At 43.9% G+C, this 71,493-nt stretch overlaps 4 protein-coding genes across 5 annotated transcripts in view; 3 read left to right on the top strand and 1 right to left on the bottom strand.

Moving 5' to 3' along the window:
* The window catches only part of ints11 (integrator complex subunit 11), an 8,643-nt gene extending 3,378 nt beyond the window's left edge, over positions 1-5,265 (top strand). The window contains exons 12-17 of one of the 2 annotated variants that reach the window (XM_071524395.1): positions 83-245; positions 448-558; positions 989-1,050; positions 1,276-1,418; positions 2,330-2,459; positions 4,698-5,265. In XM_071524395.1, coding sequence (XP_071380496.1) covers positions 83-245; positions 448-558; positions 989-1,050; positions 1,276-1,418; positions 2,330-2,459; positions 4,698-4,763 — 675 coding nt within the window. In that variant the 3' untranslated portion in view covers positions 4,764-5,265. The remainder of the gene's footprint in view (positions 1-82; positions 246-447; positions 559-988; positions 1,051-1,275; positions 1,419-2,329; positions 2,460-4,697) is intronic. The other variant, XM_071524396.1, reaches the window with a different exon arrangement.
* A 16-nt stretch (positions 5,266-5,281) lies between these two features.
* On the bottom strand, positions 5,282-6,994 carry LOC139648318 (lysophosphatidic acid receptor 6). The gene is made up of 2 exons (XM_071524400.1): positions 6,857-6,994; positions 5,282-6,353 (listed from the first exon to the last, which is right to left on the bottom strand). The coding sequence occupies exon 2, from the start codon at positions 6,258-6,260 to the stop codon at positions 5,295-5,297; it is 966 nt and encodes a 321-aa protein (XP_071380501.1). The 5' UTR covers positions 6,261-6,353; positions 6,857-6,994; the 3' UTR covers positions 5,282-5,294.
* A 7,768-nt stretch (positions 6,995-14,762) lies between these two features.
* Positions 14,763-68,318, top strand: LOC139648321 (arf-GAP with coiled-coil, ANK repeat and PH domain-containing protein 3-like). The gene is made up of 25 exons (XM_071524403.1): positions 14,763-14,948; positions 37,370-37,427; positions 39,926-40,045; positions 40,889-40,942; positions 48,312-48,370; positions 48,811-48,994; positions 50,252-50,296; positions 50,501-50,596; positions 51,146-51,220; positions 52,430-52,441; positions 56,946-57,058; positions 57,591-57,642; positions 58,150-58,250; positions 58,597-58,708; positions 59,010-59,218; positions 60,397-60,466; positions 60,588-60,682; positions 60,773-60,990; positions 61,085-61,174; positions 61,834-61,926; positions 62,095-62,321; positions 62,446-62,555; positions 62,900-63,010; positions 63,105-63,166; positions 67,245-68,318. Exons 1-25 carry the CDS (start codon positions 14,902-14,904, stop codon positions 67,349-67,351), a joined length of 2,520 nt encoding a protein of 839 aa, XP_071380504.1. The 5' UTR covers positions 14,763-14,901; the 3' UTR covers positions 67,352-68,318.
* A 1,811-nt stretch (positions 68,319-70,129) lies between these two features.
* LOC139648320 (homeodomain-interacting protein kinase 1-like) lies at positions 70,130-71,424 on the top strand (the record flags this gene model as incomplete). Its single annotated transcript, XM_071524402.1, has 2 exons — positions 70,130-70,421; positions 70,688-71,424. Coding segments are annotated over exons 1-2 (777 nt in total), but the record flags the coding sequence as incomplete, so codon positions are not given.
* Positions 71,425-71,493: the final 69 nt, after the last annotated feature.

Below are 71,493 nucleotides of genomic sequence, written 5' to 3'. Positions count from 1 at the left end.
AAAAAATAACATAAAAAAGGAATTCATCCATGTGAAAAACGACATCAGGCTTGGTTACTGACTTTTTCTGTGATTCTTACAGTTGGATGTGAAGCTTCAGGTGGAGTACATGTCCTTCAGTGCCCACGCTGATGCCAAGGGCATCATGCAGCTCATCCGTATGGCAGAGCCGCGCAACATGCTGCTGGTACATGGGGAGGCGGTGAAGATGGAGTTCCTCAAGGGCAAGATTGAACAGGAGTTCAGTAAGTGCAACTCCAGCCACAGCCGCCTGTTTGCTGTTTTCTCCCATCTGCTGGTTTAGACACAATTCCAAACCCCACTTGTTTACCACACATCTGCAGTGTCTAGCTTAGTAAAAGTAATTGGGTTCTTTGGTGCTATGATATGCCGCTCACAGTAGGACGTCTGCAGTCTTGTTAGTGCCTGTGTCTTTTTGAATGGCAGGCATAAACTGCTACATGCCAGCCAACGGAGAGACAGAGACTGTGTCCACGAACCCCAGCGTGCCAGTGGATATCTCACTCAACCTGCTCAAGAGGGAGATGGCTCTCGGAGGTATGTTCTGCTGGCAGTTTAGAAACCCCAGAAATGTGTCTCTTTCATATACAGCCCTGGGTATAATGACAATAAAGGGCACATCCGCATAAAGTCTGTCCTTGTTGATGATGGCTTTGAACAGGGTTACTACACAGTTTCAATTAAAAATTTCATCCTTTTTCCAGACCTAAATTTTTTGTTTCGAGTTGAAGATTTAGGTTGGTGTTCAGTGGGATTTACACTGTTAATAATCTTAACCCTATAACAACTATGCCATATGACTCTATGAATGAACATTTTTCTTCTCCGCAACAAATATCAGAATATGTGAGATGAGGAGGCTCTAAAACCACAGAAAAATATGTAGTTGTATGTCTATCGGGACAGTACAATGTTTTCCATGTGTTTGTTGGTTTTTCAATTTTTATTTATTTTTATTTTTTTTTAGGGCCTCTGCCTGATCCAAAGAAACCTCGCACCATGCACGGAACCCTGATCATGAAAGAAAATGTAAGTTTGCTGGTATATGCATGAACGTATATATGCTTTGACATGTGCACAAAAAAAACACTATGCATTAAATAATACTATGTATGTCAGTCCAATAAAAAAATATTCTATTATGCTTTTGTGAGCCTTTCATAGATGAGCTGAAGATGCCTGTAAGTTTAAGTGATGCAGTCTCAGGTTATTATGATTGACAGATAATGTATTCTCTCCCCTTCCCCTGAACAGAGTCTGAGGCTGGTGTCTCCGGAGCAGGCCCTGAAGGAGCTGGGCCTCAACGAACATCAGTTACGCTTCACCTGCCGCGTGCAGCTCCAGGACCCCCACAGCGACCCCGACACACTCCACAGAATCTACACACACCTCAAGAGGTGAGAGGAGAGGGGCAACGCGTACATTATTTCACAAAAACACACAACTTCCAAAGAATATTTCACAACTACACCATCTCCCTACCTTCTTCCCATAAATCACGTCTCCCTTGCTTCTGCCTTCCTCCTCTGCTTGCTCCTGTCTTGTTAAAAAAAGATATTTTGTCTTTACGTAGTACTTTTCTATCAAACTGGACATTGCAAGGGTTAGGGTCAATTCATGAATGAACTCATCAATTCCAATTCAACTGAGGAATTGGAACTGGAAATTGTGAAATTCCATGTTTTTTTGTTTTTTCTTACTACATATCTGAGATTACACATAATGCTATAAGTGATCAATACTGAATATCATGAAATGTTAAAGGTATCTTTCAGGTGGTATTTGATGCATAGCATGTAATCGTAATACATACATTATGATTGAATGCGTTTGATTTATTTGATTAAGTGGAATTTCATGGAATTGAATGGAATTCAATTCTGTTTCCCGTCATTCCAACTCAGTTCCAATTCTGGTTCCTTAGAGCTAGGTGCAACTCCAATTCCAACTCCTGGAATTGAATTGTAATTTACCATGCACTCTCATGAATGGCCCCAACCCTGCTAGAGACATATGAATATTTGTTATTTCTCTTGTCTGGGCACTCTGACTTTGACGCTTGTATTCCTTGCTGTCGGTTGCTCCTAATGTTGCAGGTCTTTGAGTTAAAGCTTATTACTTTTGCACTCATTGTAAGTCACTCTGGATAGGAGTGTCAGCTTAATGCCTAGGATTTAAGGTGAAAGTTGCATTTCCATGACACTACCATTTCTGTTCGATTTCTGTCAAGTAATCCAAGGTGATTTCTGTAGGCTTTATGCTTTTACATCCCCACATCGGAAATAATTCCTTGCTGTTTATGTTTCAGTGTGTTAAAAGGTTACACCATCCAGCACCTCCCTGACGGCACAGTCATGGTGGAGTCTATAGTCATCAAAGTGTCGTCCTCAGCTGAAGACACCAACACCAAGGTTCTGCTGCTTTCCTGGAGTTATCAGGTAAAACGTTCATCCTAGTGTATTGCAGTGTTAATTTTACAGTGGCATCTTAAGTGCCATCTAAAACAAAGTGAGAACAAATTGAAAGCAGGGGGAGGGGGAATTTTGATCTGTTGAATTTGTGCACTGTGCAAAGGAGGGAAAAGTCTGTGGTTTGACGTGTACACACACTGCTCAGTGAGCAGTTGTGTGTGACGCATATCAACCAATCGGAGATGTACTGTAAGATATGTAGGGTGTGTTGCTGAACATAAAAGACCTAATGACTTTCTAACTGTAACCATATTAGGTGATCATATCACTGTTGATGTGTAATAATATTTCTGCTTCTGTGTCGTTTCTTTTAAGTTCCCTAACAAAGTGTCAGATAAACCCAATTATTACTAAATGTAAACCAAAGGTATCACATATAGTTTTTGTTGGGCGGATTATTTCAAGCATCTGTTCTGATTATCAATTATTTTTCCTAATCAGGTACTCTCAGCCAAAAATTTAAAGTAATCAGTTGCTTAGTTATTTTAAGATGAGCTGATGAGGACATTTTGTGTCTGTATGCTGAATGTTAATGGTGCAGAAATCTAGATTGAGAATGTTTATTCTGTACCAATGTCTGATGTAGGTTAGAATGAAATAAAACAAAATAAAATATAAATATACCTGTGTATTGTACAAGACAACCACCACAAAGCTTGCCAAGAATATTAGACTGCTCCTCAGAGAAAACCCCTCACCATACAGTACAAAGCACAAAACCACAGCACCATTCTCATTTGTTTAAGGTCATACAGTCAAAGTAGGTCATCTTGCCCTATGCGCTGCTAAACTGCTTTAAGGTGTTTTATTGATGCCTAGTAGGTTTTTTTAAGCGCTTCTATGTTTTGGATTAGGGTTAGGGTTAGGGTTAAAATTGCGCACATCATGTTTAGCTGTTAGTTGACCGATCCGGTCTGGGATTGACCAGCATCGCGATTATTGGCTGTCAATCGACCAATCTCGATTGGGATTGGCCGTGCTGTAGGCAAATGGTTTGTCACTGTTGGCTGTTGGCTGGGAATTAGTAACACTAAAGTTTCTGGTAGACTGTAGTTTGGTGCAGTTTTAAATGTCAGAGTTATTGGCGACGATACAATAAATAAACATTCAATAACATTGATAATGTAGGATAGGCTAAATCACGTTAGTCCAGAGCTTACAATATACTGTGTGAGATGGTCTTCTTGTACAATACACAAGTATATTTATATTTTATTTTGTTTTATTTTATTTTTATAGACTTCACTGCCATCAAGAAAAACTGATTCATAGTAGAGCCAAGTATTTTTATCCATTCCCTTTCTTTTATCACTTTGCAACATCACCTCTAATCTGTTTTGGGCTTTGTGTGTGACGTGTGTGTACGTATGTGCAGCAGCCAAATAGGAAGCTATGGGTATTTTTTAAGTTCTATCTGTGGTGTACACACACACTAGCTGTAGCTGTTGCTTACCCACTTCGTCTGGCCCGCAGCGGTGTCCCCCTTTTTTTTTTTACAGATATTTACAGTGGCACGCTTCTGTGGGTTGCAATAAACAATTTGCCTTGACCTGCACAGGTGGCTACTGAAACCAATGTGGTGAACTTAAATCAATATATGATATGATACATTATATCCCTTTTTCACAATTTAAACATTTGAATCATCAAATGAATTATGATTTATTGAAATAATTTTATTTATCCATTATTTAATGAGGCAAGTAAGTTAAGTGCAATTACCTATTTACAATGACAACCTGGTAATATATGAAATACAGTGGTTATCAAAACAAAATGTACTCATTTCTGATAATGTATTAAAATTGAATGAAACTGGGAGAAAAAAGGTATTATTTAAGATTTTCATTTCAGGCCTCAAGTAAAAAAAGTAAAAGTAAAAAAAAGTAACAAAAAAACATGTAAAACAGTCAGTATAATCTGAAATTGAACAGTAATCTCTGAGAGAGGAACTGAGATAACACATTAAAAATGTGTATCCTGATCCTGGTCTGATTAGGAGGAGATTTTATAATCTGGTTACATAATTCAAGGATTACAGTTATTACTCAACACTGCACTTTCTGCACATACTTTCTGCACATACTGATACTGACATTTCAGTGAATGATTGCAAGTGTTACATGAGTAAAAGTGCAAATAAGACAATTTGTGTTTTCTCACAATGCTTATTTTTTGACTTTCTGTTCTGGTTTCTTTTGTCAGGATGAAGACCTAGGGAGCTTCCTTTCAACGCTGCTGAAGAAAGGGCTTCCATCTGGATTGTGCTGAAATCTCAAGTGATCCAACCCTCAACTATGTGTAAAGATAAAGGGAAAATTCACACAAAAATTCTCATGATGTCATTCTTATCATCTTGGATTTATTAATGTGAACAACTCCCTTCAATATTTTGATCTGTAAATATCATCAAGCAATATTTTCTGGTTCTGCTCCATTTTATAGTGGTCATAGTGATTGAAAAATGTCCCCATATTCCTTGAAATTCAGCCTGGATACTGTCCGCAGTGAATGTCCCATTCTTTTGTTTTTTTCCAGTCCATCCCGATTCATTCATAAACAAGTCTAGACTGAACTGCCCAAGATCAGAGGAATAAGAAATTATTTTCCCCCTTTATTCTGTTGTATAAAGCCAATTTGAATAAACGCTTTTATAGAAAAGTCTTTTTTTTTTGTTTTATTACTTTTGCTGATACAAATGACATGGGTTCCCTTGTAATCCTGTGAGATGGAAGCAAATAGTAAGCTATATTTACATAGACATGTGCCATCTTGTCCTTTCCTGGTACCTCCCAGATTGACCTAGCTCATTGCAATGTTGTAAACTCCCCTGGTCCTCCTGATCCTTCTCCACCGCCACCTGACCATGAAGTGCTTCCATTTGCAGTGGCTGGTGGTGACGTAGTACAGCAGGGGGTCCAGGCACGTGTTGAGGGTGACCAGGGCCATGGTGACCCGCCTGGCATCGTAGATGGCGTTGGTGCAGCGGCACGACTGGATCACCCCCAGGTGTCGAAGCAGGTGCAGCAGGTACACCACATGGTAGGGCACGAAGCAGAGCACGGTGATGGCCAGGATGGTGCAAATCACCCTCACGGCTCGCTGGGCCGTTTTAGTCCTTATCGCCGAAATGCGCCTGGCAGCCAGCGGGTAACACACCAGGATGAACCCGGAGGGCAGCAGAGAGCCAAAAACCAGGCCCAGCACGCTGAACGGTGCCATACGCCTGTCCCACTCGTGGCGGGCGAAATTTTCAAAGCAGCTGTGGGAGCCGTTAACGCGATTGGTCTCCAGAGGGCCCATGAGGATAAAGCCCAGTATGGCCGCTCCAAAGAAGAGCCACAGTGCCACGCTCACCACAGCGGAGCAGTGGGAGGTCCGCAGCCGCAGGTAGGTGTGCGGATGTACGGTGGCTACGTAGCGATCCACACAGATGCAGGTCATGAAACAGAAGCTCATGTAGATGTTGGCCAGGAACATAGTCCCTGTGACACGGCAGGCCATGTCTCCGAACACCCAGTTGTTTTTGTTGACATGGTAGTGGATGCGAAAGGGCAGTGTGCAGAGGATGGCTGTGTCCGCCAGAGCCAGATTGATGATGTAGACGTTGAAGGAGGTACGGGGAGTGATCTTGAAGATGAAGACGTAGAGGGCAGCCAGGTTACCCGGGAGGCCCAGAACCAAGGCCAGGCTGTAGACGGCTGGGAATAGCTGGTACTGGTACTCAGCTGGTGAGATAGTGCAGTTGAGATGGACCGTGTTCATCATGTCAGATTAGTGGGGACAGTCCAGTGTTTTGTTGATGTTGATGACCAGGAAATGTGTCTTCTGATTTATAATCTCTCACTTTGTTACAGAAAGCTGTAGCAAAACAAACATTATTCACATTTAGATTTATTCACTGTTACTTTCATACAACATTGGAAACTAATTTCTACTTGGTTGATAAATAACAATTACAATAAATCATTATTTTGTTCTGCTTGTTACATAAATAACATAAATCATATTTTTATGCCAAGAACTACATCTGAATTATTTATTTTTCTACCAATGTGGGGGAGATATTTACACTTGTTTGGAAACAATGCAAAACATGGGTTTTTTTTACACGGATTTTTAGAAACAAGTTTGAAACTTGAAACTGAATAAGACAGAACCTCCACTAGTATCAAGAAAATTACGCTTTATTCAAGAAGACTCTTGAAACAATTGAAAGCATTTCATCCCGCTGGTAGATGTCTTTCTCTTCTGTTAAAAGTTACAAAATCAAATGTGATTTATTACGTTTCATATCAGAGTAGGCTGACACAAAAGTGAAAGTAGACTTTGTGTGAAGAGAGTTTGAAGAGAACTTTACTTACCAAGTTGCTTAGTTGCTCCCTCGCCTGATACTCAAATTCAGATGGGTAAAATACGTATAGAACAAGCAAGATAACACTGTGAAATCGTTGATGCAACTCCTATTTATACTGAAGATCATGTTGATCTTCAGAGTTCTGTTCCTTTTTCAGTGTAGGTGTTTAAGAACAGGAAACCATAGCGCAAAAAAGATGATGCACAGCCTGTTTTTAGGGTTCATCCACCCACTCACTGCAGTCTGTCGGGTATGTGATGAGTGTGTGGATGGTTTGAGGGCTGGCTGTGGGTTTAATGTATCAGAATTACACAAAATGTAACATGTAACAACATAGGTTACATGTAACAACATAGGTTACAAGTTCTGTATTAGATTAGGTCGTAAGTGTTTACTATACTATGTTGAATCTGGTAATTGGTTTAAAGAATATAGCCGTTTGATTGGGTAGATTTTCCTTAACAAATGTTACTTTCGGAACATTTAGTGCTGTCCTGATCAAGAACATGGCATTTCCCATACAATATATTATTGCTTGTTAATTCAAATAATACTACTGAAAATTTAAGGGCTTTTACACACTAGATGGCGCCAAGAACATATGATGACAAAATGGACTAGGTGCATAAAGATGGCAGTGTCCTGAGTTGAGTCTTACATGAGACATTAGAGTATAACTGTAATTTAGAAACACTGCTCACAAATTTAGGCTTTAAGCACCATCTTATTGGTGAAACAGAAGGTTGAATTACAGCATTTTAGTATTTAAAACCTTTACAGCAAATGTTCAGATTATATTGAACCACTCTGGTTTGTGATCTGAATCAGCAGGCATTAAGAATGAGGGCTTCAAAAGCTCAAATATTGAGTCATGTATATAAAATGACCACAAGATGAAAACAGTTGTACAGTTCATCACCACTTCCACTCTACAAAATACACAATACACACATATTAAGGTGAAATTTTTCACATTTTTGGCAGATTAATCATAACTGGAGCACAAGATTTTACGATGCAAATATGTCACATATCTTCATCAATACTAAATTATCACTGAATATATTAATTTAAACAATCATCAGCCAACATATGGCAAGATAAATGAATTGAAATATCTAAATATCTTGCATCTTTGCTTAAAGTACATGGTGAAATATGTATTCAGATGGGCAGAGACAGTAGGTAGGTGGACTCTGGCTGAGAGTGGGATGAGGGGTAACTGGGACGTCACAGTATCAGAGAGGCCGACTTCAACAGCCAGCAGCTCCCATGCTCGTCTGTAGGATTCCCTCATCCTGCCTCTCTCAGCACTGAGCCATCGCCTAGCAACGGCAGCCTCTCAGTATTGCTCAGTATCTAGTCCAGCCGTACCCAAGAGGAGGCTGCCTCGTTCAGACACACTCCGCCACAGACATGAGGCACGAGGCACTCCCTCCTACAGATCTTTTGTTTCTGGTCATTTGATGTTAACAGTATCCCATGATGTCTAAAATCATCATATGTTGGATTTGATTCTTGCCGTGAAAAGCCGTAAGATGAACAGGAGATGGCAAGATAAAGGATGAGAACAGTCGCCTTAATCAAAATCAAAAATATTTTGCAAGACAATAAACAAAGGGAGAAAAAAAGAATGACTACATTGAGGTGGAGAAATCAATCACAAAATGTATTAGGCATGGAACACACATAACCAAGACATGCAGCTATCACCTGCTTGTGCTCAATATGATCCATACACTGAGGTTATGATAAAGTTCATATAGTTCACCAACTGTGTCCATGCTCAGTTGATCTTTGTGTGTGTGTGTGTGTGTGTGTTGTGATTCAGGGGGCGGGGACTGAGCAAGCCTGCAGCTCGTCTTGCCCTACTTTTCCCTAAAACAAAGTGCATAGAAAAACAAACATTCACCTTCATTGGCCGTACCTGTTCTGATACCAGAACTGTTGAAATGAACAAAATATCCCAGCAGAGACAACAGGAATGTAAGGTGTTTCAGGTGAAAGCCAGGTCTACACAGTAAAGCACTCACCGTCTCTTGTTTGTTGGTTAACCCTTCTCTCTAGGTAATCAGCTTAGGATCATCCTCACTCACTTGCAGAGCAGCAACTTGCATTATTGATAAGCCCTTCCTTCAACTAATTGTTGTAATTCCCTTTCTGAATAACTCTGCACTTCTCATTTAAGTTAAACATTGAATGGAACAAACTGACTGACTGACTAACTGACTGACTACTGGAAGAGGGTGTTTGCATGGCTTTTGCCCAGGCTATGCCGCTATAGCTCATATAGTGAAAGTCAATAAATTCACCTCTATTAAATGAGTTGTACCCAGTAGTTTTGATGATGATATTCTTGATACTCAAAATCACCCGATCAAGGAACCTTTAAATGCTTATTTGTCCAGGACTTCATAAAAATGTCTCCTTTTTGGGCTGTGAATACCTCTATTGTGCGTGGGTTCATATCAATTCATGATAGGGCATTTGTAATCCTTGGATTTGTGGGGTTTTTTTAAAGCACAGGATGATCACACTAAAACTACTCCTGCTAAGTGCATGATATAAGAGGCTCTATTTTTGACTTCACATTGCTTATGTAGAGCATGGTCTTTTAAGGCTGTATGGCTTCAAACTCCAAAATGCATGGAATCTATTAAAGGTAACACCTATATGCTCCATCAGTGATAACAGGTGGTGGATTCGGCCTAGTTGTTTTTCTAAAGAGATCAGCTGCTCTGTTGATGTGACAATGTCAGTTTCCAGCAGCTCTCGATACAGGGAGTGAACCCCTGGTACCCTCCATAACCCTGTTTCACCATTCATTGAATTTCAAACTCCTTACACTCAGCGGTGATGTTTTGGATTCCTTTTAGGCCTCTGAATATTTGATACTGGCTGACACAGTGAAATTGACTTCCTACAAAGTACTTTCCTTTGTTTCCTTTCCAGCTGTTCCATCTCTGACCCGGTCCTCACCCTATCCACTCGTGGCTTTAGGACGCCATCTCCCTCCCCAGGATCCACCGACAGGAACAGCACATAACCCACTGCACACTTTGAAAAAGCCTTCCAGTGGATAAAGACTTTGTCCAAGCTGAAGGGCTTTGGGCTGCCAGTCTGTGACTCCTTAAGCAATTAGGCTTACCCTAACACGATTATCGCACAATGGAGCCAAGGTCAAAACTTCTAATGACTCACTGCTCCTGAGAGAGAGAAGCTTGTTTATTACCGCTTCCTCCGGGACCGACATCCTGAGTGCTGTCGTGCTAATGAATAACCTTAAATCACATTCATGAACACAGAGTGTGTGGCGGATGAATTCTGCACGAAGCTCCCACGCATAGCAGAACCAGATCTTAACGTGTTTGACTCACACCTGAGAAATAAAGTGAAAACCTGATGAGACAGTCAGACCTTGAAGGAGTTGGTCTTGACATGTTTTTGCCCTCAGGTTTTCTTGCATATCGCTGCTGATGGATGAAAACCTCGGATCTCCGTGAAGGAATTTAGAAAAACAGCCTTGTTTTCATGCATGTGTGAATTTCTATAGGTTTTGAGCAGGTTTCACAGGATCACGAAACCGGCTCTACCTATATAGGAACGTATAAACCTTCAGTTCAAGTACAAACCCCCCAAAACTGGAGTTACAAGTTTCTACGGCAACAGCCAGTGATGTAGTGGAACTGATGCTGGGAGGCACATCACACCCAGGAGCAACGCTCCGAGCTGCAGAGGGAACCAAACAGTCTGGCTGAGGCATTCGCAAGACTAGCTAATCTGCATTGGCAAGGCTACTGAATAAGTCATCAGTGATGTTAGCATGACTGCAAACTGCTTCTGGTACAGTGGATCTCAAACTTGGGAAGGTCATGTGTCAAGAGTCTTTGAATGTGACCCACTGTAGTTCACATTCTGTAGTTATAAAAAAGATGATTTTTACAAGATTTTTTATTAATATTGCCACACAGGTAGTGAGGAATGACTATCAAGTGCAAAATCTACAACAATGTCCCCAATTCAGTTGTAGTAACAGTATATTGGTGTCCTCAAACCAGTCCTGATCCACTTCTATGTGATGGACTACTCTGAAAATACATATGCTTAAAAAAAGAGAGAGAATAGATATGATCCTTTTTAGATATTCTCTCAGCAGTACAACAAAGGCGAAGCAGCAGTGGGAGTGGAGCGTATTCTTGAAACGTTTGGCATCATATTCATCTCTATGGAATGAATAAATTATGTTGTCTCCTCCATTGTCTGAAATGTTGCAGTTTACAGTCATCCACATCTAAGAATCTTACGCTTTAGATTAGAAGAAATACTTTATTTGAGATTTCAATCTGTAATTGAAAATGTATTCTCTTTAATAGGCTGAGTAGAGTGCAGTGCCCCGTCAGAGGAATATATCATTATGACTATGACACTTTGATCATGTCTCTATTTCTCTATTAACCCCCCCCCCACCCACACACACACACACACACACCACACACTCACACACACACACATGCACACCACCACCAGTGAGCACGGTAATGATATTGCGAGATGAAAAAAAGATAACTTGGGGAAATAAATTTTGGAGTTAGGCAGCAGTGGGAACACAGATGCATGCATAATACACAACATCCATGCGGCAACTGTATCTGCCTCTTTGGTCGCGGCCTCGCACCTGCAGTCAGAGGGGATAACGTTACAAGCTGTGTGCTCAGTAGTGCGACTCCTGCCTCTCTCCCGCAGACCAAAGAGGGGAGAGTGGGATACGAGGAGAGAGTGGGGAGCAAAAGTAGGTCACCCTCCTAGAGACCCACACATCTCTCCCAGTGATTCCCCCGCTGCAGCAGTGCTTATGTCTGCCGTGAGAGGGCCTTTTACCGCCGAGGCAAAAATGGGAGTCGACAGCTCTCCCCGCTCTTCACACCCACGGCACGAAAAGGCAGTGGAAGCCTCGTCTCCCCGCTCCTGGTAGATGCCACGCAGTTACTGTGTCGGAAACAGAAGCAGCGGGAGACGGGGTCATGAGCAATCCATTACTGATATCATAGCCAGGCGGTCTGAGACAGCCACCCACTTTATATAGTCTGAGGTGATTACTATCAAAACGCCAGAGAGTTGATCCCGCGGATGGTAATCTGCCTCAAAAAGGTTGATGATTACCTTCCCAAATCCTCAAGCTGATAATGGGACATTAAGATGATGATGCAGAATGTTAGGCAACTGCCCCAAAAGTGCCATGGTTATATAATCATGGTCCTGGAGGGCAAACACAAACTTTTAACCAATAAAATCCCCAATCAAATAAAAGCAGACATCCCCAACCAATAGCGTTCCTACAGATCACGCATTGAGATCAACTGCTGCTGTAGTAAAATCCAGAAAGGTCTATATTCCCTTCCAGCTCCCCAAGTTTGCTCCTAAGTTTCTCCACCAGTGTGCACTTTCAGATCAGCCGACTGCTGACTCAACAGCTCCATAAGGAAGCAGTAGATGCTTTGATCTCAGATTAGGAAGAAGGGACCAGGGAAGAGAGAGGGAGAGAGAGGGAGAGAGAGAGAGAGGGAGTCAAAAGACCGAGAAATTGCCGTTGATTTGAGCTCATCTAATTTTAGCCCCTAAAGCAGTGGAGGACATTTATGCAAGAGAACAGAGACCCATGGGAACTGGATGCTGTATCAGTGGAGTCTATTAAACTCAGCAGCACCTGCTTTCACTGGTGGAGTCAATGAAGAGCATCCAGCTGATGGCCCGGGTTTTATAAGCCGTGAGCTCAGACCTCCTGGTTCAACAACCTGATATTTGATTTCCAGGAGAATAAAAAAAAAGACTACAAATAGACACTACAAAGCACTTCACAGCTGATTATGCCTGTATGATTTGATCTGAGAAATAGGTTATGGCAGTGAGACACCTCAGCTGAGAGAGGATGAGATCATCTCCATTTGGGGCCACAGCCTTTCAAATGCAGGGGATAAGAAGGAACAATGGTGCTCTATAAAAACCTGTGGTGAAATCCCAAGCAGGCGCTCTCTCTCTCTCTCTCTCTCTCTCTCTCTCTCTCTCCCCCGGCTTTCCCACTTCCTGTGAATTAATAATAGCTGCTATTTTAGACGTTACCGGGGAAGTGGATGCACTTGAGATATCCTCATTTAACAGCTGCATCGGAAAGTAGATGGCAAAAATATAGTGGAGGTGATTGTCTGTTGTGTCAGATGTGCCGCTTTGGAATCAAACTATTGGTTTCAGTGAGTCAGGCCTTTACGTTAAATAGATGGACTTGCAAAGCTGTAAAAAAGTGATGATCTGATATGGACAACATGGTTAAAGGTGCAAAACAGAAGAGGGATGAATCTGATCATTAGGAGCGTCTCTGACTGTTTGGAGCTTATAAACAACTAAAGCCAACACCAAGTATAAAATATCTCTTATATCATATTCTTCTCTGATGAACTTATTAGCTGCAAGATCTGGAGATACTAAGATTTTTCACTCTCAGACAAAATGCCACAGTTTATCTCTAGGCTGTACAAACATATAACTAACTACACTATTTGGGTTGTTATATTACTTAACCACAATACAATCCTGAATGCCTTGATTTCTTCAACAAATTTCCCTTTAGCCACTTCTATCAGGTTGATGGCACCTCAGTCTATTCATCATTGACGGTGGCTCAATATGAGGAGGGAATGAGAGCCATCAGGTTGTATCCCTCAGATCCCTCCTCCATCATTTGTTTTTGGTGGTGACAAATTTTGTCTCTATTGAAAATGCACAGAAAATATAAAAGAGTATCTATTCAATAATCAGCACAGCACACTAACAAAAAATCACTATAGTATTCCTAAAGTATAAATATGGAACATGGACTTACAGTGTGTCTGTGGTACTGCAAGTTTATCATGACAAGAGTTTCTGTGGTATTATTTTTTGGACCTATAATGTCTACATGATATTTCAAAGTTTCAAATGTCATATTTGCATTGTATCCTTCTAAAAGGGGCATAGCAGGGGGGATATAGTATAAAGACAGTTACACCAAAACCCTATTGTTTTATATAGATAATGGTTCAATGGCTTTTCTATTATATTTATTCCTATATTCAGTATATATAGGCTGAGGAAATACATTTTCTATTCATTCAAATGAGCGGGCAGGTGACGTCAGTGCTCTACTCATTCTCATGGAGCGGTCTATGTGTTGCTTTTACGTACTGTCGGAAATATTATGGTTCTTACGGGTTTAGTTGTAAATATAACTGGGAAAGTGGGAATTTTCTATGATACCCGAGTTCCCGAGATGTAACGTTTAGGAAATGTGTACTGAGGGGAAAACAGCGGAAAATAACTGATGTGTTTTGTTATTATGTGTTGCTTGGTAGCCTCCTACAGTGTTGTTGTATCTATATGTATGTATGTATGTTTTTCAACTTCTATTTGTCATACAAATACAATAAGCTTTGGCTATTAAATTAATTACACACATCAATAAAACAAAAGCGTCCATTATGTTATTGTTCTGCATTGATGTCATTTGAGAAAGATGGTGGTATTAGCCTACGATTCACGACAGCTTATAGGGCCTAAATACAGCTTGGGAGCCTGGTGTGTCTGACCTACTGAATCCTGATGTCACCAACAAGGAAATATCTGCAGTTCAGTGTAGGGAAAAGTAAACGTTTTCCCATAGGATACGAATGCAGCATTATTTCCCACCAAAAGCACTTGAATGCGCGACAAGTCGTATTTACGACGTCGAGTGATAAAAGTACGAGCTCAGGAGGAGCACCTGAACGCAGCACTAGGTCCTGCGCTGAAGCAGATCCAGATCCAGCAGAGCAGGAGCGAGTGAGCGACCGCTGTAGGAGCAGGAGAAAGAGAGAGAGAGAGAGAGAGAGAGAGAGAGGGAGGGAGAGAGCGAGAGAGAGAGAGACAGAGAGAGAGAGACACACAGAGAGGATCGCTGTATCGGATACTTCTACATCTCTGCATTATTCTGCCCAGGAGATGAAATCCGCATTTTAATCGCGCCAAACTTAATTCCAGCCCAAGATGACGGTGGATTTTGAAGAATGTATTAAAGATTCACCCCGGTTTAGGTAAGGACATTGTCGTGTAGATGTGTAACTCCGTATCCTAATCTGGTCGCTGAACTATTGAACGCCTCAGCTGAATGACACTATCCTCAAAACAGAGTATAAGGTTACAGATATTTTTGTGGTGTGTGGCAACAGCCACGCTGTATTCAGATATTTCAGCCTTGTAGTTGCAACTGCGATCTTCTCGGCCATATCATGCGTTGTAATTCTTTGCATGTTGCATATTGGCATACCTTGCGAGAATTGTGCTTCAATCTAAATGGTCTTTATACCTTTATCGGATAAATGGTGTCTGAATTACAAAAACACCGTGAGGCATATCAGTCAGATTTGTAAGAAGCGACGTTTTCACAGCATCCCCAAGTCAGCCATTATAAACACAGTAGGCATGAGGATGAGCAGCAGAGCCATATGAGTTATCACATGGACTGTGACTAGGCTACTTAATGGAGAGCTTCCTCGGAGGAGACAACGTGTCATATGGCATGTAGGCTTCATGTGTGAAATATCAGTTTCTTTCAGCAGCAGGTGGGATCAGAAATCATCTGCTGGCCCACAAATTGTCAAATTTTGCATTGCTTTTCCCTAGTGGTATTTTATATTAACAGCCTGTTTGACAGTGATGATGGTGTCCATCTGTTTAAAGAGAGAACTGTAACCTGTAACAAGAGACCACAATCCTAATCCAGGAGAAAAGAAAAGTTCATCGGTGGAAATGATTTACTGTCATGCTTTGTGGCTTTTACCTCTGAATTGACTTCCCTTTTTGATGAACTGCTCTGAAACGCTCACAAAGCAGTCAGTTCAAACAGTGTGACTAGAACCAGCGGATCAGAGGGAAGTGAAGGGCTCCGCGCGCACGCGGCCTCGCGCTCGGACCGCTGTGCACGCATAGCACCAAAGGTTAGATAAATAAGGCAGGAATTCCTCTATACACCCACGTCTCTTCCCCAGACCCCGGCCCTCGCGCTCTGCTGTCTCTCCGGCTGTGTGGGGTGTCTCAGCGCCTGCCTGCCAAGCCTGGCTCCTTTTACATATGTGTGTGTGTGTGTGTGTGTGTGTGTGTGTGTGTGTGTGCACGCGCGTCCACAGAGCTCCCAGAGATAGAATCTCTGCTCCAAATCAAAGACTTCCAGACTTGGCAGCAGCACCTTAATGACTGCCATCTGGGCTGGAGACGGGCACATTTAAGCGAAGGCTATTTACACAAACCTTCTCCTTCCATGTTTTATATGCAAAACAGCAAGACTACAGCGAGACGAGCTGCTTGCTACCAACCACCTAACCCATTACTGAGAGGTCCGAGATTCCCCCTTCACTGAAATGCCCCGCTCTGTGCTTTCATGAACTTGAATGAGCGGATAGAGCTATCTCTTATCTGGCCGGGGCTGTGAATGTGGAATGAAAATAAGGCTCCTCATATGTGTGCTGTTTGGTCAAAGCTATCTCACCGGCTGAAGAGGATCAAACGCCCACGGAGGAGAGATGTTGCTATGTTCCGTTTAAAGCTACTGCGAGCGCTCCTCTAGTTTATGTCAAGAGTCAAGAGTCTTATCCAGAATGTTTAAAGGACAAGAAGACACCAAAAGAGACAGAGTAACAGCATATTCTTCTCGCCACTGAACAGGGTTTTGAGTGAGCATTCAAATGGCTCCTTTGTGAAGCTAAAAGCAGTGCAAGTGTTATGTAACAATCCTGGAGGTGGATGACTGGGAGGAAGCAGGCCCAGAATAGAGGAAAATCAAGGCTTTTTCAGTTTTTTGTATTTGCATGACACACCGCTTCCCACATGTGTAAAATCATGCAGGAAATCCCATTCTGTGTGATTACCTCTCACATGCGGCATGTTGCGCTACTTCTTATGAGCTTATAGACCGATTCACCACCCAGTATTCTGACCAAGGCATGCAATAAAATCCAAAAAATCTTTGGTATATGGTTCGGTTGCTGCCCTCCTCTTCTTCCTTCCTTTCAAGCGGTCATAGAATAATGCTGTTGTAGCACTTTCCAGTCGCCTTGTAATTTACGTTACAGACGACAAACAATATGGTGAGCGAACTGACCACTTCAGGGCCCGAACACCACTTGAACAAATTTGTGTCTCTTCAGTTTTCCTCCTCGATGTGTATCCCGTGTTTAGTCTCTATGGATACTCCGACTCGGACAGATGTGAGATTGCAAACCAGGAGGATGCGCTCCACATCTGTTTTGAGAAAGTGGTCCGTAATGATTACACGGCCGCAGGAATTCGTGTGTTTGTGTTTGCTCCGGCACAACATTGGCAACATGTATCGTTTGAGCTGCTTTCTCCCCACTGACACGCTAATTTGAGGTCACACTCACATACTGTTAGAGGATAATACTGTGAATGGCCTCACTCACTTAGGAACCGGAATCTCATTTGATAGCCCATATGAGCTATTTTTAAAAGAATCAGTAAGAACGGCGATAACTTTAGAGCAGCTACAGCCAAAGATTATATGCTTCATGAACGCTCCATTGGTCCGGCCATGGTTTACTGTCTGACCTTTATTTCCCAGCCTCGAGGTTTCATGTTGCACTTAAATACACTCTTAAGACGAGCAAAACCGCTGTGAATGCCTCTAGTATTTAACCTAAGCTGGAGAGGCTCGTCTGCTAACGCCCCCTTTGCCATTTGGCGGGACTTGTGGTGTCCTCGATGATCTGTCCTTGTGTCCTAACAGTCCTTCAGCAGAATATGGCTATTGTACAGAAAGCGCCTCGCTTCCGCCGAGAGACAGTCTCTTTTCACTGAGTCTGAATGGCCCAGGGCAGCGAGCCCCGATGATCCTTCCTTCCCTCCCATGCATGCGAACAGCTGGGGGCGGGGTGCCCGATGTGAGGCTGCCTTCATGCTGATGGGCTTGTCACTGACTCATAGTTAAGCTTTCCCTGGCAGAGGACAGCCAGGACGGGCAAGGGAATCCAAGGCCAGTGACCTGTGGCGCTTATTGCTTGTGTGTCTCCAGCGTCTGTGAGAGAATGACTGGATGGATGGATCTGTGACCCAAAGTCAGATGACAGGGGGTGGAGGGTGGTGGTGGGAGGGGAGGGGGTGGGGGGGCATGTCAGATTCCAGGAGATGGCTGCCACGGAGGAATGCAGAGCATGTGGCGTAATGTCTTGCTCTGTGAGAGATGAAAAAACACTCTGCTGGATAGAGTATGTGTGCCGAGTTTAAAATAATTCCCTTCTGTATTTTGGTCCCAATAAACGATCTCAAATATACACAGTGCAACCAACATTTGATTTGTTGTGTTGGAGATAAAAGTTACCCCATTCAATCAGTACAAAATGCTGAAAATGTAACGCTCGCTCTGTCTGTGATGGTTGTATTCCTCTGTTTTATTCATTCATTCTAGTTTGGATTCATAACTGGTTTCCTCAGTTCATCCAACTGGCCTTGACAGGGTTCGCCATCCATTTTAGACCTTAGCCAAATCAAATATGGATTGGGTAAAGTTTTACAATTAGTTTGAGCTCTGTTTTGAGCTGACTGTACATTGTTTTGCTCTTCAAGAGAGAACACTGGACTGGAAAATACCACACTCATTTGGATTCTTGTCATTTCAAAATGACCCTACTCATCTGTTTCCTTCTTGGTGTGGAAGGAATTTACGGTGGGATTACTTTAGTTGACCTCACGTGTAATCCATGTTTACTGAAACACACTTGTTGCCAAGCCTGCACCCCCCTGGTTGGCCACCTTGAATTCAGGATGGGGTCTGTTCCTGCTCCTGACAGTCATACACAAGGTTGGGTACACAGCAACTGCAGTAAGTACCAAGAATATCTCCCTCGCATTGTAAACTGAGGCCTTTACGCTAGGAGTCAAGCCGAATTCCCAACATCGGGTTCATCTTGGTTCACGGTTGTGACAAACAGTCCGGATGAGCGTGCGTTGCCTTTGTGTTTTTGGGGATGTTGGAGGATATTTGTTGTCTTCCTGAAAGATCTGCATCTCCAGCTGCATGGAGCTGGAAGGGATTTCTGCTGCGTGGTGTTGTTGCTTCTGCTCTATTTCATGCTGACCTCCTTCCATTTTGAATCTGTGTCAGTGGCCCTTCTGTTCAGCCAACAGCGTCCTCCCAACACTGTGACTCTGGCCAGCAAGGGTGGGGGACACTGCCATTATTGTGATTGAGAGAAACACTTCTCTGACATCGATCTGGCCACTGTCACATCCATCTACCGGCCCAGCAGTAACTGCAGCTGATACCTACAGCAGTGTTGCTCATACAAACTGTGTTCTGTGAGTGTGAGCCACTCCAAGCATCTCTTGTAAAGGATGCATATTTTTAGCTAAGGTCTGAAACAAAAAAAAAATCGTATTCCTAATGCCTGTGTCCTCTTTTGCATCATTTTAATGATCGCTGCTTATGATTTCCACATCAGATGCATTGAATTGCATGATCTGCTACCGTCCCTCCCACCCATGTGAGTTATTCTGCTATTTTAATTTTCATCCGTGTCCTTGATTTAATGACTGAGGGAGCTCAATGGGGCTGGCCCGCAGGCATTTTCACCATCTTGTTAAGGGTGTCAGTGAGCGCTCTGTGCACTGGAGCTAACAACTCCAGGTAATGAAAGCGACAGGGATTAAGGCAGCGGTGTGCAGTTTGATGGCAGCGTGTCTTAATCAGGGATTAGCCCACATTCCTTTACTCAATCCCTGGACGGCAAGGTGTCACACCTGGAAGCTAAACGTCCGACTGGTGTCACCCTGATGTGGGGGAATGCAAACTGATCTAATAGTACATAGGGTGGTGTGATTTCTTAACCGCCAGCCGCACAGCGTCGTTGGCCCCTTGCTGAGAAGGCACAGTACCATTAGTGCTATTGCGAGCTAAAGGAAAAGCTTTCATCTTTTCAAAATGAGACAAGATGAAGGGCTTTTGCCAGTTGGAGCCTCAGAGCTCACCAGGATCCCTCCAAAGCAATGTAGGGCAGCCGTTGGAAGGTCGCCTCTGATTGATTATTAAAGTGTTTGAAGGATGTCCTGAGGAGAAGGGAATGTGTGTTTTCTCAGCCAACACAGAGCCAAAAGCAACGTGATAGATAGACAAAGCTCTGAGGTAGACTTCAGGAAACAAGCAAGGCTCCTGCAGTTGCAGTGCATGGAGCTGGATTCAATACAATTAGGTAGGGAATTGGAAAAGATGTGAGTATGTAGTCAGTCTAATGATACCCTTTTGAAAGTTAAAAGCAGCAATACCCTGTAATATTTTAAAATGAAGTATCAGTTTATAGGTATAATGGCCCAACATGTGCATGAGTACTTATCTACAAAGTCACAGAGCAATCCATTAATTCTAGGTTCGTGCAATGTCATATTAGGTAGCATATAAATAGCTTTTATATCCAGGAAGTTAACTGATGATTCTGAGCTTATATGAATGGAGATTAAACCCTGGTGAAATGCTGTGGGACACAGAGATGATGTCATCCTTGAGCCTTTTGTGTTGGATGGGGACTCTGCATGAGCCCCGGCTGTCCCTCTCATTTCATTTTAATGAATAGCAAGACGTTTCACACACTGCACACACAAAGAGCCATGCAAAGCAGGGTGCTGCATTCTGAACACTGGGCTAATCTACTTCTATAGGACATCCTGAGAGGTGACAAAGACCTGGGGTTTGCGCCAGCACACACAGCGGGCCGGCTCTCCTGCTTCCTTCAGTGCGCAACCGGCGAGTGTGTGAACAGTTTATTAAGTGCGATGAAATCTAATAGCCAAACTGCATGGCTGTCGCTCTGCTCGATTCTGGTTGTCTCTCTTTCAACCCAGTCATCCGGTATTGCCACAGGTTGCGCATGCTGTGTTGCAGACATTGAATCAGCACTATGGCAACGTCCTGAGCCTTAAATGATGGATGAGTTGTAGTAAATTGGCATTAGTATTCCTATCACAACCCAGGGTGAATGAAACCAATGATGACTAATGTGGGGAGATAGAAAACAAGAGCGGGGACCAGCGAGTATAACACACTGGAACACACACTGGAACACACTGAATGGATTTCTCAACGCTGATAATCTAAGCCTTTAGTCTTACTTCACAGTATGGTTGAATAAAATTACCCAGAACTCTGCACTTTGTTTTCCCCTAGCAGATTGGATTTTGGTAATCTAGACCAAACATCTGATCTCAATTCTGTACGGGGTTTAGATATCAGATGTCTCGTACTGTTTGGAAGAGAAAATCCACTTTCCCCTTGATATGTATCAGAAGGGCTCCAATTTCGGCCAGAGACAGAGCCAATCATGTGTTTTGCCATGGGATCATAAAAGCAGTAGGCTACATCTTGCAGAGAGAGCACATGGGGACATCTGGAAGCATCAGCACAACTCATATTTGTCTCACAGGCATCTGATAGTAGTCAGCACATTGGCCAGAAAATTTTGATTCTGTAAAATATTAAGAAAGACCATACTGAGTACCGGAGTTAACAACAGGTTGCTGGAACCCCTAGTATTTGGATTAGTATCATCTGTGCACCTTCAACCCTTCCTGACCCGTGCAGAGGGAGTTAAGCCTGGGCTGCAACGTGACTCTGTGGAGGGCTGCTGGTTATGCCTTGTCAAATGGACTATAATTCTGAGTTAATATAAATAGTCTGACTAATGTCCCGGGTGGATTATCCATACTGTACACCAGAGCTTTCAGATTTACTACAGGAAGGGTCGTCGTAATAGGACGAGACAGCGATGCAGTTGTTCCGTTCCTCTCTACTCTGAGCAGTCATTTTTTGTTGCTTTCACATCAAATTAATTGCTTCAATAGCCTGCGTTGTTTCAAATTGTGTTGCTTCATCTCTCTCTCGAGTGCGTGGCCTAAAAATATTTCACATACTGTATGTTCGAGCTTTAGAAATCAGATTAATCTCCATCCAGTTTTCATATTAGCGGCGCTGTGTCTTTACCCTGGACAGTAATTCACCAGCCGCGCTTTACATTCAAGATAAAACGCTAATTGGAAAATGCCCAATTTCCGGAGCACATAACGCCTGCGTGCATCCTATCTCCGTGCCCATCTCTCAGCTGTGCTGGAGGAGATTTGCTGTCATGAACGATTGGCCCTCAGTCCAGAGGAATAAGGGCGGCAGCACGTGAGGAACTGTCCTCTGCTATGACACACTGACTGGGCCGTGCTCGAGAGGCTTGTGGCTGTTCGTCATTTGTCAGCAGACCCACAGACAGAAGACTAGTTTAGGATAAAGTGGCCTGTAGTTGGTCTGTTTTATCCACTGAATCACCACAGACTCTTCTTGAATTAAACTCTTGATTTGTTGAATCTGTGTGCTTGATGGGAAGAATAGAGGAAACACAGTTGTATGGGTTGACAAGAGAGTTACGACTAACAGATTCCGCTGTTTAATGGCACGTCTCTGAAACGTCTCCCCTGCTCAGAGAACCGTTGCCCCATGGGAAAAAGTGGCTGGGTAGTTTCCAGGTGTGTCAACATCACCCGTCCACCAGCGCCTGCTCGTCCAAATTCCTATACATTTATCACCCCATGGGTCAGGAAATGGGATGAGGTTATCGATAGAAGTGGGGATTTCAACCACAGGGTCAGTTAGAAGTAGCAGAACTGGAAATACACATCAGCAGCTGTTGCCCTTAAAGTATGAAGCAGAGAGATAAAGAGAGCGAGCGTTAGCCGGGTGCGGGGTTCGGTTCCACAGGCACAAGGCTCTGGTTCTGCTCAGTTTTTGAAATGCTGAATCACACGTGTAACCGAGACGAGCATCTGTTTTTGATTTGGTCTATCCCACTCTCTCCCTCTCTCTCCCTCTCCCTCTCCCTTCTGCTTTTCCCTCCTCTCTGCCTTCCTCTGTGAGCGGGGGCAGACTTCCTGGTCGTGGCTGGGCCAGGACTGGGTCTGGGGAAGGGTCAGGAAATGCGTCAGCCCGCTAAAATATTGGAAATGGGTTCTGAGTAAAGGGCAAAAGAGACGGCCCGGTGATGAGGTTGCTGACTCCCCCTCGTATGACACCCAGCCCGTCTCCGCTGGGCTGAGTCACAACATAAACCTGTCTCTGCATCTGGGTGCATCATATATCCCAAAGACTGTTTGCCTAGTATTAGCTGCGTATCAATATATACTCTTAAACAACTCCCAGCCTCTTTGAATTAGAGGCAACATTTCATTAGCACTAGACAAATGTTTGGATTGTATCATTTCAGCAACATCATGGGACATTGCCTGCAGTAAATAATGGACACATAAATGAGCCTGAATTTCGATTTCAGTATACATTGTTTTCTGACGCTCGTTGTGGCGCTCTCCGGAGAGAGTGTGGTTTGGTGAAGAGACCAATGAGCCGTGACTTTTTCTTTTCTTCCAACAATTCTGTTTGTGTTTTTCTGCCCTGTTCCTCCTTCACTCCGTGTCCAGCAGAAACTAGCTGTAATTCTCCAGGGAGTCATTTTCAATACCATTTTTCAGCATTGTTAACTGGGGGGAGACAGCTATCCCATGCCTCATTGCACTCTGTCATTGTTTTGCACGTCAAAGTGTCAAGGTTGATTTTTCTGCCATCATGCTGCTCACGGCAGCAGCTTAGCATTATGCGATTTTCTCAAAGAATAGCTGTTGGTGTCTATTTTACCACAAACTTAGATACTTTACATATATAAAAATGCCATTTCATGACCATAGAAATATTAGCAGCAGCTGTGGCATAAGTTATAGGGATCTTAATAAATCATCTCTGCATCCTCCCTCCTTTGCCTCCTTGCTATGCTTCCTTGCTGACAATGGCCTGGTTAGGTCTGTGTTGGTTGACACAGGAGTTTCACCAACATCCTGGTACAGGGATTTATGGGGAGGGGTCGGGGGTCATGGAAGAGAGCCAGAGATTGACGTCAGGGTTATGGTGCTGACTTCAGGCCAGAGGAAACACCTGGGGGAAAGAGACAGGGGGAAGCGACAGGATCCATCACCTCTCCTGTTGTCTCTGACTGTCTCTCAGTCCACTGGGTAAACTCCGCTGACGCTGAGACGCTCACATGATGTATGGGTGGGTAGCGTGAATGGGCATCAGCTCCACAGACTAATGTAAACCATGAATCTGCTGTTTCGACTGCGTCTCCAAAATTCAGCGTGTCCCAACAGTGGTTGAGTGTACATTCTCAATTTTTGGATCAAGGACTTTCAATTAGTGTATTCATGTTTCGAGCATGAAGCGGCTGTCAGCGTAATTCATATGGAAGCTGTCTGTTGTTTGAGCCGCTGTTTCTGCGAGCTCCATCTCCCGACTTTTCAGACAGGAAAGAGCTGAATGCTTCACACGTCTGGTATGTCTTTCTAGTGCGAGCCAAGCTGCATGTTTAGCCCACAAAAATGCCGGGAAGAGTCCCAGCTCAGCCCCACCACCGCCGGACACATCGCGGCTGTGTGCGGGAGGGGTTTCCACTGCGGGAATTCAGCTATTTCACCAAAATGTCAGGGTGTTACGATGTAGGATTGGCTTACTGTGACCGGCACTCTTCCTCTGCACCCATTCACCCAGGCGGCCTGGTGTTATGCCCAGAAAAAAAAAAAGAGCTGCGAGAAGCACCATGTCTGTAGGCTTCATTGTCTTCCTCCCTTCAATGGAACATTGTCCAGGCCAGTTCTCACAGCCCGGGCCTTCGCTGGCTTCCGTGTGTATGTGTGTGTGTGTATGTGTGTATGTGTGTATGTGTGTGTGTGTTCTAGCCCCTCTTCTCCCTCGTCCCGAATATCTTCATTGACATTTTTGTGTGTTGGAGTCATCTTAGACCACCCTGTGTTAATATAAACCTGCGCCGCCAGCCGAGACGCCTCATATCCTGACCTTTCTCTGGCTTGTCAGTCTTTCTCCCGTTTCCCCCCCGACTGTAGCTGATCAGCAACCTCCCACCCCCACTCTTACAACAGCGCTGTGACGTCTTACTTAACCCTCTTGCATCCTATATAATAATAATTATAAACACACAACTTGAGACTGTCCATTCACACCTGTTTCACATGTATCACAGCGGCGATGCGCAGGAAGCAAAGCGCAGAAGTGGTGTAAGGCTACAAAGCATTGTTGTGCTGAAAGGGTTAATTTCTGTCACACTTCCTCTGCATGACGGCCTTTGTTGGCCGGCTCCGCTCCCTGTCTGAAGTGCCATTCCCCCATGGGCCATGGTGGCCTAATTGCACGGCCCCCCAACATGGATAGGGGGGATGGAGGGAGCTGGCACTGCATTATGTATGGGGCCTACACCCAGCTGGTTTGTCAGAAAGCCTAATTGCAGCCAATATTAAAGGCCTCCCCCCCTATCTAGTGCCAGATTATGCTGTGATGTTGTGATAATACCTTTTAACCTGAAGTTGCTCCAAACCTAATGGTCGCTCCAACGTCTGGATTGAAAACAAGAAGTGATCCGTCCTTTCGGCTCCAAGACCTTCGAATGACCTGCACAAGCAGCTTAGGTTGGCTAAAAAAAACATCATTTTTTTTACTAAAATCAATTCAGTATTAAATCTGTATTATTTTCAAATTGGTAGTAAATCAGCATCCTTTTTTTACTTGGCTCAGCATCATTTTTTTCACTCCTTAAATCTCTCTTTCATCGACTTGCTTTTATGTGAGTATGTTTTATGTTCTTGACCTCCCCTTTAATGACCCCACTGTTTTGTTTCTTGCTCTTTACATTTTACTGATGATTTTATCTTTCCGCGTTTATTTACTCATTTTTAAAGCGCATCGTAACTGTGTTTTGAAAAGTGCTATGAAAATAAAGATTATTATTATTAGCGTATTTATGTCTGGAGCTGATATGACTTTATGCAGTGTGTGATTGAGGTTTAAGACGATAACAGGACAGAGGGTGAAAGTTACTTTCTGAAGTGTAAATAGAGATATTGGCTGGCTGTGATGGACCTTTCTGTGTTGGCCATGACTCTCTCTCTCTCTCTCTCTCTCTCTCTCCCTCTCTCTCCAATTGGCACACTAATTGGTTCTTTAGCTGTTAATACTGTATTCAGCCATCTCCCCTACCACTGCCCAAGAAATAGGAATCAAATAGGAAGGAAACAGGAAGATATTACATCAAAATACAGTAATTCTGAGATGACGTGGATGTCTGGCCAAGTCTAGTTACAGGCTGTTGCATCACTCCTATCTCCGCTCTTTTGCATCCCTTTGAATCATCTACTCCACTAGTTGCCATTCATACTCCTGTTATATCCATTAAAGAAGTGAGAGTGAAAACAGGATAAGCGTTGCTTCCCATGACGATATCAAAGTGAGAGTTGTTGTTTATGGGATTTCCAAAATGACTTCACCGCTGACACAATTCAAGGTCATATGGTTCTTGCTGGCGGTTTTCCGATTCATTGTCTCTCTCAGCTGCATTCCACTCCAAGCACCAAGAAAAATACTGTCAGCAGGAAGGTCAGGAGGGGGAGCAACACATGGCTGCTTTCGAACGTACTGTATGTACTGAACGCTGAAATTGAAGGCTGCAGAAAAACTCACTGCTTGCATTGTCTTCTCTCTCTTTCTGTCCCTCTTGCTCTGTCCCTGTCTGTCTCTATCTATCTCTTTCTGTCTCCCTTAGTCTCTTACTATAATCTCTTATTATATCACCTACAGCAGTAGATAGATCTTCGTCTGGACTGAGCGTCATCAGTTATTGACAACTAATCTCTTAAATCTCCTGTCCTGTAGTTCTAGTGTTCAGCGTGGGGATGCATTAGTAACATAGCTCTAACTGGATAGCTCTAAGGGCTTTCAGCAACATGAGGATTGGTGTGTAGAAGACACTACGTTCAGTATAACCTTTTAAAGATTAAATTCTAAAAACCCAGGTGCCATAAAGCATATTAAAGACCATTAGTGCTTGGTTTTGATGAACCAGTCCTTTCTCTTTGACATCATCGTCAACACTTGTGTGATTTTAAGTCACTGTGTTAGGAGAGACCTTGCTCATCTGTCCTGCATGCTGACAGATATGTCACCATGTTCTGCGTACTAGTGAGATGTCAGTGACATGGCATGGCCATAGGCATCCTCACTGATGTCCATGTTGTGCTGCCTCCATTGAACGTTAAAAAAGACACATGCATGCCACTTAGAAGCCTGAAAAAAAAAGTCCATCAATACAGGTCAGTGAGTTTAAAGTCTCGTCTTGCTTAAAAAAGGTGAAAGTCTGAAATCTGTAATCTGATAATTTCACTTGTTTCTAATGAAGTTTCACCTATTTTTACTAAGAAAATGAAGATTTTCCTACCCAATCCTAACTTGAGATGGTTGTGGTGCGGCTCAGTAAGGATGTTACAGGTCAGTGCTCGGGCAGTTTGCTGGTCATTTTCCCGCTGTCCGCCCCCACCCATCCTCCACAGCGCGTCTCCTCCTGCCCCCTCGTCCTCCTCGGGCCTTCAGCCAGAGGCTTAGCGCGGACACGAGCCCTCCAGCCACACGGCTACAAATCCCCCGCTGATTCCCAGATAAGCCTTGGTCCTGGCCCCGCCACTCCCACTGTTTAGTCCTCCAACTCTGACTGACAGCCAGGCCGTACTAACAATCGGTTCCCTGAGGGACATGCGGAATAATGGCCCCCGCTATCAGGTTATCCAAACAGTTCGAGATGCTCTGAAAAGATGCTTGTTAAAAGTAACAATGGAAGAGCAACAATCAATTGTGTGCGGGTAATGCTGTTTTTCCCAGTGAATAACATATGAAGTCGCTGTCTGACACTGTCTTCAGTATTAAAATGAATCCAGTTGTCTGAGTGTGGAATGAAAGGCAATATTGTGCAGAGGACGTCTGTTCCAAAGCTGACCCATAGTTACAGCTTTGAAATATTAGTGGAAAGGCTGACACAGGAAAGAAAACCCTCACCGATCCAGCTCAGATATAGCAGGAGAGAAAAACGTGGACTTTCTGCCGCATTACGGGCATTATGGGTTATAATTTTGGAGTTCAGGCATGTGCTTTTACAATTTTAAACTGCGACAACAGGCCTATCAATATTCTTTGACGTAGGCAGACGAATTCTGCTTTAATATTCAACTTTTAAGCACAGCTTTGCTCAGGTCGCGTACCCTTAAATCTGTCTGTCTGTGTCTGAATACGAGCTAAAATTAGATGATCCAGACGTTTTGCCATTTGTCTGCAGCACAAAGCCCTGAGCCAGGACGGTTAAAAATGGTAACAATGTTATTTTCATTATTTAGACATAAGAAAAAATCTCCTAAAGCCAGCGGACAGCTTTATAATGTCAAACAGAAGAAAGCAGAGCCGCTTGTCCCACTTTCCTTTTTTAACTTGAAAGAGCCTTTATGATCTAGCGATTAGTCTCTAGTGTTATTCACTCTCACTGACATTGGCACAGATGTTTGTTTGCTTCATTCCAAATCAACTTGATGTCTTTGTCATACGGTGCATTCAACCCTCCAAACGTCTTGTGTAGCAGATCTGCTGCTGACTGGCTAGAATTTGAACAGAGTGAGTTTGAAAAAAAGAGCGGGAAAGGCCTCCTCAGCTGTTGCTGTTGGTCGGCGCCTTCCCTCCATGTCTCTCTCACACGTTGCTCCCTGGCTGTGAAGCGGCCGGGCGGAGATGCACACTGCTGCTGACTCGGTCTTTTGGCAGGCTGACCCGGTTCTTGTCTCCCAGTCCCTCTGTGCTGCCTGAGCCTGATGTGTGTGAGCAGCGTTGGGCCCGGGGGGCAGCTGCTCGCTCCCCAGGGGTCGGGTCACTCTCGCAGGGTCGCTGCAGGGTCAGGACTCACAGCATGGCAGCCAGTATCTGTGTGTGTGTGTGTGTGTGTGTGTGTGTGTGTGTGAAAGAGCAATTAGTACATTAACTTTAGCTGTAGTTCGCTTTGGGCTATGAGTGAGGTGCATTGCTTTTTGAGTAGTTGCATCATCTGAATGTCTAATTCCTGAGTTGTTTTTTGTTAAATTAACATTTTGGTTTTCAGACTGCAGAAAGTTATGTTGAAATGAGCACTATCAATAAGTCATGTTTGAATGAAAAGCTGGATCCGACTGATACTTCATTCTAGGACTTTTCCATCAGCGAGCGATTCCTGGCAGCAGCTTTGCAGGACTAAGGCTACAGGAGTCTTGTTTGATTTGAATGTTTCTGTTGAAGAATGTGTCTCTGTTCCTCTCTTCACGTTGAGAAGATGGGATTCATGTGGTCAGATTAAGCGGGAATGTTATCCTCTGCTCAGGGACTGCCTGCCTGGCTGCTTTACTGCTTCACTGTGAACCGTTGGCTGTTGGACAGTGCCAGAACTAATGTGTCTCTCCAAGGGAGGGACTGAAAATATGCACACATGTTGTTCAAGGTCCAGCAAGACGCTAACGGTCTGAGAGCCGTACTGTAGAGCGAGGGGGGTTTAGTAACAGCAGAGAGAATGCATTGTTATATTTGAAAGGTTTTCTTCCTATATTTTGACAGAAAACTGTTACATGAAATTTGTGGCTGATGATTTAAAAAGGCAGATGATCCTGTCTTCCAAGATATATTGCAGGCAAAGGTGCATTATACAGATACATTTCCATTTTAGCTTTATTTCATGTCAGCAACAATTTTGTAAGAGTAGATGCAACTTTTTCCACGTGGTGGCTTTATCATTTTCGAATGGAAATCAAAACAACAAAAACACTTTATTTTTTAAAAAAGTGGGTGTTCTAACTGATTCCTGAGGCAGAAGAAGAGGCCTAGTTACAATCCGTTTTGAATAGAAAAGAAAATTGGTTAGGCACTAAGGTTAGGCAGATATTCTGGGTTGCCAACATATTGGGCCAATATTGGCCTTTTATTAAATATTGGATATTGCCCAGTCATGTTGTCCACTGCCAATATGGTGGAGGTTCCTCCCTGACCGCAGCTATATAAAAACAGTCTGTAAAACCTGCAATGAAATTTTATTTTATTTTTTCTAACCTAATGTATTCCACTGTTTCTGCTACCATCGAAAAGGTGAGACTATTTCATTAGTCTGGGTTTCAGTGGAGAGTTTTAGTGTAGAATACAGTTCTGGGGGAAACACTTCAGATTTGTAATTTTCGGCATGAAAATGGTCAGTAGCATCTTCGCTCAAAAAATATCGGTATCGCTACTGGCCTTCAAAAACCCAAATCGGTCAAGCCCTTATTTTAACCACTAAAAATCCTAATTTTGTCAAATATTGCTTTTTTTACTTTCAGTGGGTTAGCTCTTGTTTTTTTCTTTTACACCGAATGTGTTTTTAACTTTGTGTTTTCGTGCTCTGGGCTGCTTTCTGAGAAGGAGACCCAGACGTATCAAGCCCTCAGACAGCTTATTCCCTCCTGATTTATGTGCTGCGGTCTGTGGCGAACACAGCAGCACCGCGCGGCCCGTGACGATGTTAGAGGGGAGCTGGCAGGGGTGTGGCAGGGAGAGGGGAGAGGAGGTGCAGAAAGCAGACGGGCAAAAGTTCACCCACAGCAGGCGGACTGGTCATCCGAGGTGGAGCGCTCCGCCCGCTGCCAGACTAGATCTCCTTCAGTTTAAAAAAAATAGCAGGGGTGTTGATTTTGGCGAGGGTCGCTCTGCAGGCGGGAGAAGAATATGTATTGTCAGCCAGAAACAAGTCCCCCTCTCTCTCGGCACTCATACTCCTTTTCCCTCTTTTCCCCCCCTTTCTTTCCCCAGTCCAGACAACACTCTGGATGAGAAACGTTCTGCAAAGGCCTGATGACGTGTGTGTGTGTGCGTGTGTGTGTGCGTGTGTGTGTGTTTAGAGCTCTCTGTCAGACCAACGTGAGCTCAGCTGGACTCCACATGCAAATAAGCCTCTGAAATGCCATCCCAGCTCGCGCCTTTGGGAATTCCGTGCAGGGAAGGTGCAGCGGCACATGGTGTATGTTTTCTCAAATTCTAGCTCACGCTTTCAGCTTGGTAGACTCCTTGCTGACTTCGGTCCGTCCGCGGGGGGGGAAAAGATGAGCGGGATACTGCACAGGCATCTGTGCTGGGCAGCATTGGGTCAAGGCATGATGGGTACACTTGGCACGACTAGCAGCACTGATGGCACGCCTGTCCCCTTCCTGTGAGATTAGTGGATAGACAGAGTGAGGAAAGGATGATAGATGAGCGTCCCACACCGCTTGCATCCAAACCTAATGATGGAACGGTCCAGATGGCTGCAGTGCTTCTGCCAGTGCAAACATCAGTTCTGAGAGTTTACAGCTTTATTTTGCTTACGCAGTTTCCTGATACATAATAACAAAGGGCCCTTAGAGCGGAGAGACTGTCTGAACCAGTGAAATGCTTGAATGACTGAAATACATTAAAATGCTGGGAAAGTTTTGCTGAAATATGAAGCGTGCATATACATCTATTTCGAAACACCGTGTCCAGTCGAATTTGCAGTTCAGAGGCTTCACATTGCATGTAACAACACAATTCCAACAACTGCGCTCAATTAGCCCAATAGAGCACATTTCTCCACTGCTGCATATTTCATTTATGATGCTTTTTTAGTTAACTGGTGAATTAGGATGCCTGAGCTATAAATGTGGTTCTATTTGGTAGTTTTATTACTTTTCATGCAGACATAGTCGTCCTTTCCAGCAGCCACCTTACCCACGGAGCCTGTCCTTGGCCGCAGCCTCGGTCTTTGTCAGTGATTTATGAGGCTTCCCGTTCTCGTGAGAGAGGGTAGACGTACGCCCCTCTGCTAAAAAAGACCCAGTTTTTGGGGGTCTGCACACGAGGACAAGCTGGGTCAGGTAGCAGTTAGGCCCGTCACTGTCACTTTAGTCACTGGGAGCCCTCAGGGGAGCGTGGGGTTTGGCATTCATCCCGGCATGTTTTAGATGGCACAGCGTCGGGCGCATGCTCTCGTATTCAGAGGATGAATGAAGTCAGGCAGATTTTATTTTTGTTTTATTGAATGATGAAAGACTATTTCTTTTTTCAATTTGACAAAAACTTGAATTGTCAGTTCAGTTTTCGCCATTTATTTCATGGACGCTATACAGTACCAGTCAAAGGTTTGAATTTGAATGTATTATGTTTTTCATTATTTTCATTACTAAAGGCTTATGCTTAAATGCTTGCCATTTGTTTTTTAGACAAATATAAATAGTGAAGTTGATGTGTCCAAACATTTGACTGGAAGTGTATTTTACTAAATATCCTTACTGATGACCAGCAGTAGGTCCATTTCTCTTCTGCTTGCTCAGGACCCACTAACCCAAAAGTCAGTGGGTCCTGCACCTCTCCTGAACTCTGCACCAGACAGTGGCTCGCTATACATGCCTGGGATCAGACACACAGGGCCCCAGTGTGGAAATAGTGTAGTGGGAGCGTTGGTGGTCCTGTGGATCTCTGTATTCAGTCTGCTGAATGAGTGGGTGGGCTGGGAGGGGTGTCTGTCTGCGAGGGTGGATGGCTATCGCCTTGGAAACAGGGTTTGGTGAATGGTTGCCACTCAGCTGTTGGCTACACACAAGTATTTGGCACAGTGGGGAATCAGAGGGGGGATGGGGACGACTAAAACCCTCCACTTGTAGAAGAGCTGACCGTATTGCTCCATGCCTTTAATATATACTGACGTGGTTGATGTTAGCACCTGGGACGCACATTTTAACCCTGTGGTGGATACTACACATACAGTACATGCATCTTAATCTATCCATCTGCTGACGGCTTAATGCTCAGGCCCTCAGCATGTTGTAATTGAAGCATAAATGAGTAATTATTGCTGCAGCAGACATGTCAGTTCTGTGAAGCCATTAGTGCAGAAGCGTGTGTTGGAGAATGTCTGAGGTTAATGCAGCAACAGCAGCAGCACACTCTCAGATAGTCTGGTGCAGTAATGCGAGCGGTGTTTATAGTGGGGCTGGGCCCTTTCAGAACAGAAAGCAGACCTATTTAAGTATGAGGAACACATCTAAGCTTTCAAGTGGAAATAAAAGCCCGGGCTTATGAAACAATAGTCGGGGTTTTTGAAGGCATTTTGGGATGGGTATTACTGGAGACATTTGAACTCACTCTGCACCCTAAAAGCATTAGGGTCGGGTTACTGCAGATTACGGGGCAGTGTAATTCTTAAGTTATTTGGCTGATGGAAAAATATGTGACATTAAGTGGATGAGTGCAAAACTTTTTTTTTGGAGGACAGATAAGGTTAGGAGATTGCAATAGGGGCCATTCGTACTCTGGTTACACTCTGGATGGGTAGTAGTCAGTGTGCAGGGAGGTAAGATATTTTCTGAGCGACTAGTCTGCTTTGTGCTCTGAAAATAGGCTGAGTTGGATTTTTGGTAAGTGCTTGGCATTGCATAGCTGGGGGCACCTGCCTGACCCTGCATTAGCCCATGTAGTAATCTGCCCATGGAGGAGGAGTAGGAGGAGGAGAGCTGGGCAGGGCAGGGGCATTAGGAGCCACGCAGCTAAGAATAACCCGAGCGAGGCTGCTGCTGTTCAGCAGAGCCGAAGGGAGCATGCTCAGGGATCCCGCCCCCTTCTCCAATCACCCATTCAGCCTTGCAGTCCGGCCTCAATTAGGGCACTAAAGCAATCAATATTATAACAAAATGCTGTCATCCCTCCAGACAGGAAGTGGCTATGTCACAATGGGGCCCTCAGACAGATAGGGCCGTCCCGTCTCCAATCCTTCTGTTCCCCCCTTCCTTCACCCCACCCCCCATCCCATATCCGGCCTCCCAAACAGCCCATTCTCCATTGATTAAGCCCTCCTTGCTGGGAGTTAAATGTAACTGAGATTAAAGATATTGAACAGAGTGAGAAAGAGCAAAGAGCGGATTGATATCAAACAGTCTGCTGATTACCGAGGATCACTTGAAGCTAGCATCCAGGCTGCTCTACAGCTGTTCTCATTCGTATGCTGCTGGCACAGCGATACTGTGCCGCTCATTGCCTGATTCGTTCCCCCAGTGGGCTTCCCTCTGTAGGTTTAGTTGGTGGGCCCCAGCTGGCGGAGGGTTTGGGAGCCATGGCTGTGTTTTAGGGGTCACTACCTGGACCCCGTGTTGGCTCTCTCCTCAGCCTCCCACCTGCTCATTACCCATGCAGGCCACCAGGCCCGTCTGCCCGGGCTCGCCCTCCCAAACACAACCCTCTGGGGCATCTGAGCTCAGCTGCATCCCTCTCAGCCATCCAGTTCATAGACAGCAGCCGAGCCACGCTGACAAACCAGTGATGGAAATGTGAACATTTTATTCAGGATGATGTCACATACTTTCAGACCATCTAGAGATCATATTTTCCCAAAAGAATTTCACGCATTTCACATTTCACCATGATTATATGCCAGCATGTACATGTACTAAAAATGTTTTCTCACTAAGCGAAATCACTCCTGTCATTGAACCTGGTCTCTCAGAATGGAGCTCCATGTGAATCCAGTTAGGATGATAAAGAGAACCAGAGGTGTTCTGTAATTTTGGCCTAGTAAACAGCACCTCAGCCTTTCCCTTGGACGCCCCGTCAGCACGTCAACAGGCCAGAAACCACCAGAGCCTTAGCTTACTCAGCACAATCTTAGTTTATTATGTTTTTACACTGCTCCTTAACTGCAGTGTTCCATGTCAGATAAATGATGCCAGATTAATCCTGTGAACTAGCTGGTGCATGTAGCTTCAATCTGCCCAAACCAGTTATAAACTTGTGTTGTGAGGTTTACCGTGGTGTTTTTATTAGCCATGAAGAACAAGCATTAATGACTGTATCTATATTTGAGTCATCCCGGCCAATCAGTGATGTGAACCACAAGCAGGTTTACTGCTGTTTTATAACAGGAAGTCTCTTGATGAGTGTTTAATGGTGATAGTTTCATTGATTACTCTCATAGCAGGATGGTCATCACATCACAGCAGCCTTGTGGTGAATCGTCTTCCTAGTTAACTATGCCTCCCATCGTGGTGTGAGTAAGGGTCAACTCACAAGCACATCGGGGACCTTTGCGGCCCATTTAAGGGGATGGTTGCCATGGCTACGGGCCCGGGGCGCTGTGTGCATCCATTATGGGAGGCATGTGCAGTGAGACAGGGCAGTGGGGGTTAGAGCCCGGGGGTTCGACGGGAGCAGCTGTCCCGCGAGCCAGCGTCCGTACACCAGGGAAACACATCTGGAAGGCTAACAGCTACACGGGCTCGCACCATGCCCAGCCAGGCTGCGTTAGCTTCACTTCTTCAGCAGCGCTGCAGAGAAGCAGCATGGACAAAACCTAGTCTGAGCCCCAGCCTGAACCGTGAGATTGTACATTTGACTGGATGAAAGGTCTCCATCTCCAGTGTGGCTTACCTTCGATTATTAAAGAAATTATTAGGGTTCTGTATGGGGTTTTGAAGGCTCACACTGATAACCAATATTGTTAAACTGAAGTCACCAATAGCTGATATTTTGTTTTGTTGTATTCAGTATCTTTAAATTTGACCTTTTTCATGTCAAAAACTAAAAGTATTCAATGTTTCCCAGAAACGTATTCTTGCCAGGGTGGAAAAGCCTCTGAAACAGCAGTTAGACATCATGTGACACTGAAACTCTCCACTTGAAACCAAGACTAATAAAATTGTCTTAGGTGAGTTAGCGGCTATTTACTGCACTTATTCAATGGTAGGGGAAACTCTGAGATACATTAAGCCTTTTAATGAAGAATTCATTTACAATAAACGTAGACAACACTGACAATCCGATTTAATAACAATTATGGTCAAACCATTATATTCTTTTAACTATAGAAATTATTTCCATCCGTCACAGGTGGGTGGATCATCAGAAAGCATGACATGCATTTTCTATGCTTAAGGCCTTCACTGTTTGCTAATTTAAATGAAGAAGTGTGTTGTGTAGCTGTAGACACATGAGAGAATAAAAGAAATATGACATTTCAAGAGTTGGAGTCGGCCTGCTGCTGCTGCTGCTGAAAGGCGTGAGCAGAGCAAGCCTCCTCAAACGCAGGACCCGTTACGCTCTGCGTTATCACATTAAAAAGGGCTGTTTCAAAAAATGACATCAGCTAAGAAAACATTATGAGTTGGCTCGCTGCAAGATTATCCTTGGGTGTGGTTGGCGGAATGGTGTTCAGTAGGAGATCAGTTGAGGTTACCATAACATACACCCATATGTGGAATAGTGTGGTATTGATTATTTAGGTAATGGATGTTTCCATTCTACATGAGTCTGAGCTTTTGACAGATATTTCCCCTCTGGTGTCTTATCCCCCCCTCTCTCTCTCTTCCATTTAAAAGGAGATGGTGAGAGTAAAGGCTTGTGGGGGTGGAGAGGGAGGAACAGGAGCGCACGTGCCGTCCTTCGTCCCCGGAGCCCCCTGAGCCCAGCCAAGCAGGCTAATCCACCCAAGGCCGGGCGATGATGGGAGGGAGAGGGAGAGAGAGGGAGAGATGATAGAGAGATAGGAGAGTTTTATATCCTGCTAGCCACTCATGGCCGATATATGCCACATATAGTCTCATCACAGCTGCTGTAATTTTGCAGCACCATCTCCTCTCTCTCTAATGGAAAGCGTGGAGAGTGTGTGCAGGATGGAAAGAGAGAAAGAGACAGGGGTGAGAAAGAGGGAGAGAGAGGGAGAGAGAGCTCTGCTTATATGGGGGAAAGTGTTATAGAGAGTGCTGAGAGGCGGTATATAGATCATATTTACACTCCAGTGAAACCATGAGGTCCCACCGGGAAGCGGGAAGCAGAAAAATGGGAGGATGGGCGGCAGATAGAGATAGCATATCGAGGCGGTGAGGGATGACAAACCTCCTCTGACCACAGATCCGTACATAATCCACCCACTCCTATTGACATCAAGCCATCAGATGAGTGTTGGGAGAAACCGCCCTCATAGCTGTAGCCGCTGAGGAGTGCTGTTTTTTAGGGGAGACAGCAGCCAGCGGTGTAAATCACACTTCTCCCAGGGGCGCAGGCTGCAGATGCTGTTGGGTGTGGTGTTGGTGGTGGTATCGGTGGTTTTGGCAGTGTTGGTGCTGGATAGGTGGATCGGGGTTTCGGATAAGGCAGTGAGCCACGCTGCTCTCGCTGCGGGAAGGCTTTGTCTGTCACTTTGTTTTGACTGAGCTGAACTGCTCCCTGGACGGCGTCTCAGTCACTTAACGCTCCCTCGGCAGTACACCCAAACCCGTGCTCGTTGCTGCTTCAACATGTCTGGGTTTGGCTCCACGAAACTCCATCTGTCACTCACAGATTTATGGCCTGTCCTCGTGCTTTCTAAGGACGTGGGAAATCAGAAGCAGATTGTAGAACGGCTATGCTTTCCACTTGCTAAAAAAAAAAAAAAAAAAAAGACATGTATATTGGTAATGCTTGTCCAGTTGGGGGTCCAGTCAGGACAATGGAGATTATATCAATCATGCATAATGTATTACTATCCATGCACTAACAATTTCTCATGCTTCTGTTTTTCAGGGCAAATATTGATGAGGTGGAGACGGAGGTTGTGGAGATTGAGGCAAAGCTAGATAAGGTAAGACAGTTGCACAGATTGCATGTTCTTGTCATTGTCAATGCAATTTCTCTTTCAATCCAATGGTTGAACCTGACCCTATTTTGCCATTTTACACTAACCTATGTTAAGATATAAGCAACATATGGCTTCCCATAGGGGAGAGCTACAGTTGTGCTGTTTACTGTTGTCTCCAGACTGACAGATTTATATATATATGTAGAAAGCAGCGTCATGCAGACCAAACACAAGCTGCTTGTGATGTGTCTGAATCTATTACAACATATTCTATGATCCAGTTGGAGATGTGTCTACTGTACAGCCCAAGTTCTTTAATGAATGGCATTAGAGATCTGTATTGCAGGATAAATCTATGGCAGTTAAAGTGCCACACTCCACACCAAAGAGATCGGTTTACAAATACAGTGATTAACACAGTAACATTAGCTCTGAGCAATAGGCTTTCCAGACTTAGATTAATCCCAGCCTATACAGTAGTAGCACTGGATCAAAAGTGACTACAATGGAGGTTTTTACTGAAGACCCTTATATCGAAAATCCCCCCGTGCTAACTTCACACTGAAGGCAGTCAGCACTCTGCATAAAGAACAGCGTAATTTCACTCAGTCTCGCTGAACATTTCAGCTCAGGTTGGTTGAAATGTGACGTGGCAGCAGGGCAAGACGGGACTTACCGACAACATTAGAATGCATTACGCTGGCTTTCAAAGCATCCAGTTACCCTATAATGAGGCAGCCAGATGCTTCGCCTGTAATGCTCATGTCACAAGTCCATCTGTTCCTTTTGACATTGAATTACAGTATGTGTCAGTGAGAGCCAGGATTAGTCACTCGGTCTGTTCTCCACTACAGTGCGGTCCGTCTTCCAATGAGCAATGACCATGATCTAGTCAAACCATTCAGATGTGTCCCATTACCTTCATGATATTGTGTTTTGGCCTCTCATGTCCATTCGTTTTGCTTCTCTTTGGAGACAGGACAACTCACAAGACACAATAATTAGAGATATGTTGAGATACCTCAGTCACTAATAATCTTTGTAGCAATAGCATCTAGATTTGACCGTATCTGCAGGTCTGGGATTGATTTGGGCTTGTTTTCTGTACTCTGCATGAAGGATTCTAATCCAATTGCAGAAAATTAGATTATGTAAGGGGAAAACAATCAGAACAAGGAACTTACTGAGTCAATGATGCATGCCGTGTACTTCCCTCGGTGCTCTGATCTAGATACCAAAGCTCCATGCACTAAACATCACGTGATCACCAGTGTTAATCTTTAAGGAAGTAATAATTCTTAATCACTGCGTTGTAAAGTTGCTTAAGGGGTTTAGGGGTGTCTACATACAGTACAGTTTTTTTTTTATCTCACCAGTAGCTTTCACTTGCCATTGTGCTGTTTGGACACACACAGTTGGACATTACAGTACAGCACAGTGTACAGTAGCATAGCCCCAACTGTCCAACCCCTAATCCTCTATCTTCCCGCCTCTTCTCCATGTGGACGAACAGGTGGGATTCCCCTCTCAACGCCCAGCATTGCCAATGCTTTCCCAGCTCGTTCCCAGCCCATTCCCAGCTCGTTCCCAGCCCATTCCCAGCTCCTTCTGGGGATTAGACTGAAGGACAGAGCAGCTCGGTCTCAAGTCTGGTTAGCAGCTGGGAGGAAATGGGACTTTGCAGGAGAAGAGGGTATTGAAAAACAGAAAGCCTGGCTATAGAACACAGAGAGGGAAGAAGAAGAAATACAGTTTCCTCTCATGAAAGCAGAAGCAAAACAATGGCTATTGGTGAAACAGGCTTTATGGCACATATCACAAATGTGGCTGACAGAAGCTAACCTTCATGACAAGCCCCAGGGAAAATCTGTATTGTAATATGCGCACTGCAGCATATTATAAAGAAAAACTGGTGTGGTAGAGATATAAGTCCGACACAAAACATTCACGCTGAATTACCAGTGTCTGTTTCCAATTCCCCAGTCCTGGATGACATGAAGCCTCTATAGCATTTGCATGTGTGTTGTCGGGTCGCATGCTGATGTCGCGGGCTAACACATGGACCCCACCTGAGAATGCACCCACTACTGTACTTTAACCACAGGTGATCACTGAAGCCTCAGAAAACAAACATGCGACTGTGCGTCACGCGTCCTTGTCCATGTGCGGTAACGTTTAGCATGTGCTGAAAGCGGAAAATGCGGAGGTTTGCTCTCTCCTCTCTGGAAATAGAAGTTTGAGGGTTGCGGTTGAGCATATGATGTAGAATCGAACGAGTCGCTGTCCTCAAGCGGGGATTTGTACCTCGGACAAAGTCACATGGAGCGCCTCGCTGCTGAGGTTTCTCTCACCCTGCTCCGTCCTGTATGATGTGAGAATAGAAACTCAGTCACATTGATTTGATTTTGTGTGTTGAAACCATACTGACATATTGTACCTTCATTTATCCCCTCAAACTCTCTCTCTCTCTCTCTTTCTCTCTCTCGCTCTCTCCTCCCCAGCTGGTGAAGCTATGCAGTGGGATGATTGAAGCAGGGAAGGCGTATGTCAGCGCCAACAAGCTCTTTGTCAATGGGATCCGGGATCTGTCCCAGCAGTGCAAGAAGGATGAAATGATCTCGGTGAGGCTCTGATGGGTCGGGAATGCGTCCAATTCATTTGATCTAACCTCTGTTTGATACGTTATAGCTTTATTGTGGTCTTGCAGTTATTTGTTACGTGTTTCTTTGTCATTTAGTGGATGGGATTGATAGTAACATGCAGAATAACTCTTGATTTATCTCCTGGGAGGGGAGGGGTACTTTCCTGATCTCTGACTGTTAGCCTCAGAGTTCTGTGTGAGTGTGAGTGTGTGTGTGTGTGTGTGTGTGTGTGTGTGTGTGTGTGTGTGTGTGTGTTTGTGAGTAAACCTGATTACTAATGGATTAGTAAGTGAGGATCGGATCAGGCCTGGAAACTTGCTCTTGGCGAGGCTCGCAGCACCAGCGTCTCCACAGTCTTTTCTCCAAAGCTGGCCGGCAGAACTAGACTCATTGCCGCTGACATTAAGTACTATTAAAAGCCTTCTTGGCTTCAACCATATGACTAATTCTGAGTTTCTTATTAAAGTCTTGTTCACATTTGTAGTTTCCACTGTAAAAAAAAAAAAAAAACTGAATCAGACCTGCAATTATAGTTCCCGTTTCCCGGACAAGAGTTAAGGGAAAAGCCCTCTTGAGTATGAATCTACACCTCAGTGACATTAACCAGCTTTAACTTCATTTTAGCGTTTTGGATGTTTACATTTGCTCCCTTAATAAGATAAAGTCAATATTTGGTACATTTGTGACAGCTTTTACTTACTTTATTTATTTTTAGGCGCAATTACAGCAGCAGTTACAACATTTCTTTATCTACGGTATTACCTAGTTAAAGAACGCTGCAATACAATACGCTGAAACTGTTGTGTGTTATTTTCTTTGCAGGAGTGCCTGGAAAAGTGCGGGGAAAGCCTCCAGGAAATCGTCAACTACCACATGGTAAGTCAGCCTGTTCCCCAGACTGTCCCCATATGCTCCACATGGAGTAAGCCACGTCTATAGAGACCAGCACAATGATATCATCCCATCTTGAAATGCTAACATGAACTGGCATTTAGGCCTCACGAGGGTCCTGTATCCCCGTTAGTACAATACCGAGGGTCAAGCTGGCCTGTGTTTTAAATGGTTCCACACGCAGCGCTTCTTCTGTCTGTCTTTGTCTGTCACTGTACTCCCGGGTGTGTAGGCTCACAATGCAGCGATCAGCACCTGTCAGTCAGAGTTGTATCACATCTCAGACGATACTGCCAGAGGCCAGAGGGCAAGCTGATTTGAAGTCACATGAATCCATCGTATATTTGAACATATTTCCCTTACATTCAGTGACATGACAAACAGCTACAGTAAAGGCCATTTGAGGAATTTTCTGTTTTCATTTCATTTCATTTTCCAAGCATGCATGATAGCTGTCTGTACGCACCAGCTGATCAAATTCCAGAGAGCCACAACCCTGCATAACAGCAAGCAATATTTTCATTGCTGCCTCCTTTTGTTATTGGGGCTTTCAGCATTAAGATCCATCCCCTGACATTAAACAGAGCTTGTGTGCTTTACTGCTGTGTCGTTTCTCCTCCCCTTTCTTCGAGGCTCCCGGCCCCCTGCCCCGCTCCTGCCCCTCTGAGCTCCTTTGAAGTCCATTAGCTTGAACCCGTTGCGTGTTTGATGATGCTTTAAAGAGCGGAGCGCGCGCGGAGCGCATTCCTTTTTGAAGCCGCAACAAAGATGTGTCGTCGCAAATCACTCCCTCCCTCCCTCCCACCTCCCGATCCAATCTATTGGTAGAGAGGAAGGTCAGCGTTACAAATGGAAGGTTAATGGCCAGGGTCACTCGGGCAAGCGTGGATTAGCTTGAGTCGTAGGACAGTAATGGCCTCGTGTGACCCTGATGTGTCACGGAGGGTGTGCTACATAAGTGTGTGTGAGTGCATTTGCGTGACTGTGACTGTCCTGATTGCATGTGTGTCTGCTCCTGTACAGTAGTCGGATAAATGTGTGTGTGTGATGATAGACCGACCTGAGTGGGTTTTCTGGACAAGCCAATGGAGTGATGAGTAAATGTGCCACAGGTCATCATCATGGCAGCTGAAAGGAAGACCTCGTCACGCTCTAGTACTCCAGTGCCAAAAGGCAGATTGAAGGCCTGGCAGGGCAACAGAAGGGGAGGGATGTACATTACAAGGCCCGCAAGGCAGTAGGAACCCTCCTCATTGCTCCTTCTTCACAGGTCTGTTAGTATACTAAGTAACAAGACATTTGACATCCAGCCAAGTGGCTTTTGCCAAATTGCTGCACTGCATCACTGAGTTTGTTGACAGCAACAGACAAGCAGTCCGGGTCATAAATATAATGTAATGAAAACATTCATCAACATTATGTATTTCACTCTTCAATCATATACTACCTTAAGAAGAGTTGCTAAAATGTATAGCACTCACTCATAGCACTCACTTAATTTCAGTATAGTTTAATTCTCTAGAAATTGTAGAATGTAGAGTGAAGTCTATATAGCCCTTGTATTATTATCTATACACCCACAGTCTAGACATTTATACAATTCAATACTAAATCAACATCTCAATCGTATCAAAAATCTTCCCTTATGGGCTCATGGGACAAAAAGTTATGAAATGGGGTGTCTGTGGTCTATTTGGAGGCCCTTGACATGAAAATGTTGAGAACCCCTGATTTTTAGTACACCTAAAGTTTTTCATATGGGTGCTTTGGCCGTCTTGGCCCTTCTACGATATAGTTATAAAGTTTTATAGTGATTTGCCTCTTCTCTGTCTCCACTGCCAGCCAAAGCGGGCATTTAGCTCTGTCCCCCCCGGCCATCTGCCTGCCTGCCTGTCTGTCAATCTGTCAGTGAGTCTGTCTGAGTGACTAATTCTGTGTTGCTCTGACTCTCTGGCACTGTCACTATGCCACACTTTAGAGACTGTAAGAGAGCGCGGTTTGGCCCAGGACCAGCTGGCCTGTCCACTGTAAGCTCAGCTGGGTTTTCAGCCTCCCGCTCCCCGTCCCCCCTCCCGCCAGTCCATTAGAGCCAAGAGCCTGACTGGACATTAACACGATTGGCTCTCAGACGTTTTCTTTGTTACTTTGATGTGGAAGCAGAGCAGAACACGGGGGCAGCAGGAGTAGTGTGTGATACTGAAGCGATAAGAGGCATTCCCCTGAGATTAAAGACTTCAGAGAAATGGTAATAATATTAGCAATGATGTGACCTTAATGCAGATCACAGTGAGGATAGCCTCGTGATCCGCCGATATTAAAGGGTTTGACTGTGTAGTTTTATTAACCGAAGCAGTTAACATTTACTGGTGACATCTTTTACGTCTTGGTTTTTTAATCAAGAAAGGCAACATGTTCAGTTAACTGTGTAGCCCTCCTGTAGCTGAGGGACTCCAGCAGTGCTCTAATGAATAAGAAATGATGATGGTTATATCTGAAACTTGTGATGGACGTCCCACTGTGTGCGTGTTTTGCAGTGCAGCTGCCACTGTGCCAACCCTATGCAGGAGACACTCCAGAATATTAAACAGCCCCGCACAAATGGGACCGCAGAGTGCCAATTGCCCTTGTCACCGCCATACCTCGATGCCTTCACAGCCCACACCTACATACACAAACAACACACACGTTTAAGCGTTTACATGGAGGTTCGCTCAGGCAAGCAAACGCAGGCTCCAAGAAAAGTCGAAAAGAAAAGAGTCCTGGCCCTTGCTTCCCTCCATTTCCTGATAGCTTGGTTCTCTTGCCAGTCCAATACCACACAACAGAACAAACAGGCTCTGTTTGCATGAATGTCAAATGCAAGCCAAGTGTAGCTCCTTTTACTTACGCTCAGAGACTGGGTGCCTTTTCAGTTCCAAGGATTTCACAATAGAATTTGCTTTCTTTTAGATGGGCAGAAACACCAACAGAATCAGGCCAACATTTTAACAGTCTCTGCTTAATTCAAGCATGAAACTCCATATGAATACTCAATAAATTATTGACATGCGTTTGACTCTCTGAACATCCATTAGAAATGAAGGGAGACTGAGGCAGAGACGCAAAGAGAGAGTTACATCTGAGTTGCCAAGTCTTAATGCATTAAAACAGTTTCTGAATAGCATTTGCATACAATCCCAGGATTTTCAGTAGAGGATGATGGGAATATGGGGAGAAAACATGTACGGATGGAAGAATTCAGGCTGCAACAAGGATCAACTACACAGGATTCTCTGGATATTCGTACAATGGAATAGGATTTGTGTGTAGGTGCAGCATGTGCAAATTCCCATGTGGGATGTCAACGCTGGTGTCTCTTGGTTTATATTTGGAAACTGGAAAACAAAGCAAGGCACAGTAGGGAGGCAGTTCTGTCAGGCATTACTATCCTCAGCATTCCTTACAAAGGGTAGAAAAGGCCTGTGTTCATTCCGCTTCATTCGCAAGAAACTGTGAGTGGAAACACATGAAATGCAAGTATGTGAACCCTCAACGAATGTCTTCATCGGTGACAAGGTGGTTTAACATCACAGGTCCTTGTAACAGCCACTGTGTCCTTACGAAGTGTCCCCTACCTGCTCACTCATTGTAAGTTACACAGGAGAAAAGAGTCAGCTGCATGCCTGGAATGTTAAATTTAGTATTTTCACACGTTCTCTTCATTTCTGTCATCATGTTTCTTTGGAATCACAAGTATAATTATTTTGGATGAGCAGCCCTGAGTAGGCAAAAGGCTTCAAAACTATCATCCTACTGCAGCATCCTTCACTTTGACAATTGGTAATTCATTTGTGCTTATATGCAGTACCAGTCTTCTCAGTGATGTCCCCTCTCCCCTCCCTCAACAACCTCTGCCGATGTGCCCTTGAGCAAAACTCTTAACCCTGAGCTGCTCTGTGGCCGCAGTACAAGACTGGCTGTACGTGAATATGTGGAACGGTTAAAATAAAGCAGGGTGTCGCTGGAAAAGGGCAGGCCTGCTCAGTCGACGTTCCCTGGATAAATAAAGGTTAAAAAAACAAACATAGTTTTGTTTGACATTTTCTTCTGAGTTAATGAGATGCTTACTGTTCAGGGATCAGTACAGGGACGGCTTAAGATAATTGCTTGATTGATTTCATTACATCATAGTCTGTGCCAACATGCCAGTGGAATGAGAGAGAAATTAACAGTGCAACAGATACAGTCAATACAGTAGTCCATTGTGATAGTGTCGGTTGCCGCCTCATTCCTAAGCTGTGATATCAGGTCATGAAAGATGAGTGTGTCAGATATGCCTTACTTACTTAATTTGAAACGTATTTGACAATGTGTCTTTGTTGGACTACATTCCAAATCTATACTGTATGTTGACATACTGTGGAATAGGACAATTAGATGTGATGATAGTCATTCATAACACTTCATGTTCATGGAGACAGAAAGTGATCCCATTCACAGTTCAAAGCTACAATATGCAACTTTTCGCCTTGAGGCAGTGTATTGTTAATCCTACCCTCCTCTCCTTCACGTTGGGCAAATTCACGCCCCAGCACTTGTCACTCATCCTGATGAGCTGTCTTCTTTGAAACAGCATCTAGCCTGAGGCTGAGGTGATATACATCCCTACAACCCACTGCAGGGGTTGAACAAGCAGAATCTCCAGTAAAAAAAGGCAATGGTGATGTGTTTTTGAAAGTGTCTGACACACGCTTAGCTTTGCTGTACTGTTGTTTCTCACTGCTTTCCGCCATTGTTGTTGTTGCTACGGCTTCCCTGCGCTGTAGCCACTAGCCTCACCTTGATAGCCACAAACCAGCTCACTGTCCACACAACACACGCTTACAATAAATGGTATATGACCCAAAATGTCCCAAACATTACTGAAAAGCCAAATTCAAGTAAACTGGGTGATTTAGGCATATACACACAGGGTCACAGACAGACACACACTAATACTGTATAATATATCCTATTTTTTTAGTTACTGAAAACAGTTGTATATTGCAGCTTTAGCACCAAGTTTTAACAGGGGCCTGACTCTTATTTGCATTGTTTAATCTCTCTCCAGTCTGCTTTTACTACACAGAGAGCACCTGTGGCATCTTGGCCCAATTGATGCAGACTTGTAGAGTATCGACAACCGCAGTCTGTTGCCACAAAGCAGCTCAGGAATGCTACAGTCTGCACTACCCCCAGGGCCAGGAAACCTCTCAGCACTTTTCTGCCGCCACACACACACACACACACAACATGGAGGTGTCCTTGTTGACTTGACAACTTTTACAGACTTTTGCAGTGGTTTGCACAGACCTCCCCACTATTCTCCAGTAGTGCGTCCCCCTCCTTACATCTCTTCAGGCTGCCCAACATACTCTTACACCCGGGTGTTTACGACCGCCGCACGCCGCTGCCCTGCTGATTTTGTTTTGACTGTCCACACATTTTTGCAAGACCCCTTGATGGCATGAGATTCCAATTCTCACTCGCGGTTTTTGCAGGGCCTTGTTAAATCGGCAAGCCAGGCAAACACATTGACCACACACGCACAGTCAGACCTGGCTGTGTCCCCTTTTGGCTTCGTCAGGCTCCTGTGATATACAGGGACGGCGGGCGGGCGGCGGCCCCTTAACATGTCGCTCCGTTTGAGAGCCGTCCCAGAAGCCTTTGGAATCGTAGACACATTAAAAGCAGTATATTTACTCGCTTGGCCCTCCTATTAGCATAGTTACGGCGGGTTGGACGAGGCGGACTCTTGTGTTCTGTTGGAGGAACTGCTTTGTTCGTTAATGGAGCGCAGCGGAGGGTTTCTGACATGATGGCAGAGCCACAAAGCATCCAACAGGAAGCAAGGACCTCTGTGTGATTCCACTCTCACACTTGGCCTTATTTGGACCCAGGGAAGTTTATAGAGCAGTAAAATGTAGCCCAAACTGCCATGAAAACAAGCACAACTTCTCTCTTTGAGGTGGCGGGGAGAAAATGAAGCTGACCACTTCCATCTGAGCCACACTTTTATCAGATGAAGGAATCGTCTATTTTCTCAGTATTTAAAAAGTCTTCATGATAGCTAATGACTTCACAAAACAGTCAATAGTACGTTTTATGTTCATGGCAGCAATCGCTTCGTCATAGTATGAGTCATATTTTTCAGATGGTGGACATTTTGTTATGAAAGTCTTCATCTATGCTCAGTTTTTTTGTGGATTTGCTGGTTGCAGCTTCCCTCTGTCTCCAAAACAAACCCTCAGCTGTGCATTGACCACAGTGGCAACAATAGTAGAAGTGCCTCACTCCTCATCAGCTCTTGTAATCCCTGAGTTAAAACATCCATAAGCCTTGTTTCATAGGATCTTGCACACTCAAATCTTCTAATCCGTACACATACACAACTGTACATCCAATTATTCAGCCAGGGTGAGGCTGCATAACCCTTAACAAATCAAACTGCTCAGTCCAGCTGTGGTTGCAGCACCAAAGCCGCGGCTCTGACAATTTGTCTGAGTGGGTTCGCACCCTGCATGCGTTGGATGCAGACTCTGCAGTGTTGTCACGTTGTACCAAAAGCCTCCTCCCCTCCCTCTTTTGCTTCCTCACTCGCTTCCTCCCTCCCTCTCTGCCCGAGTGACCTATTTAGCAGCAGCAGCAGCAGCAGCAGCATGGCAGGAGCAATCACTGAGGACGTCCTCCATCTCTGAGGGAGAGAGAGGGGAGGGGGGTCTGGAATGTAAAATAGGCAGCATGTTGTCATGTTTGTATGTGTGTGTTACAGCGGGTGCATTTGAGTCTGAGTGACATTCTTCATCCATTCATTTCAACAGGCGTGAAGGGGTGATTTTGCGTCATTTGCATGCATCGTGTGCAACTGCTGTGCTTTATCGCCCTCTGTTGGTTAAAAATGCCCCTGAAGTATTTTGACAGTAGCACACTGATGCTTTCCCTCCACACTCATATGTGATGTGAAATGAATTTTAGGTTAAAGTGCAGACTATATGTTTTGATTTTAGGGTATTTTCTGCCATATCAGGTTAATAGGTAAAGAACTGCCCTTTTATACATGCAACCCCTAATTTAGGGTGTATTTTCCCATTTTAATAGCATTTTCATATTGATAGCTGCACAATTCTGTGTAAATTGAATGGTTAAGGTTTTGACTTTGACTATTAACCATGTTTTCATGGTTATGAAGTGTTTCAACACTGCACCAGCTTGCAACTTATGACATATGATCATGCCTCTCAACTCCATGTGTACTAGCCCAATGTAAGTTTCAAATACACCATCAGTCGCTGTTCATGATGAAGGAATACTCATTTCTTCTTTTTCTCTATTTCAGATACTGTTTGATCAAGCGCAGAGGTCTGTCAAGCAGCAGCTGCACAACTTTGTGAAAGAGTGAGTAAACCCAGAGTTGATGATGTGCTGCTTCAGCAAGGTATCGCAGCAGAACTTCAGGTGTATGAAAAATTCAACACAGGTAGAAAAAGCCTAGTTCCACAACCTTTTAAGGGGTGGTTAGACAGCCTCAGTTTTTAACTTTTCCCCCTACAAACCTTTTTGGTGTTTTTAAATATTAAAGGGACAACCTTTTGCAGCCCAGATATGTTGTCAGAGACATATCATGAACAATCCAGCTAAAGTAGGTTTTGACAGCAGGCAAACCTACATTCACTTTGTGGTAGTTCTAAATATCAGAATCCCATGTCTGCAATACCTCCAAGTCTTTCAAACTGGAGCCTAACTTAGGGAAAATTTAACATTTTTGTTGGGTTTTGATCAACTGTAAAGTTACTATACTGATGTCTCACTTAAATTTCATTATCTCCATCTGTCAGGGATGTGCGTAAGTTCAAGGAGACCAAGAAGCACTTTGACAGGGTGCGTGAGGATATGGAGATAGCCCAGGTGAAGAATGCCCAGGCACCGAGGAACAAGCCTCACGAGGTGGAAGAAGCCACCAGCACGCTCAGCATCACCCGCAAGTGCTTCCGACACCTCGCTCTGGACTATGTGCTGCAGGTTAGAGACAGGACTCAAATCTATGAGCTGTTGTTTGTTTTTTTTTCCCTCTTTTTTTCAATTTGCAGTAGTTTTACACAGGAAATGTTAAGTCAGATCTTTGCACCCGTTTGTTTGAGATTATATAGGAAGGAATGATTCTATCAAACGGAAAAATAAAGGTGCATTTCTGGTTCCACAAAGAACCTTTCAGACCAAGATTCTTTAAAGAACCACTTCTGCACTCTGTTGCTTAGACACCTGCATTGTGTTTTTGTTTATCTGTCCTTGTATAGAAATAGTTCTGTGGCATCACTCCAAAGAACCATTTTCGGGTTCCAGTTCACACCTCTCTGTGTGTAGATATTCTAAGATCTCTCCCTTCGTGCTGAGATTGAAGTACTAGGCTAAAGCTACATGACAGAGCCATAAACAGACAGACTAATCTCAGCAGTGGAGTTGGTGAGTGACCCTGACGTCGCCCCTGAGGCCTGCAGTAGTGTCTGTGTCCGTCCTTCTGCACGTATGACACATTTTCCAATCTATTCCTATGCGGCATGGGTTTATTTTGCCCACAAGTTGTATCCTCTTCCACATGACCGCCTGTGGGAACAAAGAGACTGATTCAGTGCGATCGCCGCAATGGCCGTGCCCCCTTTTACATTCTTCATTGTGTCTGCCGGCAGCCTTCTCTCGCTGCCCGCAAAGATCTTACCCTTTCAAGTCTTAATTGAAAGTGTCTCAAGGCAGGAAAGGTCGCGGCTGCGGAGAGCGCACCATACGTACAAGTGACCTCTCAAATGTAGCGCAAGATGTCATTTAGGTTTGCATCAGTTAAGATATACAATGCACCAAAGCTTTTATTCATGAAGTGCCACAGTGACTATGTATGTATGGCTCATGCATACACAACTGAGTTACTAAACAGCAGTTACATCATGGCAACGACTTAGAATGATATATACAATATCTGCATTCAAATGTCTGTAATGGCTCTGGACACCCATTAGTCAGCATAAATAAGCATGTAATGCTCTTTTTCACAGTTTCTTCTGCATCTTCTTCTGGGTTACAGTATAGAAAAAGAAAATGTTGTCCACTAGAGGGAGTTATCCCAATACATGGTGTCTCAATACATGGTGTGTTGATGTGGCTGTCGTCAACACAACAATCGATACTCTACAGAGCAAAAAATAGCTTTTTTCCTTTCAGTTCACTGGAGAGTTTTCCTACTGTTCAATATTAATTTACACACATTTCCATCTTTCTTTCCTGCAGATCAATGTCCTCCAGGCTAAGAAGAAATTTGAGATCCTAGATGCTGTAAGTGTTGTACCATCTCCACCAACACAGATAAACAAACAAGTGTTCACTATCTCCAAACACACATACATCTTTATGATATATCCTACATACATTATCTAGAATAGTGCTGCATGCAAAAGAGAGTCATCTCAGTGGTCGTTGCATGTCAGAGTGTCATTGGCAATGTTAATGTTACAAAACCTCTGCTTCTGCCCCATGCAGATGCTGTCATTCATGCATGCCCAGTACTCGCTGTTCCAGCAAGGCTACAACCTCCTGGATGAGATCGACCCTTACATGAAGAAACTGGCTGCTGAGGTGAGCAGAGCGTCTTCATCAGCTTCATCAGCATGTCTCCCAGGCTCCAAGTCCTGATTAGAATTGGTTTGGTCCTCATGAGAAATATCGACAGAAGGCGATTGATACTCGAGGTTTCTTTTGTGATTTATTTGATGTATTGGATTTTTGATTTGATATCAGATACACATACTGTAGTTAAACGCTTCCTCTGTACATGTAGCCTACATGTGACAAAGTAAAAAAACAATATTTCACCCACAGCTGTCATATGCACATGCTGCGACACATGTTATTGAAGACTGACACGTTTTGCACAACGGGATGAACGCTGAAAGAGAACTGAGTCGATGCTTCATTAACAAAAATTGACCTAACTCGTCACTGCAGGCTTAGATTCTGCTGGTCCAAAGTACTGTAGTCAGCTATCCAGAATCATTCTGGCTTGCCTTTATGTGAGAATTATTTCATTGCAAAATGAAGCGTTTCAGTGGCTGCACCTTTGGTTGAACATCTCTTCATCAAGAGTGAGCTTGTTTTATTGTTATGTTTGTGTCGACTTACTTTCAGCTGGATCAGTTGGTGATTGATTCAGCCATGGAGAAGAGGGACATGGAGCATAAACACGCAACCATACAGCAGAGGGTGAGTTCAATGGATTCAACAGAAATGTGGCTTCAGGCTTTTCTTGCTGTAAATCATATATTTAGACAATCAGGAAGGTTCAAGTAATGCTCAAATGTTATGACACTGAAGCATCTTCCCTCTCCATATTAGTTGGCAGGTTTATACTATTCAGGCGCTGGTAGTTTTAGAGAGTCTGACTGGGTGTGAATGTGCTCCCATCACACCTCCAAGCCCCAGTCTGCCACCTGGCCCAGTGCTTCTGTTGTGACTGGGGGATTAGAGTCGGGCAACTGGGGAGTGTTTGATTAATCTGCCTCACAAAGACCGGGCATTGATTTAAGTGTTAAATCAGGTGGAATTAAGTGTTTTGAAGAGAAACTAATCCCACTGTTGTCTGCTGTGGATAGTAGTGATCAGCACATTAGGTGTAGGAGCCTCACTGTGCTCTTAGTCCGCTAAAACGCTGATCTTACGGTTTGTTGACCATGTTGTAATATATATATATATATATGTGTGTGTGTGTGTGTGTGTGTATACATATTCACAAACATCTAGTAAACTTGGTGAAACACAGCCTTCCCTTTCTTCTGACTCATTCCATATAGGCTCAATCCTCTAAATGCTCAAATACTGAAATCTATAAATGTAGGGTACGCTCCCTGTCTGGCATCTCCAACGCTAAATAATTCAGAAACCTTGATTTTCGGTGGGCCAGTGTGTGGCGACTCTGCACCCCAGGATCAGTGACCATCTGTCAGCCAGGCAGGCAGCTCTGGTCAGCCCTCTGCCTCCAGGCGCTGTGGTCTGGGCTGTGGATGGAGCCACAGGGACGGGCCAGGTCACATGTGGGGCTGCCAGTTATCGATCTGTTTTTACCAGAGCTGTTAGACACAAGCTTCATACTCCGTGTATCACCCCGTGGAGTTGTGTTAGTAAATATGTCCCTATTTAAATCCATGTCATATTTGAATGTCATGAAACAAATGTGGCATCAGGTGGATTTTTTTTTAAAGAGAGCTTCAGTTGTTAGCACTCAACCAAAATGGCCAGCCTCTTTAGTGGAAGACCAGTAAGCAGGATAATTAGAGGTGCATTCAAGCTCAAAGATTATTGTATTATCTCCTCTGAACCAGTCTGCTGTCGAAGCAATGTGTCTTCTGGGCTCTAATACTATTTTCTCTCTTCTCTGTCTCTCTCTGTTCCCTATGCTACCATCTGCTCTCTCAGACCCTCATGCAGGTGAGTACGTCTCCATCTTTTTCTTTTTTTTTCAGTCATGTTCATTTTTCCTCTGAACATGTCTGTACGTCTGTGTGTAGGGAAGATGTAGCTGTACAGAACATTAGCAAACCCCTTTGAAGTGTTCTCAAGCTGTAGTTAGACTCCCAAGGCCTTTGGGGCAAGCTGCAGTGCATCCTGAATAATTTATACAGAACAATCAGAAACAACCCAACTTAGTTTGAATGGCCTGTATAAAGACTGTCTGCTTTATCACCTATTTAGAGGGAATAATTGCCGTGTCTTATAAAAAGATAATAGCTAGAATATTGACCATAATAATTAGTCAACACTGTCAGTTTCCTGTGCCTGGATATTTCTGTTGTGGAGTCGGTGGTTCTGTTCTTTACTCTTTGATGTTGTTTTACTCTATTTTCTCACTTTTTTAAGGAGTTCTACATGCAATAGAAGTTACCATGTAATCATTCTTTTATCAGAGATATTAAATAAGAGATTTGTAATAGGAGTGATGAGATGCAGCAGATCAGATTTGAGATTTGAGATTTTCTCATGCACAATTTTGGAGAATATCCATTTTATTTTGTATTGCATTAACTGTCTTTGATTCTCTACTATCTTTTATCTCAGTCTGGCCTACTTTGTGAGTCTTTTCTCCTTCCCTCAAGGAACTTTTTGTTTTTTTCTTCTTCCTCATCACATTGAGCATGTGCAATAAGCCTTGTGTAAACTTACAGAGGACAAAGGGGCAACCCATACACAGTACAAGCAAAGGCCAGGGGAGTAGAAAGGGAATTAAAGTGCTCCCACCATGGACTGTCACTGTAGCTGGCTGGGTACACAGTGCAGAGAAAGCATCTAAATGCCAGGGCCATTCATTTTTAACAGGAGATTTAATGGAGAAGTCCTGTCCAGGCCGGCCTCCACTGTCTAGCTACTATCCTATATTTCTAAGTTTACATCTCCAGCACAGCGCTCCAATGCGCTTCTTTTTTTAGCCGCAGTCGGTCACTGGATTTATTTTTACTGCTTGAAATTCCAGAGGCCGATGAGATACATGCTCTAATAAAATAATGATAATACATTTTGTTTGTATAATGCTTTTCAAGGTACTCAAATACCCTCTACATCAGGCAACAAAGCATAAAACCAAAGCAACAACATGGAAAACTCAACAAGACAAGGCATATAGATGAGTAATGTATATACATAGACTGAATAAAACATGTAAAACTAAAACTGAACAAAAAGTAGGATAAGACCAGAAGGACTAAACCTTCATTCATAATTCCTTTGCAGTAGAATGTACTGTATCTAATGCATTTTAGACCAATACAGCAGGTCACCACTCATTGTTTTCCAGCCATTTTGCTGTAAAATTGTCATTCTCATCTTTTGAAATGTCCAACAGAGAACAGGGGCAGTTGTAGAAGTTGTTAGTCCTCTCTCTTTGAATATCCTCAACATCCTTTTTTCATTCCACCACAGCTCATTAGAGGAGTCACAGAAAAGGCTTTTGTTCTGCCAGGATTCAGAGAAAGCTTTTTTCCAGGGGTGTCTGGAGAGAATTGTGTCTACAGGGGACACAGTTGTGTTTAGAGGGGAGATTGTGGGGGAGTTTTCTTACACTGGTGCTGTCAGGGACTCAAGTGGCCACATGGATCTGTGGTAACAGTCTCTTGGTTAGATCTAATTGTGTGCTTTCGTTTTGTTGTTTTCATCATGGCTGCCAAGTTAAATCAATCACAGGAGAGGATTTGAACCCACTTTCAGACCATTCACTAAGTTTTATCACTTACCCATGCAAGGTCAGTCAGTCACGACAGTATTTGTAAAGACTTACGAGGTGTTGCATTTGGTAACTTTGTAGTGATATCTAAGTGGACCAGGTGGGTTGAGGATTAGATGAAATAGACTTAGCAGATGTCAGGCAGGTAGGCAGTGTGGGATGGGATGAAGGCACCAGGCTAGTCCCTAACAGATGAAAGCTCCCACTTTAGGAACAGTGACAGTACAGTACAGACAATAAGCAAGCGCATCACAGCAGACTGGGTAATCAGTGTGACCAACCGGGCTCACCATTTGGCAGTGGGAAGCCCTGCAGCGTAGCCTGTGGGCCAACCTGCGTACAGTAAAGCTCCAGGTGGATGCAGCATCAGGACTTGTTGTCTGTATAATCCAATGTTGTGTGCTCTTTCTGCCAGCTGCTCCATGACAGCTACCCAGTTTACTTATTTGTACCAAACATTTGGAATTCTCTGTTTCCCCGCTCGTTCAATAATTCACTGATGTTCAGTTTCCATCTGAGGATCATTAAAAATAGATGGTCTTTGTTGTGGGCTTGAGAGATTGAAGAGTACCACCCAGTGCACGGCTCGTTCAGTGTGTGTACTCAGTGTGTGCCTCCAATGTGTGCGATATGTTATAGTCCCACTATAAAGGCATCTGACAGCTCAAGGTAAGATGAATCATCTTGATTGGCAATTTTCTTGCGGATTTGATAGTTACAGTGCAGGGAATGCAGTTGTTAGTATATATAGCTGCTGCCAGTGTAGACAGCAAATCAAGCCTTCAGTAGTATTTGCTTGGTGAACTGGGCTGCTTGCCAGATAGATCCTTTCAGGGTCAACAAGAGTCTGAATCTCCCCCCCCCATCTTCTTCAGCAAGGGAGGTGCGTTTGAGTTGTAAAACGGACGTTGAGGTGTCAACCCAGCCTGCGTGTCTCTAGGTCAAGAGCAGCTACAGTATACCGAAGTCTGCTATTATTCCACAGCGTCCTGCCAGGGAAACATTTGGCAGCTGTATGGTAATTAGTTCTAATCCTAAGCCTCACAAGGCAGCGGGCAGGTGGCTGTAGAGGAGAGCGCACATGTCAGCGTTGGAGTTACGCACCGCACTGCAGCGAGTCAGTGCGCTCCCCTCCGCTGTGAGAGCCGCAGCCTGCAGAGAGTAGAGACCGCGGGTCCTCCGCGTCTCCATGGACATGCTTCTACTCTGAGAGTTTGCTCTTTTTTTGCTTTTTTTTTTTTTTTTTTTTACCTCTGCCTTTTTTTTGTGCTTTTCAATGCTGTTGGAATACACTAAACGTTTCAAAATGAAGATCTTTGGGCGGTGGGACCACACATTGGTGGGTTGATCTGCATTGCATTGGCTGTTTGTTGTTGCTGTGATTTTAGTCCATGTTGTCATAGTTACTAATAGCCAACTTTTGACTAAGAATGATCAGTTGTCTTTTTAGATCTTCTTTCACCTTGACTGAGATGTACTACTGCTTGAAAGAGATGGAAAGGGTAGTTGTAAGATTAGTTTGGAGACACATGAGAATATCAATTTTAGTTGCTCTTTCTTGCTCTCCTTCTCTCCGTCTCCCTCTATCTCACTACCCTTACCTCCTGTTTCACTCACTCTCGGTGCTGTCATAAAATGTGTGAATTTCTGGAAGCCTGAGGCATATCGCTTGATGAAGTCTGTGTATTTAGACATGTTAAAAGGGAGATAGTTGTAGAGAAGTAAGTCGTTCTATTATTCAGACATGCAGTGAATAGTTGATGGTGTGCTCAGAACTGCTACACGTACATGCACCCTGTTACGAAACAGGAGTTCGTGAAGTCAGTTTTTATATGGGTCACTCCAGCAGCCACTTTCAAATATTCTTGGGTACTTTTTTTGTGAATGATGTGTCTCTGCAGTGATGGCATGGAGTCTGAATTGGCTCTTTGTGGGAAGACTGGGTCTGGGCTTTTCACGAGGCTGCGTGCATGCAATGCTGAAACTCAATTTTGGATAAGTTAATGTTCTGTACCTGCTGCATATTTCATTGGGTCTAAAATGTTGTTTAGATCTGAGGACATACAGTACTTCCGTTCCTTAACATGAAACATCAAACATATAATCAAGTGAATACTTTTGTGCCTCCCCAAACCCATTTAATGACAACCAACTTGCACCATAACTCTGACCTATGCCCTAAATAGCTGCCTGCCACTTTCTGCCGGCTAGCATTAAAGTGTCAGGTGTAATTTCTCTAACTGGGAAAGGTTAGAAGGCGATTTCATTTGAATCAGACCCTGTTTATGTAATAATTTGCGTCACAGGCATATCTATTACGAATTACGAAATGCCTCAGTGAATCACGCAGGACCATGGCATGCAACTCATATGCATACATGGACCAACACGTGACTGTTTCCACATGAACGCACAATGTGTGACGTTTTGGTCGGTTGGTTTATGGACAGTATGTACAGCACAGCGCACATCAAATGCTACTGGCATCATATTAGGAATAGCACGCAAACAACACTAACATCTTCACTACAGAAAGGGAAGAGTATATGCCAACAGATGCAAGGCCTGTGAAACATTTCCACAGGTTACCATTAAAAGATCAGAACAGCATCCAGCACATTAATCAACTGGATACCCTCCACACACTCTCAACTCTTTCTGTTATGCTCAGGGGTATGACGACCAGGGTTAATTTGGGGTCTTTCTCCTCTCTACCAGGACTTCTCCTATGACGACTCTAAGGCAGAGTTCAACGTGGATGCTCCTAATGGTGTGGTGATGGAGGGCTACCTGTTCAAGAGGGCCAGCAATGCCTTCAAGACCTGGAACAGGTAACTGAGCAAGCAGCTATCTCTCCACTGTAGTGTAATACGTGACTTTAGTATGCATCGTGAATTGAAAATATGGTGAGATCTGTGGCAAAGTGTATTTCTGTGAGATATTAGTCAGGGAAGTCTATTGAAAAGGTGAAATTTACTCACTGTTGCATTAGATAAAATAGCCTGCTGGAGATACTGTATATACAGTGTACTGCAAGCGTTCAGTTGGTTGCAAGGCATTTCACTGCTGCTTTGCTTCCCTGTGGCACGTTTGTCAGCCCATTTCTCTCCCTCTGTGACAGGGCAATGTGGTTGTGATGTGAAGCGATGTAATGAATTCCCCTCACATGGTCCGGGGATTGCATTGCAAGGGAGAAAGCCCATTTAACTCAATGATGCTTTTACCTATCCTCAATCACTGGTGTCTACAGTGACATTAGTTCACCTTTGCGCACTGATCCTTACCTTATGGAAGGATATCCATCTAAAATGTATGTTTTATTCATCTCTCTCTCTCTCCCCCTCTCTCTCTCTCTCTCTCTAGGCGATGGTTCTCCATACAGAACAGTCAGCTGGTCTATCAGAAGAAGCTCAAGGCAAGTCCATATATCCTCAAGCTATCAGCGGTCCCTCCGGGGAAGTGGGTTGGAAGAGGTTAAGTGCAACTTTAATGGGGGTGTTGGATGTTGGAGGGAAGGGAGAATGCTACCGCTTTTAAAGTTATGGCGGTCGCCTTCGCTGAGATCCATCATCACTCACTCGCTCACTGTGTGTCTGTCAGTGTGCTGCATTAGCAGTGAAGGGATCTGTCCAGATATCTGAGTACTCAATCTGGAGCCAGTAAAGAGCCAGGCCTGTGTGGTTTCCAGGTCATCTTCATTCCTCAGCTTAATGTCTTATGTGTGCTAAAATGTAAGACACCGTGTCTTTCTTGATTATCTAATACGGCTGGGTACTTTGAGGCTTCAAGAGAAGCTTTTTTTGAGAAACCTCATACCAAGGTCAAACAGCTGCCTCATATTTGTTATCTAGGGTGGTTGATAAGGGGATTGATTGAGTTGTTTCTGTGTGTGTGTGTGTGTGTGTGTGTGTTGCCTGCTCAGGATTCTCTGACAGTCGTGGTGGAGGACCTCAGGCTGTGCTCTGTCAAACCATGTGAGGACATCGAGAGGAGGTTCTGCTTTGAGGTCGTCTCCCCCTCCAAGTAAGGCACTCATTTTTGTTCAATAATAATAGTGCTACTGCCATAGTGACATAATTGCTTTGTCACCTTTCTAATTGTGCTTTTGCAGTTCAACATTTTGAATTTTTGTCATTCAAGTATAATATGGTTTTGTAGTAAATCACAGCTGCAGTGTTTTTATTGTCACTCTAAAAAAAAAAAAATATGAAAAGATGGAACAAATGTGAAACTTGAACTTTGCTCTTTCTATGTATAATATGGTTTTAGTATAGCTGTTTTCATAGCATGTCACACAATTAGTACAATGTATGGAAGTAGATTATTGCCTGGCTCACAAGTTTGATTGTTTGATTGTTTCATCCTACAGGAGCTGTATGCTTCAGGCGGAGTCTGAGAAGCTTAGACAAGCCTGGATCCAGGCAGTTCAAGCTAGCATTGCCTCCGCCTACAGAGAGAGTCCTGACACTTATTACATAGAGGTAGGTCCCAGGTCTGGGTCCAAAAGCATCGGTGAATACTTTTTATAGTTTGATTTAGCTTACTTAAGTGAGATATTGGTGGGGGTCCTCATATATGACAATGGAGAAAGTACTCAGAAGTATTCAGAAGTCATTTTGGTGTAGTTGTATATGAGATTAAGACCTTACCTGATGCTATTCGGAAACATCCCAATGTGATAAACCCCAACCATCTGGTACTCCAAGGTCTGGCAAGTCACAGAATATTCATATGACATTTTACAATCTAACTCCTAACGCATGGCTCTTGGTGTGTATGCAGCGCCTGGATAGGACAGCCTCCCCCTCCACCAGCAGCATCGACTCGGCCAGCGAGCCGCGGGAGCGCAGCGTCCGGGGGGAGACCATCCTGCAGCGGATCCAGTGTCTGCCGGGGAACGAGCAGTGCTGCGACTGCGGCCAGGCAGACCCGCGCTGGGCCTCCATCAACCTGGGCATCCTGCTGTGCATCGAGTGCTCCGGCATCCACAGGTAGATTACAGATTGGTTGGTATTGGTTCCGTAGGTGAGCCTCCACTCTGACCTTCCTGTCGAGGGTGAAGAGAGACATTACATTAACTTAAAAATTAATGAGGCCTCAAAAAGAGTAAAAAAGTAAATCTATTCGCCTTTGTAGCATTCCATCTCACTGACTAATATAAAATGTATGGCATATAGGCAATTTCAGCGTGCTTTCCTCTCCCAATCTGAAAAAAAAAACATGCTGGACAATTAGCTATAGTGGCAAACGCATTACGGGGCGCTTAGTTCTCCCAGACCATGTTCCCGACCACGTGCTGTGTGGGTACTGGCTCCGAAGACAGGAGGTGGTGCCAGCCGTCCGCCTTACCTTTTGCTGTTATAGGCACAGAGCACGTTCTGCCACACACACTGCTGAGGGGATTAAAGTGGAGTACGCTGCTTATTGGATCAGGCTGGCTTTGATTGAGAGATCCGACTGAGGGAGGGAAGTGAGAGGATAAAGCAGGCTGCAATACTGAGATACTACACACAGCGAGCAAGCCGTTGAACAGTTTAATTCAGTGGTAGAAACTGTTGAATACAGTCACGATGCGTCCTATTGTCATCCAGGTCAGTGCGCTGTGCTGTGCTCGCCGTTCTGTTACATCACACTGTTACATCACCGAGGATAGTTTTCAAGCTCCCGATGGCAAAGTTTCCCCCAGGAGTTGTGTTTATTTGGGAGCTGCAATTATCAACGCTTATGTAATCACAAACCCCATCCCTGTCCGGCCCACCTGTTGAATATTCATGTTCCCTTTTGGGCTCGTCTTCTCACAGTGAGATCAGACAAGGCCCCTTGTTAGAATGGAAGGGAGAAACACACTATCTGGGTTTTTTTTTTTTTTCGAATGTGCCACTGTTGCCTGGATACCAGACGGTTTCATTGGTGGAACTCTGTGATTTGCATGACATTAGGAGCCGCTTCTCTCGTTTCCCAGGGGATAACACCCTTGTGATTTCAGGCCCCCACAGCTATTGATACCATGTCACCATACAAAGCCATAGTGTATCATACATTTGCAGAGCTTCCTGTTTTTTTTATTAGAGGAGGATACAGTATTTTTTTTCCTTGTGTAGACCTCCATCTGTTGCCATATTGCCATAGCAAAGTTGCATTCTTTTGAACACTTTATGTTCTGTTACAGGAGTCTGGGAGTTCACTGTTCTAAGGTGCGCTCTCTCACACTGGACTCGTGGGAACCAGAGTTACTAAAGGTTTGTCTCAACAGTGTCCTGCCAAACAATAATAGTCACTAATGCCTTGTAAATACAATCCTGAGTCAATCTTAGTGTGGAGACCCCTAATGTAAAGTCTCTTGTCTGTATTGCTTTGTAGTTAATGTGTGAGCTTGGAAACAGCGTCATCAACCACATCTATGAAGGCTCATACCAAGAACAGGGTCTGAAGAAACCATTACCGTCCAGTTCAAGGTAGGAATTGATAAAAAAAACAAGTAAAATATATAGAAACAATCCCAGGTATTGATTAAATCATTTACTCTCTCCCATGGTCCCTTGCAGGCAGGAAAAGGAGGCCTGGATTAAGGCAAAGTACGTAGAGAAGAAATTCCTGAAGAAGCTGGGCTCCACAGAGATACTCATCAATGGCGAGAGGAAGTCGGAGCGGCGGTGGAGTGTGAAGAAGTGCCGGAGACACAACAGCGCCACCACGGTACCCAAGACGCGGCGGAGATACCGACAAGAGCCTGGAAGTGCCTCGCCCGCCACTCTCTCCTCAGGTACCTGAACTGATCTCTGTCCTGACTTGTATCTATGCAGACGGGAGCTTACAGGTTGTTCTCTGATTTGCTGCTCTGTATGTTTGTCTCACAGCAGCTGCTAAGTTCCGGCGAGACTCCCTGTTTTGCCCAGATGAGCTGGACTCTCTCTTCTCCTACTTTGATACAGGATCTGGGCCCCGAAGTAAGTGACTCACTATTCTGACACTCCGTCCCACAAAATGGCAACTCTTTCCCTGTTGTTTACGCCATCCAGACCAAGTTACGCACGCGTATATGTGTGCGTAACTTGGTCTGGATGGCGTAAACAACAGGGAAAGAGTGTAGTTACTCACCTAGATCAGTGGTTCTCAACGTGGGGTCCAGGTACCGCCAGGGGTCCTTGAGGGGGTTCCAGGGGGTCCCCAGCAAATTGGTGAACTGTTAAACTTCAGCATTATTTCATTTAGAAGAAGTTAACACAATTAGAGAATGTAGAAGAATGACTGTTTTGATCAGTTTCACTGTTATCTCTCTACCTACAATACAGTCATGGAATTCTGGACAAAATCATATCTAACAATAAAAATATTCTCAGATTTGGGTCTGAGAGACAAAATCTCATCAAATGGGGGTCCGTGGCTCTAATGTGGACTGAATTAGGGATCCTTGATATGAAAAAACTTGAGAATCGTGGACCTAGATAAAAGACAAATACCGTGTGGATAAGATGCATGAATCTTGTTTGTGTTGTATACAAGTGTCTGCATTTGTTTGCATGAGTGTGTGGCTTTAAACAACACTGGTCAGCCGGAGACAGCAGTAACTAATGTGTCCATGTACTGGCGTCTCCCGGTCCGGCAGGTTTGAGCAGTGACAGCGGGTTGGGAGGCAGCACAGACGGCAGCACGGACATCCTGGTGTTTGGCTCGGTGGTGGACAGTGTCACAGAGGAGGGTGAGTCCAATGCAGATAGTCCCTTGGGTTACTTGGTGATGCATTATGTAGTGAGTACTCTATAGATACGTTATACATGACAAATTTTACATAATGTTCAGTACACATACAATGTCTAGATTCACCCTGCGTGGCTTTAAGTAATCCGCCTCCTCGGCCTCTCCTCAGAGTGCGAGGTGTCGGAGGACTCGAGCGGCGAGGCGGAGCTGGAGGCCGAGCCGGAGACGTCGGACGCCGAGGACGTGAGGGAGCTTCACCCCGGAGCGCTGCTCTACAAAGCCTCCAAGGCCCGCAACCTGCCTGTCATGGCCGAAGCACTAGCCCACGGGGCCGACGTCAACCTGATCAACGACGAGGACGAAGGGAAGACGCCCCTCATACAGGCGGTGATCGGGGTGAGTCGTCAGACCTGAACGGCACAAGCGATTGACTTAGTCACACCAGAAGCATCAGACAAGTGCCACTAAAGTAATGCTTTTGTAATGAAAAAAGTACCTCATGTATGTACATACATTCCAGGGTTCACTGATAGCCTGCGAGTTCCTGCTCCAGAATGCTGCTGACGTCAACCAAAGAGACGCAAGAGGGAGGTGCCCCCTGCACCATGCTACCTATCTGGGACACACAGGGTGAGTCATGAGACGCAATATTGCTCTTTGCATGTTTACTCTTTGCCATCGCACTGTGCTGCTACTGTGCCTCTGTGATTGCCACCATGAAGTAATCCTAGTCAACGGTGTAGCACTTGTAACCACTTCTCACACAGTTCAATAAAACTTGCTTTATTGAAGTGACTCCGTATGCCCTGCACAATATGTGTAGTTCCTCTGCAAATCACAGTGATTTGATTTTTCTCGCTTTGTGTCACAGTGAGCTATTAATACAGAGCGCAGGTCTTTGAAAGTAGGAATCTGATTCATTGTGAGTGTGCTGTGACTGATGCCCATTTCCCTGCTGTTCTGTGTCTTTCCAGGCAGGTGTGTTTATTCCTCAAACGGGGAGCTACGCAGAACGACGGGGACGAGGATGGCCAGGACCCTTTGAGTATAGCTGTACAGCAAGCCAACGCAGATATAGTCACACTGTATGTTTATTTGCTTTCCATAGAGTTTTTTTTATAAAGGTTTTCATTTTCCAGCCTTTATTTAACATTTTCTCTCCTCCTTCTTTTCCTTCAGGCTGCGACTGGCCAGGATGAATGAGGAGATGCGGGAGTCGGAGGGACCCTTCGGCCAGCCAGGTCAATACCCCACCAGCAGCCCCACTGAGCAGCAGTATAAGAAATGCATACAGGAGTTCATCTGTCTCAACATAGCCGAGTGCTAGAAGCGCGTCTCAGTCTCGATATCAAGTCCAGTCAGGTTAGATTATCAGTTTAAAAGCAGTGCAGGGGGTGCCAGCAAACAACGACTGACCCGGACGCCACTTGTTTTCACCACCAGATTAGCTTCTTCTCTACAAAAACAAAAAAAAACTAGCCAGAATAATTCCAGTGTTCCTCAACCCAGCACAGTCTGTTGAGTCTAGACATCGTACCAGCCCCTGCCAGCAGTCAGCTCCCCTCTCAGGATCACAGGAGAACTCAGCGTTAAATTGCTTTTAATGATGTCACATTTGAACAGCTGACTTTGACTGACAGCTGCCAAAAAAATCAGTGTACAGTAAATGAGCATACAGTATTAAGTATGTTTTTACGAGGTGCCGATTAGTCCCATCACAGAAAACCAGGAAATAATTCCTGTTGTTCCTTCTTACAGGGTTTCATTATAGTGATCGCTTTTTAGACTATCCATCGCTAATCTCAAGCAATCAAAAGACAACAATAAAGTCATCAGCAATGAATTAGGGACCAACCTTGCCCTTTATTTGGAGTTGCTTGAGGGTATTGGTTTGTACTTTCCAAGAGGGTACAGGGTGTTCTGAACCAAAGACCTGCCACCACTCATTTCAGTCATTGATTCAGATTTCTACATGCAGTATCCCGATAGTTATAGGCTCAATGTGATGTTATTGAGTTGTCGTTATAATCTTAAACCGTACTGTATGAGTTTTCATGTAACACCGTTGAATCAGAGCATGGAACAATACCAAACTGACTAGTACAGGGCGGTGCAGTTTGTTTACAGGGTTATTAGATAAGGCAAAGGCCCATTACTTGTCAACCAAGTCTGTTCTGGCTGTACTTTTTTTATTTCATGAGGTGGTTCTGTCCACACGTGTGAAGGGGGCGGGAGGGGACTCATGAATTTGCATTTTGACATTCTTTAGGGGTAACTTTGAGGCTAAGTGATAACTGTGATTGAGAGTAAATGATCATAGAAGTATCATTACTCTGTATTTGTCTTGATCGAGACTATTTAAAGTAAAGCTTTTATGTATAATTAAAAGCAAGATTATGCACTTTTCCTACCAACAATGATTTGACTTTTGTTTTTTGCTGTTATGTCATGGTAATTTCATTTCATAGGATAGGTTTAAACGCTTTCGTTTTGTTTCTTATTTATGATGAAACGCCCAGAGCAATAGTGCAATGATTATTTGAATACAGATACTCTGTATTTTTTGTATTATGTTGAACAACAATGCAGATGGTATTTTTTTAAGCTGGATATATTTTGTTAGATTTTATTTTGCTGAGCACTCACACACATAGCGCCAGTATTATATTCTCGTTCTGAGAAAGACAACCACTACTCCATAATTTGATAGTATAAAACCGTGGGGAGTCAATCTGCAGTACAGGCTGCAGCGGAAGATGGACATTTTTGATAAAACAGACTAAACTACCATGTATTACTGTATATACAGTATTTGTATGTTAAAATGTTTGTTGAGAACATTTGTTTATGGTAATCTGATGTATCATGAGTAGGCCTATATTAGATTTGTTCTCGGTTTATCGGTCCAATAGTGCATGGGTGGCTGTTGCCCAGGTCTTCTTAAGCCCTGTTGCTTTTGTTTACTTCTGTACCCGGTGTATGTGAATATTTGACATTTAGTACTGTTGAATGATGTTAATAACCATATTATATACTGCCAAATCATGAGAACTGTGCACGGAATGACATTCATGAGCCGCTATCTGTGGTCATTGGTCCCACAAATTGATGCAGATAGATTGAACACCCCTTTCCCATTGACTTCCATCGGCTGGGTAATGCTAGTGCAAAGAATAGCGTCAGAAAAGTGAGATAAGAGAGTATAAGCGTGCTGAAGCAAGCACACTAATTATATTTATTCATCTCGTCATGGCCAATGTACACATGGTGCATGCAGAGTTCAGTGATAATCTGTGTTCACAGCTATAAGTGGATAATAATGGGAGACTGCCGTTCTTTGAAATGATGTCAGATGTTTCATCAGTATTAACTCATAGACTTGAATAAAGAGACTGTGGTTCAGCCATATTTAATTGTTAGTCCTCCTTAGCTCACAGTAATGATCCAGAACATTGCATTTGAGCAAATTAGACATACTTGTTGGTACATGTGTAGAATAGCCTTGTATGTAACTGACCACTGTGCTGTTTACATGGTGTACCCAAGCCAAAATGAGCCTAAACGAGAATATTAAATTACCTTTTCTCAAAGATAGTACTTGTCTTTTACAGATGCTAAAGACTGTTGGGGGTTTAGTTCAAGCCAAAGACCACAGACAGTTTTTCAGAGCAAGGTAGAGGCAGCGTCTTTTGCTAAGTGTTTTACCATTTCCTTTCTCATAGGAGACCATGAATCCAAAGGGGCAGATTGAGGTCGTTGTTTGTTTTACATATAAGACGTATTTGCCAGACACACACACACAGGTTGAGGTCTTTTAGCATTGAAAGGTTTTATGGTAGATATGTGGCATGGAGGAAGAGCAGCTCACTTACATTTTCTCCTCTCCCTCCCTGCTTGTCAGTGATACATTCAAAGCACTTTGAAATATGTTTGAGAAAAAAAAAAAGACTGTTGTATGCTTACTTGTGTTAAATATACAATCTTTCTCATTCCGGCCTTTTCTTATTTAGTGCAGTATGGTGTGTTGGCTGGTAGGAGGCAGTCTGTTACACACAGTTGTAACAACTGTACAAACAGTAACATGAAGCAGATTATATTTGATGAAGCATCTGATCACGGACCAAACAATGATTTGCATCAAGCCATTGAAGGATTATGTGTTGTACAGTACAGTGTGTCTGTATCAGTCGATAGGTCAACAAGCTGACTGTTGTGTATATATACTAAAAACTATTAACACTTCAACTGCTTGCTTCTAACATGCAACTTTAAACTTTCCTGTATTTTTTCTGTTTCTGACTGTTACCTGTACAATTTCTTTGAATATTGTAAGAGTATACCTGTGCATATTAACACTTACTGCTACCTATGTTTGGTTTGAACCAACTTTTTTGTTCAATAACTCTTCCCAATGTCTTCTAAAAATCATACTGAAAATAAATGGAAGATGTGATTAAAGACTAACTTCTCCCTTTGCTTCTTTGCTTCATTTCCAAGACCTTTACTTGGTTTCACCACAGCTAACCGCATTAACAAACTTCTAACTTCATGCACTGCTGGCACACTAATTATGGATCAGCTGTCTCTGATATTCACAGCATGACGTTATAACATATTTATTGTGTAAAACAGAATATGAATGACTTGTGTATGAATATGCATGACAGTTGAGCTTGTTTGGGAGGAGGTGGGGGGTTGATATTCAAGTTTCAGATTAATATCTTTTCCACTGAGAGTGAATGTGGTTGAACATTAGTAACATCATAATCTTTTGGTCTGTTTGATGTAAGGAAAACAGAAGGCTACTATGCTTGTACTCATTGATCTCTCTCTCTCTCACGCACACACACACACACACACAGTGGAAGACTGGAATGTTCATTCCCCTTTTTAATTAGTTAAGCCTGGGTGCTCTCAAGGGACACAAAAGAGTTCAACTGCCTTTGTTATGTCCATAGATTCAGCCGTTTCCATGGCCACGAGAAAAGTAAAGCCACAGAATTTGGAAAGTAGAAAGAGGGAAGCGTCATGGTGCCTTTAAGTCTGTTTTTGCCCTTCCATTCATGAGGCGGTTTTACCCAGGGAGCCTCTGCTTTCTCTTTTCCTGGTTGCTTGAACTCATAATAGCTTTCATATTAAAGATGTTTTGACTGTTGGTAGTTTTAAAACTTTGCGCCAAGCTTCTACTGCTTACACCACCCAGGATTACAAAGTTGTTTGTTTTCCCTTCTAGAGTTTCTATGCAACTCAGGTCTTGACTGAAATGTTCAGTGACGTTGTCCATCATTTTCATACTTTTCCCATCATTTTGTTCAGCAGGAGACGCAACGTACCTTGACATCTTCCGAGAGTTTTCACACATGGCCTCCCACAACCCAGAGAAGCTGAAGCGCAGGAGTGTGCACTTCCGACACTCCTTCAGGTAGTCCACTAAAACGTCTGGAGCGGAGCGAAGTCATACTTGAAAAGTGCAACAGCCACTTTCCCTGTTGAGTCAGAAGGCTGCATCAATTCAACATCATCCCATGATCCATGTGCTCTAAATTTGAACCACTACCCACACTGCTACCAACACAGAAAGTTGAAAAACCACTTATGTCAAAATTATTATGCACTATTTGGGAGAAACATAATACTGTACCCAATGACAACATGCAGTGTACAATTCGATGCATTTTAAAAGGAATTGCATTGTACCACCATCAGAAATTTCCTTTTCTATAATGCTACCCGGCCCGTTTTATTCCAAAGACAAATTTACACAAACGCAGTTGTGAAGTAGATTTAGAGGAAAGTGAAGAAATCATTACATAAAATCCTGTAATGCTGTTGTTTGAAATGATCAGTGATACTTTCTTGTTTAGGATCGCTGCCTTACATATCTGTAAGAGTCTTGTGCTGTTCTCAGATCAACCATTTATTTTGATACGAGATTTGTGATATGATTTTGTTCTGTGAGGATCGGCTGGTCTTGTCCTCTTTTGTACTTATATTGCTTTTGTACAATGTTAGATTTCCTCGGATGAAACCCCCAAGCACTTAACAGTTTGTTTTCTGTGTTTTTGATGTTTGTGGCATCGAGCATCATCTGTTCCCTGAGATCAGTTTCATTATTCTGATCAATGTGTTTGATTCATTGAAGGAATTACATCGATATTTTACATAAATGAAAATGTGTTATTTTTTTGTCCATCTGTATGTGTAATGCATGCATTTTATCCCATTATATTTCATACTCAAACTTGAATTCAGCTACAGTCTATCTACCTAAAGCTCGATTGTTATACTGTATGGATAGAGAGTGTCATATCATTAGTTATCACCAATTCAACATCTTGTAATCAGTATTATTTCTCTTGATGGTCAGTTTCTTTTGTTATGGAAGGTGATATTTTGCATCGACTATGCTGGTATAGTCTTCATAATATTTTGTTTAAATGTATTTTGCAGTACCACTATGAATTGCAGTGCTTATGTTGCTGTATACATGCTGTAGAGGCAAAAAAATGCTAATATATCTGAATGAAATGCTATTTGAACAGGAATACTGATAAAGGATGTTTGCCTTTTATGAGTGAAAATAAAGATGGTCTCTGTTTACACTTTATTGAGTCACAGTCTGATCATGCTCACATACAGTAAGTTTCCATTTCTGAGACAGCGATGCCCTCTTGTGTTGAAACTAGAAAGTAAATATCTCTCTGGCATCATACATAGTGCTGATCTTGGACCAGTTTGCTTGAGAGATAGCTGGAAAAATCACATGTGAAGTGGCAATTACTGAGCTTGTATTTTAGTGTAAGATGAACATTATGAAATCCTTAAATGTCTTTGTTTTATATACATTATAGGGTATTTTTGAATTTACCATACCAGGTAAATTCCCAATACTGCAGTACGTGGGACGTGCTTTGATACAGTGTTATTTCAGGTTTAGGATATAGGCTATAGGCTATGTCCGTGTGTATCTCTCTGCTTGCTAACATTTCCTCCCATGTCTAAACCAACATCTATCACACCGAATGCAAATCATAAAGACACGAGACTATTTCAACATTTGCTTAACCCGTGGTGCGTGTTTTGTTTTTCCTATTATCATTGCTAAACGTTGGCCTGTGTCTCCCGGACATATTTGCATTTCCCGTCACCATGCCAACAGTGTTGTGATACTAGACTGTTTCATTATATCTGATAGGAGGGAAAATGAAAGAGTAACCACTCTGACCTTATTTCCGAGCAACAGTTTGCTCTAGGTCTAATTAAACAAAAAAAAAACTGGTCTGGCGTTGCAGGCCTATTGTTCTTATTCCCGTGGATAACTGCCCAAATGTAGACAACGTGACTTCACCTCAAGATTTGTCCCGTGCAGCTACAACTGAGTTTAATACAGTAAAAAAAAAAAAAGAAAAGAACTATACTGAAACATCAATGGTTACCGTCAGGTTCTAGTGTCAGTCCCTCAGAATGAAATAGTAAGGGCTTCTTTCTAGAAGATTGTAGAAGAGGCGGGTATACCAACTTCTCCACTCAGTCAGAAAATAGACCAGAATGCAATGCACAAGTATGTTGTGTTTTGACTAAGGGGGGCACAACTCACCATGTTATTGCTATTTCTCTCTCCACCTACACTATTGACTGCAACAAGTTCAGGTATGCTTAAAAAGTGATTTCCTACATATTTGGGAAATGTAGGAAATCACTAACTGAAGTTTAAGTAGACGAGGCAGGTTGAGAGAAAGTGGGTTCACCAAAAAAGCCAAATTACAATGATGTGATGATGTACAACTGTGTAGAGTGCTCAAGGGTGGAATTTACCTGAAAAGTTGCCAGACATGGCCTTTTGTTGTAAATATCTTCCATTAGGATTATTTGGACCGAATTATACACAAGCAAAACGTATTGTTAATATCCAGAGCTACAATTTACATGTTTGTGGTGAGGAGTTTTTGAGAAAAAACAACTCAGGTCTGTTTCACATCTGTACCAAATTGGCCATTGTGCCCTTGTTCGTGCCCACTTTTGCAGACCAAAAGGTGGTTCAGTTATTTGAATAATGAGTGATTATATTCCTCAAACATATACGATCTTTGATTCCATCACTGCAACAATCACGTTTACGTCCCTGTTGACGTCTGTCACGTCTCGTTTTTACGTAGGTAGGGTAGGAAGTACAGTTCGTGATTTCCAGAGGATGGGCTGGCTGTCCGGGCGACAGTGCTCATTTTGATGCTTTCTGACATCTCGGCTGACAGTATGCTAAATTAGATTCAGTAGCTTGATACGCGATGTCAGTTCAGATACAGGTCAGATGTGAGTCGGATGCCTTTAGTTAGCTAACCGTTAGCTCGGTCCTCCTCCCTCCAGCCTCAGAGCCTCAGTACAGTACGCAGCTAGCAGCCCAGCTGATCAGCTGCAGCACAACAGAGGAGCTGCTCGACAAGATGAAGAGGCCTTAAATGTCAGATCGGCGACGGTGTAATCAATCATCAAATACAGGTATTGTCATTCATGAATAGTCCTAGCCTTGGTACAATGATGTCGGCTACCTGTCAGTCACTACTCACATTAACGATGTCGTTATTAGCTAGTTACTAGCCATCTAGCTATGCAGTCCTAGTGAGCTGCACCAGTCAGCTCTACTTCGTTTCTTGTCAGCGTCGTCAGCATTAGATAACAACCTCCTGATTCCACCTGCTTCTGTCTTTCATCTCTGCAGTTTGAGATACCCTGTTCATGCTAATGATGTTGAACTTCATCCACAGTCATGGCCTCCCAGCTCCAGGTGTTCTCCTCCCCCTCGGTGTCCTCCAGTGCCTACTCCCGTTCCAAGAGGCTGAAGGTGGAGAACCCTGCCTGGGATGTGAGCAACCAGCTGGGAGACAGCGGTTACTACCAGCAGAGCCCCAACCATGGCTCCGCCCCCTCCACGTCCGGGTCCAGCTTCAACCCGGTTTACAACCCCAACCAGGCGCACCCACCCACGGCGGGCTCCCGGGAGCAGACGGTGGTGCGGGCGGCCGACAGCACGGGCAGCCTCCGCGGGCCACCCTCGTCCTCGTCCTCGTCCTCCTCCTCCACCGGTCGACGCGTCAAGGATGCCGAGTCGTCCTCACAGCCGTGCGACCTCTACCACAAGCAGTACAGCCTGAAGCGGAAGAGCGAGGAGGTGGACAGCAGCGACAGTGTCCAGATCCTGGAAGAACTCTCGGCTCCCGTGGTCTCGAACCGCACCGGCGGCGGAGGGGGGACCACCACGGCCCAGTCCATAGCACATTCCACTTCCACCACCAAGAGCAGCAACTCCCACAGCGAGGGCGACTACCAGCTGGTGCAGCACGAGATCTTGTGCTCAGTGTCCAACAGCTACGAGGTGCTGGAGTTCCTGGGTCGCGGCACCTTCGGCCAGGTGGCGAAATGCTGGAAGCGTGGCACAAACGAGATAGTAGCCATTAAAATCTTGAAGAACCATCCCTCGTATGCTCGGCAAGGGCAAATCGAAGTGAGTGTGTTGAAAAGTACAAAAATACCACAGCTTTTGCTTATAACGAGCAGATGCAAAGCTGTTGTT

This window comes from Centroberyx affinis, unplaced genomic scaffold, assembly GCF_046629955.1.
Source record: "Centroberyx affinis isolate AG114_WGS23_722 - 3 ecotype Tasmania unplaced genomic scaffold, CSIRO-AGI_Caff_v1 ptg001191l_1, whole genome shotgun sequence".
Lineage (NCBI taxonomy): Eukaryota > Metazoa > Chordata > Actinopteri > Beryciformes > Berycidae > Centroberyx > Centroberyx affinis.
The sequence above is the reverse complement of the archived record's forward strand: the minus strand, read 5'-3'. Positions and strand labels throughout refer to the sequence as shown.

Bases quoted from the DNA above. Each gene is read 5' to 3' on its own strand.
- LOC139648321 (XM_071524403.1), top strand. From the start codon at position 14,902: ATGACGGTGGATTTTGAAGAATGTATTAAAGATTCACCCCGGTTTAG. The intron at 40,943-48,311 runs GTAAGTCAGCCT...TCTCTATTTCAG, and splicing joins AAATCGTCAACTACCACATG to ATACTGTTTGATCAAGCGCA. The intron at 57,643-58,149 runs GCAAGTCCATAT...TTGCCTGCTCAG, and splicing joins TCTATCAGAAGAAGCTCAAG to GATTCTCTGACAGTCGTGGT.
- LOC139648318 (XM_071524400.1), bottom strand. From the start codon at position 6,260: ATGATGAACACGGTCCATCTCAACTGCACTATCTCACCAGCTGAGTAC.